The sequence below is a fragment of the Danio rerio genome, chromosome 16 (assembly GCF_049306965.1).
Source record: "Danio rerio strain Tuebingen ecotype United States chromosome 16, GRCz12tu, whole genome shotgun sequence".
Taxonomy (NCBI): domain Eukaryota; kingdom Metazoa; phylum Chordata; class Actinopteri; order Cypriniformes; family Danionidae; genus Danio; species Danio rerio.
The window spans coordinates 164,119-236,207 of record NC_133191.1 but is presented as its reverse complement, the minus strand read 5'-3'; the positions used below and the strand labels follow the sequence as shown (position 1 = coordinate 236,207).

Sequence of the window (72,089 nt, the reverse complement as noted above, 5' to 3'; positions counted from 1 at the left end):
AAATAAACACGATTTGTTGATAAAGCATGTACTGTAAACTAGCGACGTTATCTAATTACATCAAGTTCATTTATTAAAAACATATTTTTCTCACATATAACGTTGGTCATGCATTAGAACAATATATACATTTTAAGATAAGGAACAGTGTAACCAGATTGTTGTTTTCCACAATAGAATTCGTGCAAAATCTATATATAATATGCAATATGCAACTCTAATAATACAAATGTATTCGTAATTGTTTCAATATTAAAGAACATCAAGTGTTTCCAAAGGTTTATTGTAAAAACAATTATTTTCCATGCCTTTAAAGGAAAAAGGCAGACATTTTGCCCGTCTGAGCACATTTTATTCATTGTACAACACAAAACTAAACAAAAAAATAGCTTAATCTACCACACACACACACACACACACACACACATATATATATATATATATATATATATATATATATATATATATATATATATATATATATATATATATATACATATACTAGTGTAAATTATTAGGTGTTCACTGTTCAGATATGAATATTTTTTCTTTGCTCTTTTCAGGTTCTTTAGATTTCTTTAAAAATCCAATTTTGTTTTCTAATAAGCAAAAAGTAAAATCACTTTACCCATGTTTATATGTTAAATTGAACTTGTCTCTCTCTCTATCTCTGTTAACACATTTATATTTGTTTGATTAATTCTTGTGTCTTTCAGCCTGTTTCTGCCTATCACCATGAGTGATTCCTCAATACTCAGATTTATCATCAAGATCTCAATTATAAGCTCAAGTTTTGATGACAACTTGATGATCTGCAGAAAGCACCACCATGTAAGGAAGGCCAAGACCACTCTGGAATCAGTCAAGGGTTAGTGAAGTTTTTCATTCCATGTATATGAAATGTCTACTTTGTTTAGGCATATGTGATTGTATGAGATAAAATGCATTTATTCTTTCACTACTATTGTAATAACAGAAAGAAACGCATTAGTTTTACTATTACTATTGCTTATGACAAACATTAAAAAACTACAGCATAAGCTCACAAAATATTGTGGCCCTAACTGTTTAAAACTAATTGTTCTGGGTGTTGATAGTAGCCAACCATTTTTTTTCTTTTTCAGAAAGTATTTTGTTTTGTCTGATTTTATAACACCTTATAGGCCATCAACTGTCCACATTGGGGTTTAGGAAATTAGAACTGCTTATGCTGCTTGTCTACTAGTCTTAGGATAAGTTAGAAATGTTATAAATGTACATTTTTTTGTTGTTTTTATCTGGTACAGCTCATAGGAACTCCAATCTTCCCAACTGTGAGAGGGCCTTGCTCCAGTGACTGTCAGTGTGTACTTCATTGTTTCCATTAGTCCCTGTATCTGTAGACCTAGGTGACAGTGGGCTAGAGTAAAATTTTGGTTTTATTTAAACTAAGGCATACTGATGGCCTTTTAATCTCAGATTTGGTCATGCAAGTATTAATATATCCTAAAGTATTTTTATATTCTTTCCATTGGTGGAAAAGATGTTGGTATAATAATTTTTAATGGACTGCTAAGATCTCAGCAGACATTTTTCTGAGATATTCTTGAGTGGGAGTCTGTGCAATACAAGGTGGATAGTATTTGCAAGGAAGAGCCCTTCATCTGTTCTGCTTCCACACTAGATATACTGCCAATTTAAGTAGATATGAACCATAAGCATAACCATTTCAAGAATGCACGAGGTACTTTAAACTGTATGTGTTGAAACTAAATTAACAAGAAAACAGCTCTGTGATGTTCACCTAAGAAAATTAGATTAGAAGATATAAACTGTCATGCACTTGTTCTGTACTGTTTCATTCCTTTTTCAAACACTGGCATTTTTGAAGGTTTATTTACAGCTAAGGATTAAGAATTGACAGGAAGATTTGTGGACTACATCAACTAATGACACTACCTCCAAAGAGTTGCAAAAAGCTGTCCAAAGTTTCAGCACCATCTTTAAGCCCATGATTTTAGTGTGTTTCATGCCTAATCACATGAGATTATATCTGACATAGATGAACTATGTGATTGTCTTAAACTGATCTACAAGTAAATGCCAAAACTTATTGGTTTACTTATTTGTTTGTTTGTTTGTTTGTTTGTTTGTTTGTTTGTTTGTTTGTTTGTTTGTATATGTTAACCAGGTGAAATGGAGTGAGGCATACCAGGATATGCCTGGTTTTACTTTTGGGAAGGAGGTTGAACAGTGCAATATTTCTTCTATAGGATTGGAGTGACCAGACATGCTACTGTAACTCTCATGGTCATGTGCTGGAATTAGCAGATATTCAACAATTTGGCCATCTCTCTGACCTATTGATATCAGAAGGTAACAATATCCAGTTGAATTTGTTTTGGTTGTTCAGTAACCTATTTTAATAATATTGTGATTTTTGATTGCTTATCACTGTAGACCGCAACAGCTCTGCAAAGCAAGTTGCAAAACAGAATCCATGAAACTGGCAGTGACTGGAAACCAATTGGAAGACTTTGGTCTGTGATGTAGAGGAGTGGGCAGAGGGTGAGGAAATTCTTATTAATATTACATGTAGTCATGAAAAATTGTGTTACTATTACTGTCATTTTTTTTTTTTCAGTAGCAGAAGCAAAGACAACAAAAAACAGAAGTGATATGGATGTCTTCGTCATATTGCATGGTATGTACACTAGACTTCTGTCAGTGTTGATTCTTTAAAAGTTGACGTATAATCCTTGTTATACAACTTTCTTTTCATAAATATATTTCAGACTTTGCTGACCCAGCAACAAAGAGGAGGGTGTTCAACATCATCCTGCTGGTCAGGATTCTTCAGGAGAAGCAGTGGATTCTTGTGGCAGAGATGGTCAACCACTATAAATACCTTTCAACTCATCCTGGTTCCTTCAAAGAACTTTCCTGCTTGTTTGCTTCTGAAAAGTACTGGTATGTATTTGTATTTTTTGGCACAGACATAAGCATAAGGTTACCCAGTCCAAAGGATATTAATATATTTTTATGTTGTTGTGTTCTTCTTTTAAGATTCGACATGTGGCCTTAACGAAGAGGGGTTAAAAGGTCTATGGATCATCATTCTCAAAAAGCAACAAAATAACTGAGAAATAAACAACAATAAGATGGTGCAATCTAGAAACCTGCAAGGTACCTGCAAGTTTTGGCTGGAGCAGAGAACATAGATTTTTTTTAAATAAAGCTCCAGCTGATGAGTATGACATTGACTGTGGATTTTCTTTTACTGTAATCCAGAAGAGGATGACCTTAACCCTGAATCTAAAGCATGTAATAAAATCTGTAAAAAATTAAATAAAATTGTCATCATCTATAACCAAATTGTCTTTTTTTAAATACATAGATATGTACAGTATGTAAGCATTCCTCTAAAATCAATCAGTGTTGTAAATCAAGAGCATTATTGTATGCCTCACTGCTTACAACATATAACGATTTAAGGAACTCTATATTAAAATGAAATTATTACATTAAGTGACATTAAGAGCTTTTAAAATATTAATTTTATGATACATTTTTATGATAAATTTAATTTTTGCATATACTTGGGCAAAAAATGTACATTATTATGGTCAACTGCTCAGATACCTCCAGTCAATATGTGGCTGAGTCAGGCAACCACACTTCTACCTCTGGAAAAATTAACCTATGATTTACATCAAAGATCTGATGGATCCATTTGGTCCTCATGGATTTTTCTAAAAAAAAAAAAAAAAAAATTAATCTCCTTTTATTTTTGTCCTTACTTTGAAACATTTGTATTAATTTGTTAGAATGTCTAACAAAAAACTGCTGCACTTGTTGTGAGATAACAGTGCGACTGTTGTTATTCTGAAAATAAAAATTAACTTTGTATAATGTTTTATTGAATGCAAGATAAAAAATAAAATATTTTCCAAGAGATGGATTGCGGCTGGAAGAGCATCTGCTGCATAAAAACATGCTGGAAAAGTTGGCGGTTCATAGCACTGTGGCGACCCCTGGTTAATAAAGGGACTAAGCCAAAAAGAAAATGAATGAATGAAAATAAAATATGTATTGAAATATGTATTTTTGGTAGACATAGAACTACACAGTAACTTATAAATACAGCACAGAACTATTTTACTTCTAGTTTAGATAATTTAAATGTTTGCATTTTTATTTTATTGGTTATTGACTATGTATTTTTAATCATTTGGAGGTTTGAACTATACGCAGCATTTGAAAGGATATCTTTTCATCATTGTTACCTCATTTCTCAATATTTTCATGATTCTTACAATGCAGCAAATCTTACAATCATTTGATCATAAAGAAAATAATTAACAAATTAACCCACATGCAGGACAAAGACATTATGTGGAATCATTATTAAACACAAGTTCATCCATTGTCATCAAATCACACTGTTACACAAACAGTTGAAGATTTAGAAAGTAAAAATAATCAGATAAAGAGTGGGTTTTAAACAAATACATGTCTTTAAAAAGGTTTTATTTATAAACATTTACATATTTTAAAAGAGCTTTTATCCATATTTCAAATAAAGTGAAAACAATTAAATATCACATGATGACCATTAATGAAACACACTTTCAGAATTACATCCACACATATTATTCTGAACTCATAACATTTGTGATGAACATAGATCACTATTGCTAATAACTTGTAATTAAAGAGGATACTAATGTTTAGCTTATTTTTACAGCTTTTTTTTTTTTACCACAACTGTACATGTGACAATACAATTTCTTGTCCATGTTGAAGATAATACATCTACATAGGTTAACTGCCCTTTTACTCAAAGGGGATGAGTAGAGCCCCGTAGAAAAGGAAAAAGTATTCACATTTCAAACGAGAAATGAGTGAGAGAATATCAGCAAGACTATTACCTATGCTATGTTCAATAAATAATGTTGGATATAATAGTCTGATATATACTGATCAAGTCAATAAAAGCTGTTTAAAAAATACTCATTGTAAAATAACAAATTTATGCCTGGCTTTCATATATGTCATAAATATATGCACAATGACCTTATTCAGATAGTCTTTAGTTCATTAAAATTTGTATCTGTTCCATTTTATTACAAAAAGGCTTTAAACTACATTACCCACAATCCTTTGTCGCTGTATAGATGGGAGGGGAAAGACATGGCGCTACAAATTGTAGTTCCTTGAAAGGTTTAGTTAGGGTTAAGTTTAGGGTTACGATCTTGGTTAATCGTTAACTATTTAAAACACAGCGATAACTCATTGATAAAGGACACTGTTAGTAAAGTGGCAAAGTTAGCAAAACATAGTTAGCAACACGAAGGATCTTTTAATTTGGCTTTGAAGTTATAGTCCAATCACAACGTCGCAATCTACGTCACACTTTGTCTCTATTTGGTAATCTTCCGGCTGAAGGTTGATTATAACCTTATAATATAACTTAAAAATCAAAATGTGTATTAATATTACATGCTATTTATTGTCTTATTAAAAATACAAATGTATATTTACCGTGAGATTACTTTGTGGGGGTAACCAGATGTGCAAAATGATCATAGTAAAACCAGATCATAGGCAGTATACTTAATTTGAAACGAATAATAAAATAATAAAAAAGCTTCATGTTTGAAAACATTTCAAGCATTTGCTGTAACTAAACCCTGCATCATGTAGGTATACAAATATAAATATATGTCAAACTTAAATGACAAATATAGTGCCCATTAAATAGTATAAATAGTAGTTCATTGTAAATGAGTATGCAAATAAACACAATACATTTTTAATGAAACATTTATAATTTATTTATAATGCCACAAATAAAAATAAATAATAAAAATCACACAAAAATGCAAAAATATATATTTTAACCAAAAATATATATTTTATAAGTTTTTAATGCAATAATATATTACCATACATATATAAATGATTAAAAACAATTATAATTGAAGGAAATGTATATTTTGTATTATTATTATTATATTTATTTTGTGATATTTATTCATGTCATACATCTGGTATGTCAAGCTCAAGTAAAACTGCACTGCAAAAAATCTTTTCAAATGATGGCTTTGGAAATGCCATTATAAAAACAGCTTTCACAACAACAAGAAGTCAAGTTCATGACAAATGCAAATTATGTTTATAATAACAACTTTCTGAACTTAAACATCAAAAGTAGAATAAGTTCAAAACATATTCAAGTATTTACTGAAGAATAGCAAAAACTATTTTTACAAAACACTGAGAACCAAAGTGTGCTTGGTGAGTCCAGATGTTTATGCTGACTAGACTGTCATATTGCAATCCGGTTAGCATGAGGAGACTTGGGCGTAAAGTGTCAGGAATTCCTGGAGGGCTCCCATGTGTTATTCCAGGTTTTGCCACTGTAAAGTATTAGAAGTGCACAACATCATTACTGAACAAAGAATGAGCGTTAGGTTTCATTTAGAAAGTTCAGTGATATTTATTTATATATGTAAAGTGTCATTAAACCTGGCACTCTTGAATTAACTGTATAATAGGTTAAACATTTCCAGCATGTTTCCATGTATTCCAAGCAGATCTGTCAGTTTCACAAACTCAGAGATCAGGATAGTGACTGCACTTCTCATTATGAACACCCTTATCCTTCTCATACATTTTTATCACCACTGATGTCCACTGTTGTAGTTTTCATTGAAGGGAATGCTGACACAAATTCCAGCATGATTTTTTAAATAGCAGAATATGGGTATTATTGGGCCAAAACCTTAAAAAATATAAGATGCAAGATTTGAATCTTGATGAACATATTGTTAATTCACGTCTTGCAATTTAAAACACATCTCATGTTTGACTCATCAATTATGTGAAAACTACAACAGCATACTGTGCTCCACCCTAAAAATATTTCTAAATTATAACAAGCTTATTGTTTTACATGGCTAAACATTTATTTTATGCCTGCATGATTCACTGCTATTACTGTAACCCATTACACTCTTAACCCAAACTAGTTGACTTTATTAGAAAACTGCATATAAACATGCTGCCTTAAATCCTTTATGTTTTTACACAAGGTGAAACTAAACAGCCCACTTTAAATTAACCTAGAACCTTTACAATCTTCTTGAACTTACAGTAATATTTTAATTCAAGTATGGCTGTTAAGTTGTACCTTGTATAAAATGTAATGGGTTTAAGCCACTGGGTTTCTATACAATTTTCTAGTAAAGTCAACTAGATTGGGTTAAAGGAATAGTTCACTATTTACTCTCCTTTAAGTGGTTGTAAACCTTTTTTAAAAACTTCCAAGTTACTTTGTGTTGAACATGAAGGAAGTTTTTTGAAGAAAGCTGGAAAGCTAAAAACATTGACATACATAGTAGGAAAAAACTAATACTATGGAAGTTAATGTTTGCAGGTTTTCATCTTTCTTTAAAATATAAATTTTTGTGTTTAACTGAAGAAAGGAACTCAGACATATTTGGAACAAGTGAAGGATGAGTCAATAATGACAGAATTTTCATTTTTGGGTGAATCTCTTTAAGAGTATACTGAAAGAAATGTCCTACTCAATGTAGCTAACTTCAGCTGCATGTGTAGCCCCATGAGTACTTATCTAGAAATCAAAACAATGATCACGTCAGTCCCATTTTAGGCCCTTTATATCATATTGGCCACAGAATGGACTACTTAGTGTTGCAATAAAATAAAAAAATTAATAAAACTATGACTTACCACACAATACAAGACAAACAGTGAATTTTCAGCTCTGCCTTTGCTGTACACAAAATGAGGTTCCAGCTTCAACACTGATCTTGAGTGGGGCAGTTGTGCAGCTCTGTGAGGTTGTGACTGTTCAGATGCAGCGCTGTGAAGAGTTCTTTATTAAAAGAAAGTACATTCTTTTAAAAGCTGTACATAATAGCAAAGAAAATACAATGATTTTAAATAATGATTAATTCTGAACAAAAACCTTACCCTTAGTCAAGATGAATTCATATGTCAAAAGTTTCTGCATCTGAAATGAATAAAAGCAGATGTGACATTAGTTAAACCCACTAAACTACTAGATACATCAGTACTGCATTAAGCAGTTGTAAAGTAATGTAAGTGTAGTCCAAAATGAGCCTTAATCTGTTTAAGATAATGATTTAAAAAAACGTTGCTTGTGTTAAAAATAATCCAGCCACTTGTAATACATATGATCAATGGTAAATTTCTGAGAAGGTGCAAGGTAATCCTTGAGTTTTACCATTACCATCCTGACTGACATAATATTTGAAAAGAAGACAGCTTGTTGTGCCTCTTTACCACAATTTAGAGATGATAGATTCTTTTTTTTTATTAAATAAATTGGTAAAGGCCAAATTGTACTGGTAATAGTGTATGATATTCATTGTGTGACATACATCAGCTTAAGTTATACTTGAGCTTTTGTTATGCTATATATATATATATATATATATATATATATATATATATATATATATATATATATATATATATATATATGTATATATGTATATATATATATGTATATATATATACATATATATATATATATATATATATATATATATATATATATATATATATATATATACATATATATACATATATATACATATATACACACACATATATATATATATATATATATATATATATATATATATATATATATATACATATATATATATATATATATATATATATATATATATATATATATATATATATATATATACATATATATATATATGTGTGTGTGTGTGTGTGTGTGTGTGTGTGTGTTTGTTTTAAGGCATGGAAAATAATTGTTTTTACAATAAACCTTTGGAAACACTTGACGTTCTTTAATATTGAAACAATTACGAATACATTTGTATTATTAGAGTTGCATATTGTATATTATATATAGATTTTGCACGAATTCTATTGTGGAAAACAACAATCTGGTTACACTGTTCCTTATCTTAAAATGTATATATTGTTCTAATGCATGACCAACGTTATATGTGAGAAAAATATGTTTTTAATAAATGAACTTGATGTAATTAGATAACGTCGCTAGTTTACAGTACATGCTTTATCAACAAATCGTGTTTATTTGTTTACTTTTTACTTACCTTGTGGAAAACCGCAGTGAACCTTGGGATCGCAATGAACCTTGGGATAGCGAGCATAGACTGTAAAAAATAGATCGCCACATACAATGACCCCAACTTTAATAAATAATTTAAAATGAAAAATATCAGCCGAAAACATTTTTAAACTTAGTACTTGAAATTTAATATTTTTTTAAAGTAAAAAAATAATAAATAATATGAATGAATCAAAGTTTTATTAGGCATAGTTACCCTAAACTGGACAACCGAATATATTTTCACTCATTAAATATAAAGTAAATGATAAAATATTTATAAACACCAACTAATCTCCAATAAAAATATATTATGCAGCATTAACGTAATATTTAATGTTGACAGTTGAACTCATCTGAGAACTCACCGCTGATGCAATTTGACCAATAGCAGAGCGGCGTTAAACTCACCGTGAAGGGATGTCACGTGGGCCGAAGTTTATTCATACAGTAGTTTCGACCCCGTTTACAGACGCTTTTCATGAACAAAATAAAAATTACATATTTTTAAAATAAGAAAACTAAGATAATAGGCGTAAATCAGGTTTTAAAAATTGCGTTGACATCTATTGGTAATTATACGAGCCTCCAGCGTCTCCATATGACGCCTCAGGCTCAGGCACAGATTCTATAGGGAATCCCTGCACGTCTAAATATGACGCTAAAGGGGTACCCTGTGCGTCAATAACTGACGCCGAGGGTTCCTGACCAAGCGTCAGTATGTGACGAGTTGGGAGTGAGAATGTGTTGGCCATGTGATTGGTTGATTAGTAATGTGCATTAACAAGCAGTTGTACCTAATAAAGTGGCCGGTGAGTGTAAGTCTACTGTGCATATCTATGTAATCCTCATTTAGATGGTGAAACACTGTGTATGTATCATTTCTTTCCTTAATGTCAGTTTGATCAGATATGAGCACAGATACAGCTGAGTTATCGAAGAGTGTGTCGTATGGTGAGTGTGTGTGTGTGTGTATGATGTGCTTGATTCCATTTACACTTGCAGCATTGAGAAACACGTCCATCTATCATCACACAAAACAATAAAGCCTGCCAAAGCCGAGCTGCCGCCTCATAGATCACATCCCCGCTGTCAGCAGTCTCGTTCCGCTCGGAGCAACACCACTAATATTTGCATTTCTACATAACCGTCCAGCGTCAGAATAAATGTGCTGTAATTGTTTTCTGGAGCGCTACTGCTGGACTGCAATAAGCATGATTTACAGGACACATTTGTGGAGCTGATATTGAGAACTACACCGTCCTCTGTTTATAGAGATTCCAGCAGAAACATCAGTCTACAGACGCTTCTCCACCATGATCAAGAGATGATGGTCAATAGGAAGAAGGTGGACATGGACCTGAATGCTGTGCTGTAGTACTGGGAAATCACATTTGTTGAATGTCATTATTTACTCCTCGTGTTGTTTTAAACCTAAAGAACACAAACAGATGATGAAGTTGCACACAATCACACAACACAGCGCTGAGCCAAGCAAAAAGAGTAATCTTGTCCAGTATTTGCCCTAATCACCCATGATCCACTGTGAAATGTGCTTTATTTACTTCAAGTTTTTGTCTTGTTTCTAATAAAAATACCCAATAAATACCATTTTTAAAGGGCACCTATGATGCAAAATCAACTCATCAGTTGTGTGTAGTGTAGTGTGTCCACAGTCATTCAGTCAGTCATTCATTTTTAGCTTTGTCCCTTTATTAATCAGGGGTTGCCACAGTGGAATGAACCACCAACTTATCCAGCACATGCAACCCTAGTACAAGGAAACACCCATACACACTCATTCACACACATTACAGACACTTTAGCGTACACAATTACCCCATGTGTTCGGACTGTGGGGGAAACCGGAGCACCCGGAGGAAACCCACGCCAACACCGGGAGAACATGCAAACTCCACACAGAAACACCAACTGACCCAGCTGGATCTTGAACCAGTGACCTTCTTACTGTGAGGCCACAGTGTGACACCGCTGAGCCACCGTGCCACCCATAAACACAAGCAATATGACGTAGCAGTGTGTTTCTTCCGCCCACCAAACTGATTGATAGGGATGAGGACTCGCAGTATCTGACAGCCTGAAGTCTCAGGGCTATTGATTTTTTGAGTCGGGCTACCAAAATCTATGCACACAGTGCCCGGAGGGTGATCTAGATAGCCAACCAGCCAAGGTGTAGATAGATTTTGGTAGCCCGACTGCAGACTTTAAGCTGCCAGACTTTGCGAGCCCTGTGACGTACGTCTTCATAGTACCACATATAAACATGTCCACCGAAGAGGATTTGCAAAGAAACTGTGATTAAAGATCTGTGGAGGTCTCTGTGACTGTATATTGTATAACACTGTATGTATATTGAACAGTCTGATGGGTATTTTGAGCTGAAGCTTTACAGATACATCCTGGAGACAGCCAACACTGATCTTACATCTGGTAAAGGGGAAAACAGGAGCTCTCTAAACCAGGGTGTGCAAACTCAGTGATGGAGGGCCGGTGTCCTGCACAGCTCCCTTTAACACACCTGCCTGGACGTTTCTAGAACACCTAGAAAGAGCTGGATTAGCTGGTTTATGTGTGTTTACTTGTGTTTGGAACTATAATATGCAGGACATCAGCCCTGCAGGACCAAGTCTGGACACCCCCGCTCTAAACCAAGAGACTTTTTCTAGACAAGCAAGAAATATAGTGCTGCTTTTAGAAATAATGAGTCAAAATGAAGAGAGTTTTCCTTAAAACAAGCAGAATAATCTGCCGATGGAGTGAGCACAGTAATCTTGTCAAAACCAAACACAAGATTATTTAGCTTGCCCTCATCTCCAGCCGTATCAGTGTGTGTGTGTGTGTGTGTGTGTGTGTGTGTGTGTGGAGCCCATCTGCTGGTCTGTGTGTGTGGCCCTGGAGTCATTAGCGGCGCTCTGCATCTGCAGTGCACCTGCGGTGTGTGTGTGTGTGTGTGTGTGTGTGTGGTGCCGGTGGCGGAGTCTCCAGCGCAGGACTCATTGCTCATTTGGGGTGACCTTCAGCAGAGCCGCTCCAATCCGCGTGTGCTCGCTGCGACTCTGGGCATCATTAAGAGAACAGCCAAGAAAAATAGACGTGGGAACGCTCAATAAATCAAAGCATTAGGATATTTGTGAGTTAATGCATACATTATTTTAATTATCCCTCCTGGGTTTGCCGCTTGCATAATTTAAGCTCCGTCTGCGGCTTGATAAGATCAATGTGTGGTTGGTGGGCAGGAGAGTGAGGTGCGCTTCCTCTGTGCAGATTGATCATAGCCGACGCTGCGTTTGTAATTATGTCCAATAGCGATCCGTCACGCGCAGGACGAGCGATGCAATTTGACCAGCACCATCCACAAAATCATGTTTCCATCACATGTTCATCTGTCTCCATCGCCACTGAGGTCCTCAACTAGAATTCAATTCCTCTCGACTGTTTTAATGTTGTTGAGATGCACCGCAAGACAAAGATAGTCAAAGATCATCTAATGAAAAGCAGCGCTGTGTGTGTGTGTGTGTGTGTGTGTGTGTGTGTGTGTGTCAGATCTGTCACTCAAACAATAAATAAAGCCCATCTTTTCTGTGATCACCTAAAAACAAAAGCATGTCCACCACATGAACACCTCAAAACATTGTAAATTTCTGAAATGTGCCTCAGACAGGTGAGTGGGCCTGACAAACCACCTGTAGAACCACTCATCTCTCTATATAAACACCACCCCATTCACCTAATTCCCCTGCAGCCCAAGACAGGTTACTCAGTGAAGCTGAGCAGGGCTGAGGCTGGTCAGTGTCTGGATTGGACCACATGGGAACACTAGGCTGCTGCTGGCAGTGGTGTTGGTGAGGCCAGCAGGGGGCGCTCAACCTGCAGTCTGTGTGAGTCCTTATGCCCCAGTGTAGTGAAGGGGACTCTATACTGTCAGTTAAGGGGACTCTATACTCCCCGCTCTACCTATAGCTGGTGTGTGGTGAAGCACTGGCGCTGCTGTCCTGTGGCTGCCGGAGCATCATCAGGTGGAGCTGAACACTGGTGTGGTGCTTTGGTTGTAGATGCTATCCCTCAACGCAGCATGAGAGACTTCATGAATGCAGTGCAACTGACGCGGGCTGCTCATGTGATCATGGCAAGTGGCAGATGCAGAAATGTCTCAGTTACCTTATTGCAGTATAGAATATAGGTTTCAGATGTAGGTTATACTCCAGTGAGGCGATTTCAGACATCACTTCTGTTCTGAGCTGCAGAATGAGACTTTCTAATCGTTCCGCTTTCGGGCTGTGTTAAATAACCGACACCTTTGTTTTCAGCTGCGATGAGTTCCCTCAGCGTCCAGCACATCCACATTCATCACCTAAACATCTGCACAGCATCCTTTAATGAAATGCAGCAGTTCAGCAGAGCTCTTGAGAGTCAGCGCAGACAGCAGTGGAACACACAGTGTGGCCGCCGCCGCCGCGTCTTCAAGCTCACGGTTGTTAGCGTCCAAACAGGAGCTCTTGGGAAATCTGATGGATTCGGGAGGGCATTTGCCCTTCAAGTCTCTGCTGTTTGCTGCAGGCTTAGCCCTGGTTAGCGTTTAATCTAATGCCAGCTGTCTGCGGGCCAGGAAAAATGAAAATATTGCTGGTGAAAAATGAGCATTCCCTTATCAGAAAAGTGCTTGGCCACATTTATTGGGCCTCAGAGGATCCTGCGCTCGCCCTCGGAGGACAAGTAAACAGAGCCAATTACGCCACAGTGATTTAACGAAGCCGTGTTTAAATATATCGCTCTCTCTCCGTGATTGGCTCGAGCACATGTTCAGATGTTGTTTCAGGCGTGCGAGTAGACTTCAGATCTGCACACATGTTGTAGAGCACAGAGCAGTGCTCACCAACCTTTTCTAGCCCAGGATCCCTGACACCAGCCTTACTGGAAGACCTGAGATACCCATCAAAACCCTGACAGATACATAAAGCTAAATTATTCATTTGCATTAACAGCTTAAGACCTTCATATATATATATATATATATATATATATATATATATATATATATATATATATATATATATATATACATATATACATATATATATATACACACACATACATTTTTGTTGACTTTGGATCAATTAAAAAAATTTTTTTTACAACCAAGAAAATCTGACATCTGGATGGCATACGGAGTCAAATATGAAAAATAAGCGTTTCATGAATATTTTTCTGACCACATTTTTCAGTAAAAACAAACTGTATTTGCCATTAAAGTGTCTCCTTGAAAGTGTTTTTACTCTGTAAAATATGTAGATATTTTAATTAATATTTAATTGCCTTCTAAATACAAATTCAGCTGGAACCACTGCAGTTGATTTAATTTATTTATTAATTAATGTATTTAATTTTGTACTGATAAATATTCATGATATATATATATATATATATATATATATATATATATATATATATATATATATATTTTTTTTTTTATAAATAAGAGCTTAGATTCTCTGCCTGAGCCCAGACTTGACTTATGGTGCTGGACCGGGCTGTGACCGGGCATTTGTGTTTTTCTTTTTGTTTATTATTATTATTATTTATTTTATTATTATTTTTTGTACTTAAATAGCCTAATTGAATATTAAACATATTTTAGCAAAGTCAGCTTAAGCAACACTTGTGTGGGTCTACAGTTTGCAACACATGTCATGGGGAGCAGCAGTCTAGCTTCTGCAACAGCGTCTCCTCCTCTGACACACTGTCACACTGCACACTACCATGGCAGAAAGGATGACAGTCATCTTGTTACGATCCATTCTGAATAGACACACAGTGCAGGTGTACATGCTTCATCTTTCATCAAGATAAATCTAAACTCATTTCTATCGTTCAAACAACTCAGAACTGTAGTTGAGAATGTCTGCTATAACAGGCCCACATATTAAAAAGAGTCTTGGCAACATCGAGTTATCACCACAAAGATGAAATCATGTAGTGATGTATTTGTCAAGTCCTCATAACAAACCAGATCATCTATAAATGACAACAGAGCGAATGACACTGAATGACTCATTCCCATTCATGACACGCTCTGTAGAGAAAATCTGTAATCTTACGGTTTATTTCTGGCAGCTGGGGTACCGAAAAATAAAATAAATGAATAACGGCTGTTAGATTACAGAATTATACTGTAAAATAGCAGACATTAAATTACAGAAATGTACTTAAATTAAATTTCTGGTAAATTTCAGTTCTTCAATCTGTTACTTTACAGTAAATTTCTGTCATTTTACGGCAGTCATTTTCATTTTTTCTGCAACTCAGCTGCTGGAAATAGACCATAAAATACTGGATTGTTTGACAGTGTGCATCATATCATGATCATAAAGGGTTAATGACAGCCTTATGAACACCTCTTCAAGTAAAGTGTTTCCCAGTAATGTCTAACACTTAACATTCGCAGATCTCATGAGTAATATGATAATCGATCTCATGTGAAGCGCTCTGGAGTGAGGTTTGCTGACCAGGCGATCTCTAAAGGTTACCGTGAGGAGAAATGAAACACGACATTAGCCTAATGCGTCACATTTTATCACCTCGCGTGAGAATTTAGAGGCCAATTCAGAAATGAAAATCTACTCCAGCAGTGCTTTTCATTCACACAGGACAGTTAAATGCGAAGCATTAACAAACGATACGCAGCACCTTTCAGCTCATCCAGGATCAGGTAGAACATGGAGGTGTTAAAAAGCAAATAATTCTCTCTCATTCTTTCTCTCTCTCTCTCTCTCTCTCTGGTTTCACCCACGTGCTTTAAAGCTCGTCTTATCAATCTTGTGATGAATAGTTTCTGGATATCGTCTTCAGGAACACATCGATATTCCCCTCACAAAGACCCTCGTTGCTGTGTCTGGTCTGTAAAGTATGGGACTTGTTGGACTCTAAAGGGAAGCAGATGCTTTGTAAATGATGACTGTTTCTGCACCGCTCCTTTTATTTCCTCTATCTGGGAGAGTTGCCAGAGGAGCGGAGGGACGGTTGTGTGAGCGCAGGCCTGTGTTTCAGAGAGCGGGTATCTTTAGTGTAAAGCAGAAACTCCACATACAGCATAAAGACCACCTGTACCGGGGAACCCACTGCTGCTTATTCACACACACACGTTCAGGTTTAGCCAAGAGAAAGCAAGAAAATCCAGCTGAATGCAGCTTAAAAGAGGGATTTGCATGTGAGGGCAGGCGGACACTGTAAGACCACCACTAGTTACATCATGGGAAGAGTTCCAGTGTTTTCTGAAGAATAAGAGGATTCCAGCACTGCTTGTGATAAAGAGAGACATGTATAGATGATACCCATGTGTTTCAGCTCAAAAGCTTTCCTTTGTGTGTCTGAGCCTCGGACATTATCAGGAAGACTATTCCAGAGTTTAGGAGCCATAAATGAGAAGGCTCGACCTCCTTTAGTAGACTTTGCTATTCTGGCTACAATGAGTTTGAGATCTTAAAGAGCGGGTTGGATTATAGACAGAGACAGAAGCTCGGTCAGATCAACAGGAGCTTGATTATTTAAAGCTTTACAGGTAAGAAGCAATATTTTATAGTCAATACAGAACTTGCCAGTGTATGGGAACCAGCCAGGATATCGAGGATAACACTGGGGTGATGTGATCATATATTCACTCGACCTGGTCAGAACTTTAGCAGCTGCATTTTGCACAGTGAACAGAGCATTGCAGTAATCTAATCTAGTGGTCATTAAAGCATGAACTAGCTTTTCTGCATGAGAGAGGGATAGCATGCTCCATAGCTTTGCGATATTTCTCAGGTGAAAATGATTGTTTAGTTTCATGAGATGTCAGATGATTATCAGAAATTAAGTTGCTGTGGAATAGAACAGCCCGATCTATTCCAGGTATACTAGAAGCCCCGAGTTTTGAGATCTGAGGGTGCACCCACAATATGCTGGACCGTGCCGAGCGAGAGTCCAATATCAGAGTGTATTTACAGTCTACTGCACTAGTCTTTACTGGACGACAGAGTCATTAAGCGGAAGTGAAATCTGCACATTAGAATGTGATTTAACTCTTATCCTCTCTCTCCGTCTTCATCCATGCTCCTCCACACACAGCAGGTGCTGAGCTCCAGCGGGTCCCGATTCCTCCTCCATTTCTCTCTCTCTGCAGGATAAGCCTGGCCAGGGCTAATTGCAGACTCTGTCTAACGCTGACAGGCCGAATCCAGCAGGATCAGCTCTTCTGCTGTGGGTCCGACTCTGCAGCTCCTGCTGTTTCTCTGTCCCATCAGATCAACTGTGTATGTGTGTGTGTGTGTGTGTGTGTGTGTGTGTGTGTGTGTACTGTTTTAGTAGTTTACAAGGAGTTTATTTTATTTATTTCTTTGAAGACATGAGTACAAACTCCTAAATCAAGAAACATTTTCCAGACGAGTAAAAGATGTCGTCTTGTTTTCAGAAATAATATGAAAAATAAGTGATTTTTACTTTAAAACAAGCAAAATAATCAGCCAATGATTGAGGAAAGCTAACTAATATTGTTTTCACTTTGAAAGTTTAGTTTCAAGCTTACACAACTGGCAGAATAGTTTGCTTGTTTTAATAAAAAACTTACTGAATGATTTTAAAGCTTTGACTTTTCATTTCTTAAAACACGATAAGCAATGTTTAACACAGTTTCTCTGTCGGGCCTTAGAATAAGTGGACTCTACTGTGTGAAATACATTACTCCAATCCCCGTAAACCACTAATACCAGCATGGGGCTGTGTGTGTGTGTGTATGTGCCATTTCTGAAATCCAAGACCTGTGAAGAGATGATGACAAGGTCTCCATAATCCTGGACCAGGCCGTATCATGAGCAGATGATGTGGTGGTCATGGAGGAGCGGAGAGCATGACACTGATTCCTGAAAGACCCCAGTGACAGACAAGTCTCCACATTGATCCCATGGGCCAGCCTGAACACCCGCCAGTGACCTACTCACACCTGCAGTTCTCCACGATGGATGTCCAGCGCTCTCCAGCCTCCGGCGCCTAGACTGCAGCTCTGCACAACTTAGGCAAGAGAAGATATGGTGGTGCTTAACTGAGACTGGTTTCTCTCCTTCTTCGGTCAACTGGTGAAGTTTGTCTCTCCACTGTCTCCACTGGCTTGCTTGTTTTGGGTCTTGTGGAGCTGTGCATGGATGGATTTGCTCTTCAGTGTTTGGACTTTCAGCAGTGAAGATTACAGCACACTGAACTGAACTGAAATGAACTGGACTTCAGCTCTGAAATCTGGACTTTACTAGACCGTCTATGTTAAGCGGCTTTGACAGAAACTACGTTGTAAAAGCGCTAGAGAAATGACATGAATTGATTTGCATGTGCATGTTCATGTGTGTGTGTGTGTGTGTGGGCAGCACAGACTGGGCGAGATGCCACCATGAAGGAGTGCGATTAAACCCAAATCTGCCACTCATCTATTGAACAGTAGAGGAGGCAGACAGTGCGGTACCGCTGATGCGCATGTTTATGGAGAAGGTGGAGTCCTCTGGAGCGGCGGTGGAGCGACGCCAGCATCTGAGAGCATCATCAACCTCCATCCACTCGCTCAGATAAACACTCTCCTTCATCCACCACACACACACACACACACACACACACACACACACACTCTCACACACACTCTCTCTCACACACACACACACACACACACACACGGCAAGAGCAGCCGCTGGCCTCTGACGCCATAATGCTTTTGGAGAGGAGCTTGTGATGCTTGAATCTTCCTCCAGCTGCGCTGATAATGAGATGTGCAGCAATGCGATCCGCAACTCAAACTGTGGCTGTCGAGTGCATATCAGACAACACCAGCAGCGTGTGTGGAGTGAGTGTTCTGGAGAGGACGCTACCGCAAATTCAGCTGTGGATTGGAGCAGGGCTATTACTGAAAGGCCATGGAAAGTCCTGCATGTTTAGTGAAGCACCGTCATCTATATTCATCACATCTCTGTGTATTGTGCACCGCGGTAATGCTTTACTCAGAGTTTACAGTTCACATATCTGAACATCCTTAAATCAAGAAGCGTTTCTAGACACGTTAAACATGTAGTGTGTTCAGAAATAATGAGTCAAAATGAACTTATTAAAGCAAGAGGAATACTCTGACACTGGGGAAGCGGAAGAACTGTGTGTTTGCTGTAGAATAACAGTGAAAAAGCAAGAGGAGTGTGCTCTGACAGTCGTTATTAGGTGTGTGTGTGTGTGTGTGTGTGTTTTCCTCCTCTCTGACACAGAAATGAGGAGACGAGAGCCGGCGGCTGATCTGATAAGCGGACAGAGAAATAAGTGAGATTAAGCACATCTCTGAGCTGATTTGCTGTAGCGTTTCACCCCAGGAGGAGTTTGTATTTACATGCATTACTCGTGTCTGGATCAGGAGCCGATTAAGAGAGAAAACCCCTTTATTTAGACTCGAAGTGAACGCAGAGTTATGCAGACGCAAACAGTGTGTGAAATCAGGTTGAAGAGAAACAAACACAGAAGAACATCACTGAACACGGAGAGACGGAGCTATAATGTGTTAAACACCAAACATTTCCCAAATCAACATTACAAAACTCAGCTCGCTCATCAGCAGGGCTCTGCAGAGTTCTGTAAAAACATAACAGGGTAATTGTGCAAGTTACTGTATAACAATGATTTGTTCTGTAGACTAATCTAAATATGTATTGCTTAAAGAGGCTAATAATGTTGACCTTAAAATAGTGTTTAAAAAACTTCAAAGCTGCTTTTATTCTAGCCGAAATAAAACAAATAAGACTTTCTCCAGAAGAAGAAATATTATCAGACACACTGTGAACATTTCCTTGCTCTGATAAACATCATTTGGGAAATATTTAAACAAAATGATAATAATTCAAAGGGGGGTTAATAATTCTGACTTCAACTGTACACCACAGAACAGCAAAATACTGCAATGTTAGTTTTTCTAACTATCGTGCAGACCTAATCTCCAGCGTGACCCTGTTCTCCAGGCGTTTGATCTTCAGCCGGACCACACGGCACGAGCGAGGTCACCGTCTCCTTCCTCAGCCCATAATGTCAAAGCGGCAATCATGTCAGACAAATTGCAGGAGATCAAGAAGAAAAACTCCATCTATTTTTAGCCCGACAAGGACAATGGAGGAAAGAGGAAACAATAAAGAAATCAAACACCTCTGTGATAAACTGCAGCACACACACACACACACACACACACACACACACACACACACTAGACAAAGCAGCAGCTCTCTCTCTTAAAGGAGACCGGTTATACCCCTTCTTTAAAATCCATCTCTGTGTGCTATCTTCAGCATTTCACTTACTGTAAAGAGGCGTGATGGGTGAATAAAAATGTAACAGGCCTGTTAAACATCACTTGGGAAATATTTAAGAAACTAAATGATCAGCCCACATGGGAAATTGTAATGAGTGTTCAGCTGTATATGGTGAACTCTTCATCTATCAATAACATGTACAGTCAGAAATAAAGCTATGCGAGCGGTCACTGTGCTGACACCTTTTTAAGAGGTAATTTGTACTTAAAGGCTCCATATTGCTCTCTCAAAAGTATATATAGTGCCTAATAAAATTAAGAGGAACACTTTTGTACTTTAAGCACTAATATGCACCCTTGAGGTATTAATATGGACCTTTTAGGTACAAATTTGTACTCTTTGAAAAGGCAGTGACAGCTCACACACCTCTATTTCTGAGAGTGTATAATCGGTCTGCACCGTTACTGAATGTAATGTGCTTTGATGATGTGGTCCATCACTCCTCCAGCACAGGATTAACACAGAAGCTGATGAATAGGGTCATCTACACATGGCGTTCAGCATTCCTCCAGCTGGATTACTGTCTCCTGTCTCAGACTCTCTCTCTCGCTGTTGTTCTCAGGTTGTCAGATTAGCTGAACGAGGCCGTGTGCTGTAGTGTTTAAGTGTGCATGTTCCCTTTAAGGGGATCTACAGATTGAATGGGTCTTCATCATCTGAGGCTGTAAGCACCTTACGGGGGAGGCCGGGTCTGATGCTGCTGTTCAGAGAGATTCTGGAGAACCGCTGTTAACAGCTCATCACATAATGACCACTCTTAACACACCGTGAAAAGACCATCGAGAACAGAAGAGCACGCTGATGCAGTCTGTGAATTACCACTGCTGATACGACACCAACAACACACAGATGGGTGTTTTTCTCATAATAGAGTCCAACTAATGGGTTCAGAAAGTCAGAACTTTTGATATTGTTTACAGGAATAATTCATCAAACCATCATTAAAAAATACATCAGAGGAATTGTTGATTTCCCTGACAAGCAGTAGATCACTGTCAGACTCGCAGAACACACACACACACACACACACACACACGCGCACACTGATGTGTCACTCATAATGATGGATCAGCTCAGCACTCCAGCAGTTCAGTGATGAAGTCTTGTTAAACACCGTCTCTGTCATAAAGGACATCAGGCCTCTGTCAGAATGATGTAATTTATATACTGTAGTGCTGAAACACATCCGGTTTGTGGACTTTAGGGTCTCAGCTTGAAGAAATTCAAGCACAAAAGTGGACCTAATATGAGAGTCTCACTTTTTTGCGGGGTTTAAACCCAGTAGTGTGTGTATGTGTGTGTGTGTGTCTCCAGCATTCTCTAATGGTACAGATGTGCATTGTATTTGTTCTAGTCAGACTTGATATAAACAGAACTTTTGATGACACATACAAAGGGAGAATGTCAATCAGAGGGGAAAACCCCGCCCACTAGTGCCCATCTCTGCCTCATTAGCATAAACCATACCTGCCAACAGTCCTGGGAGTGTCCTGTATTTCAGACCCGTCTCCCGCCACCCTCCCGTCTTGTTATTTCTCCTGGAAAACTCCTGTAATTTCCATTTGGGATGCAGCAAAAGTACAGCTACACACATGGGTTGTGAATGTCGTGTAGACGTCTGTGAAGGTGGGCGTCTCTGGAAGAGCCATGCTGGTCCATGCCTCTTGGAGATGCTGAACTTTTGGCATTAGCTTGGACTTGTAATAAAAGGTGGCCTGCCTCCTGCTAAGGGTCCAGAACTGATGAGAGAGGGTTGAGGGACAGCAAAGGCATAGCTGGAGTCGTGATCTACAGGGAAAGGCATCATGCAGCTTTAGCATTTGGTGAGAGTCCAGAAAGACACTCTGCAGAAACCCAGACTCACTCGCTCATGATGATGAAGTACAGTGACCTGTCCGGGCTAAGGAGTCCTCAGCTTCTGGAAGACCTCACATCGGTTCCTGCATTAAGAGAGGGTAATCTGATTTCATCAGGGACGTTCCTGGATTAACATTTAGGCTGATCCTGGAACAACATTCCAATCAGTCCGCTGATCCTTCATCCCTGGAGCAGGCTCCAAGTATTCTGTGAAGGAGAAAGAGAGCCATGAAGAGTGTTCAGATGAACCGAAGGTGAGCTGTAACACCACACTGTTCTTCAGCCGGGTTGCTTCATCCAGAACCTCCAGAACTCCTCCATGGGCAGCTCTGCAGAACACAAGCACACAAGTCAGATTACTAACCCAGTCTAATTACACTGCAAGTGTGTCCCATAGCGCTTCATCCTAGGTGGTACTTACTGAGCACAGTGCAGGTCCAGGAGCTCATCTGTGCCAGCCCCAAGGGGAGCAGGTGGTGTCTTCGGTTCAGGGCCGGCTGAAGAACCAGTGCCCGGCTAATCATGAAATTGCCAGCTACAATAAGAAATGCACCTCATGGAGCAAGTAGAACTGGGAAATGTTGAGTCTGTTATAGAGTAGACATCGTTCAGCAGACTAGACAGTTCAGCTGTCACTTATCAAGTCTAGTAGACCAAAGGTGTACAGCCACAGGAGGAATACGCCACCACACATCCTTCCAGGAGGAAACAGGGGAGTGGGAGGCTTTCTACTCATAAAGACTTTCCAGTTTGCATTGGTGTACATTAATGACAGTGAGTTGATCCAACTCTGCTTCTCCAAAGCCAATAAAAAACACCATTCACGAAAATAAAAGCAGCTCCACCGTCCACCACTAAACTTACGAGTTACAGTAACTATATCAAACATGTCAGTTTAACATTAATTCTAGATCTTACCTCAATAAAATGCAGGAAAATAAATGCTTAAACACAATGTGCATCTCAGCACTCAAATTCAATGAATGAGTTTAGCTTGTGTGGAGTTCTTCAGCCGATGTGTTGTCCACATGTTCATTTAAGCTCAACTACGATACGCTTTGATAGGATTAACTCCATCAGCTCGACGCCGGAAAACCATAAACCTTCATGGGAATGGGATGCTCACTTTGTAATGCAAAGCAAGCAGGCGGCGTTTCAGAAGGCAGTAATGGAATTCAGAGGCTTTTCATGGGCCGCAGATAGAAGCGCTGATTCCATTGTGATCCCGCAGACTTTATACATGTATATCAGGGTGTATATTACAGCTATCTGAGCCTCCGCACCTTTCAAATCCAGCCAATATATTACAGCAGGCCTGCGCTTCTCATCCGTCTGCAGCTTTCTGTCACCTCCGTATTGAACGAGAGCCAGACGGCATTATACAGCAACAGCGGCTGATGGATGGACAGATTGCATTCCCATTCACTTTTATTTATTTCTCCTAGAATGGGAAGGGATTGTTGGCATTCCCTCTATTGAGACTGTGGCATCTTGAAAACCTATTAGGAGTCTCCTATTCATGCGGCTCAGATCTTCAGCTCAATAAGTGTGCTTCTGAAATCAGCTTGGGATGAGTTAGTAAACAGTCTGGCTGATGGTTTATCAGGACTAAAGTGGAAGTTCCAGTCAGTATCTCAGGGAAATAAACCTCTAACTCCACTACAGACGCACTTAAACAAGCGCTGTTTGAAGAGACGCCGCCGGGCTCTTGTGAAGCCGCAAGAATGATTGCTCTGCCAATTTCTGTATTTTCCAGCCAAAGCATTGGCCTGAGCATCAGGTATTTTTCATTTTGCCAAAGCCCTGAGGTGAAGCGTGTTTATTACACCCCGCACTGCTGAATGAATGACCTGATGAGACACAAAAATGCAAAGAGCTGGGGAATATTCAGGCTGATTCACCGCGCTGCTTCATATTTGCTCTAGAATGAGGCTGGTTGGTTGTTTTCTTCAGGGTTTCCTTTAATATGTGAACATACGTCTCCATCAGCACAGCACTGTGTCATACCACAACACTGAGATTTGTGTTCAGTGCACACGAGTCTTTGGACATTTGGAGTCAAGCTATTTTAATGACATTTACAATTTTTAGTCTTAGAATGTGACAGTAACATTACTTGGCAGTGGAATCGGTCAGAGCTGGCTTTACACACCGTCAGCGTTCAATGTTGCATCAAACAGGCTAGCTTCACTGCTGTCTGCAAGAAAAGGGGGGAGTAATCCAACTGTTGCATTTCAAGAATTGTATAGGAGATGTTTTATAAGAAAATGTAATGTGTAATTTGACATTCAAGCAATTAAAACTGCTTCTGTAGTTATCTCTGTTCTTACTGGTCAAATATACATGTGTATTTTGAAGTCCAGCTTTCTACATCCTTGTTTCCTGTAGTTACCGGGTAAATACAGCATATGCGAATTGTGAATTAAAGTGCTGTATTGTTCCTTGTAGTTACAGGGTAAATGTGCCGTGCTTTTCCCTGTAGTTACAGGGTAAATGTGCCGTGTCGTTCCCTGTAGTTACAGGGTAAATGTGCCGTGTCGTTCCCTGTAGTTACAGGGTAAATGTGCCGTGTCGTTCCCTGTAGTTAGGGTAAATGTGCCGTGCTTTTCCCTGTAGTTACAGGGTAAATGTGCCGTGTTTTTCCCTGTAGTTACAGGGTAAATGTGCCGTGTCGTTCCCTGTAGTTACAGGGTAAATGTGCCGTGTCGTTCCCTGTAGTTACAGGGTAAATGTGCCGTGTCGTTCCCTGTAGTTACAGGGTAAATGTGCCGTGTCGTTCCCTGTAGTTACAGGGTAAATGTGCCGTGCTTTTCCCTGTAGTTACAGGGTAAATGTGCCGTGTTTTTCCCTGTAGTTACAGGGTAAATGTGCCGTGTTTTCCCTGTAGTTACAGGGTAAATGTGCCGTGTCGTTCCCTGTAGTTACAGGGTAAATGTGCCGTGTCGTTCCCTGTAGTTACAGGGTAAATGTGCCGTGCTTTTCCCTGTAGTTACAGGGCAAATGTGCCGTGTTTTCCCTGTAGTTACAGGGTAAATGTGCTGTGTCGTTCCCTGTAGTTACAGGGTAAATGTGCCGTGTTTTTCCCTGTAGTTACAGGGTAAATGTGCCGTGTCGTTCCCTGTAGTTACAGGGTAAATGTGCCGTGTCGTTCCCTGTAGTTACAGGGTAAATGTGCCGTGCTTTTCCCTGTAGTTACAGGGTAAATGTGCCGTGTTTTCCCTGTAGTTACAGGGTAAATGTGCCGTGTCGTTCCCTGTAGTTACAGGGTAAATGTGCCGTGTCGTTCCCTGTAGTTACAGGGTAAATGTGCCGTGTCGTTCCCTGTAGTTACAGGGTAAATGTGCCGTGCTTTTCCCTGTAGTTACAGGGTAAATGTGCCGTGTCGTTCCCTGTAGTTACAGGGTAAATGAGCCGTGTCGTTCCCTGTAGTTACAGGGTAAATGTGCCGTGTTTTTCCCTGTAGTTACAGGGTAAATGTGCTGTGTTTTCCCTGTAGTTACAGGGTAAATGTGCCGTGTCGTTCCCTGTAGTTGCAGGGTAAATGTGCCGTGTTTTTCCCTGTAGTTACAGGGTAAATGTGCCGTGTCGTTCCCTGTAGTTACAGGGTAAATGTGCCGTGTCATTTCCTGTAGTTACAGAGTAAATTTGCAGTGTTTTCCCTGTAGTTACAGAGTAAATTTGCAGTGTTTTCCCTGTAGTTACAGGGTAAATGTGCCGTGTCGTTCCCTGTAGTTGCAGGGTAAATGTGCCGTGTTTTTCCTTGTAACTCTTGAAGGTAGTGAAATCAATATACATCAGAAGTGGACTGAGCAGAGATCAACATCCCATAATGCAATTCACCACCGCAAATAAACACAACACACACAAACTATGGAAACTGTTACAGATAAACTTTACAGTCTACAAACTGACTGATTTGTCAGTAATGCTTGCTCTAAGGAAGATTTTCAGTAGTTACTAGCATTAAACACTACCAAGACTGAGATTTTATTAAATGAATTTGACATGTCAGACATTTGGCGAGTTGGAGAGATGCCTTTATTTCCCCACCTCACTGTGCTGCTTTCATTCATCTCAGAGAGAGATTCTATATAGGACCCCACATGTCTACAAGAACACATTACACAACACACTCGTCAATCTAGCTTTTGTTATTTGTGTTTCCTGCTTTCATTTATTTATTTTTTACATGTTTTGCCTTGGGTCCGAGTCCCCGTCCAGCATGTGAGCTCCATATTTCACGCTGACGCCAGACTTGTTTTCTGCTGGAATCAAAGTGGATCTATAACCAGCTCTACAAGCGCACACATCAGAGGAACAGAGTGTTTGTTATTAAGGGGACTGTAAATCATCCTGCCGCTGCGCAAGGTTATCTTACTTCAGGCCACTGATCTGAGCACTGCGGACTGCTGGAAATCAGTGTGTGCAATTGAGCAGAGCCCAGAACCATTTCCAGAAAACCCCTCTGCTTTATCTGGGCGGCACCGCTCACATCCCGAAATGAGATTTCAGCATCCACCGCTCGTAAATCAAACACTCAAACCTCAGCCTTTCTCTCCCAATGAAGACCTGCTCAAATTGATTATATCTGATAAGACCTTTATTCTGCTGTGTGTGTGTGTGTGTGTGTGTGTGTGTTCAGTTATGAGAAGAATGCATCAGATGCTGTGTGCTGTTGGATTGACGTAATTTCAGGTTCTTGTTCTTCAGCTCATGAGGCAGAAACAGGCAAGAGTTTCAGAAGTAGGCTCATGTCTCCATTCACAATCCTCTCAATAACATAAAACGATCAGTTTAATTGATTGTTTGTTTGTTTCACGTTACATAATATACTATGGCCATATCCAGGGTAAAAAAAAAAGTTTACTATAGATGTAGATTATATTAGGGTTTTACACTAAATTAAAATCTAAACTTGGAATAAAGGTGTTAAAAAATTGCTATTGTGAGCAAAATAACGAAGTAGTACAGGGTAAAACAACAACTGATGAGTAGTGGGCAAAACAACAAACAAGAAACAGTGGACAAAACAAATAACAAACAAGCACTGACCAAAATAACAAACAAGGACTGACCAAAATAACAAACAAGGATTGGGGGGCAAAATAACAAACAAGGACTGACCAAAATAACAAACAAGGATTGGGGGGCAAAATAACAAACAAGCATTGACCAAAATAACAAACAAGCACTGACCAAAATAACAAACAAGGATTGGGGGGCAAAATAACAAACAAGGATTGGGGGGCAAAATAACAAACAAGGATTGGGGGGCAAAATAACAAACAAGGACTGACCAAAATAACAAACAAGGATTGGGGGGCAAAATAACAAACAAGGATTGGGGGGCAAAATAACAAACAAGGATTGGGGGGCAAAATAACAAACAAGGACTGACCAAAATAACAAACAAGGATTGGGGGGCAAAATAACAAACAAGGATTGGGGGGCAAAATAACAAACAAGGATTGGGGGGCAAAATAACAAACAAGGATTGGGAGGCAAAATAACAAACAAGGATTGGGAGGCAAAATAACACTCAAGCACTGACCAAAATAACAAACAAGGGTTGGGGGGCAAAATAACAAACAAGGACTGACCAAAATAACAAAAAAGGACTGACCAAAATAACAAACAGGGATTGGGGGGCAAAATAACAAACAAGGATGGGGGGGCAAAATAACAAACAAGGATTGGGGGGCAAAATAACAAACAAGGATTGGGGGGCAAAATAACAAACAAGGATTGGGAGGCAAAATAACAAACAAGGATTGGGAGGCAAAATAACACTCAAGCACTGACCAAAATAACAAACAAGGGTTGGGGGGCAAAATAACAAACAAGCACTGACTAAAATAACAAACAAGGGTTGGGGGGCAAAATAACAAACAAGCACTGACTAAAATAACAAACAAGGATTGGGGGGCAAAATAACAAACAAGCACTGACCAAAATAACAAACAAGGACTGACCAAAATAACAAACAAGGATTGGGGGGCAAAATAACAAACAAGCACTGACCAAAAAAACAGACAAGGATTGGGGGGCAAAATAACAAACAAGGATCGGGGTGTAAAATAACAAACAAGGATTGGGGGGCAAAATAACAAACAAGGATTGGGGGGCAAAATAACAAACAAGGATTGGGGGGCAAAATAACAAACAAGGATTGGGGGGCAAAATAACAAACAAGGATTGGGGGGCAAAATAACAAACAAGGACTGACCAAAATAGCAAACAAGGATTGAGGGGCAAAATAACAAACAAGGATTGAGGGGCAAAATAACAAACAAGGATTGGGGGGCAAAATAACAAACAAGCACTGACCAAAATAACAAACAAGGATTGGGGGGCAAAATAACAAACAAGCACTGACCAAAATAACAAACAAGGACTGACCAAAATAACAAACAGGGATTGGGGGGCAAAATAACAAACAAGGACTGACCAAAATAACAAACAAGGACTGACCAAATAACAAACAAGGATTGGGGGGCAAAATAACAAACAAGCACTGACCAAAAAAACAGACAAGGATTGGGGGGCAAAATAACAAACAAGGATTGGGGGGCAAAATAACAAACAAGGATTGGGGGGCAAAATAACAAACAAGGATTGGGGGGCAAAATAACAAACAAGGATTGGGGGGCAAAATAACAAACAAGGATTGGGGGGCAAAATAACAAACAAGCACTGACCAAAATAACAGACAAGGATTGAGGGGCAAAATAACAAACAAGGATTGGGGGGCAAAATAACAAACAAGGATTGGGGGGCAAAATAACAAACAAGGATTGGGGGGCAAAATAACAAACAAGCACTGACCAAAATAACAGACAAGGATTGGGGGGCAAAATAACAAACAAGCACTGACCAAAATAACAGACAAGGATTGAGGGGCAAAATAACAAACAAGGATTGGGGGGCAAAATAACAAACAAGGATTGGGGGGCAAAATAACAAACAAGGATTGGGGGGCAAAATAACAAACAAGGATTGGGGGGCAAAATAACAAACAAGGATTGGGGGGCAAAATAACAAACAAGGATTGGGGGGCAAAATAACAAACAAGGATTGGGGGGCAAAATAACAAACAAGCACTGACCAAAATAACAGACAAGGATTGGGGGGCAAAATAACAAACAAGGATTGGGGGGCAAAATAACAAACAAGGATTGGGGGGCAAAATAACAAACAAGGATTGGGGGGCAAAATAACAAACAAGGATTGGGGGGCAAAATAACAAACAAGGATTGGGGGGCAAAATAACAAACAAGGATTGGGGGGCAAAATAACAAACAAGGATTGGGGGGCAAAATAACAAACAAGGATTGGGGGGCAAAATAACAAACAAGCACTGACCAAAATAACAGACAAGGATTGGGGGGCAAAATAACAAACAAGGATTGGGGGGCAAAATAACAAACAAGCACTGACCAAAATAACAAACAAGGATTGGGGGGCAAAATAACAAACAAGCACTGACCAAAATAACAAACAAGGATTGGGGGGCAAAATAACAAACAAGCACTGACCAAAATAACAAACAAGGATTGGGGGGCAAAATAACAAACAAGCACTGACCAAAATAACAAACAAGAAGTATTGGGCAAACGAAAACTCACCCTGGTCATGGTGGATGACTGTAATGGACTCCTCACTGGCCTTCCCACAATGACAGTCAGACAGTTGCAGCTCATCCTGACCAGAAGCAGAAAATCAGAGCACATCACAGCGGTCCTCAGGTCTCTACACTGGCTCCAGTTACATTCAGAATAGAGTTTACAGTATTATTACTGCTCTATACATCAATAAATGGTTTAGGAGCTCAATACATTACAGATATGCTGACTAAATACAACCCAACAGATCAGTCAGATCATCAGGATCATATAAACTAGAAACTCCAAGAGTTCAGTCAGAGCAGGGTGAATCGGCCTTCAGCTGTAACTGCTGCTGGAATCAGCTTTCAGAAATGATCAGATGTGCTCCAACATTAGGCATACTCACATCCAGACTGAACACACATCTGTTTATCCAGACTGAACACACACCTGTTTATCCAGACTGAACACACACCTGTTTAGCTGAGCCTTTACTGAATGAGCGCTGTGCTGCAGCATACACATCACCATGTTCTGTCTTTCTGCTCTTCTTCATTTCTTTATATTTTTAATCATTGTTATTTCTTGTTGTTTTATTGTCTTACACGTGTTTCTTTTATTATCCAAAATGGAGTATTGGAAATAAATAAATAAATAAATAAAGAGTAGAGGGCAAAATAAAATACAACCAAAATAAATGAATACTAAGCAAAATAACAAACAAGTAAAAAAAAAAAAAAAAAAAAAAACAGAAAATCAACAGTGGGCAAAACAACCTGAAAATAATGAGTGTTGGGCAAAATAACAAACAACCAAAAAGCAGTCGTGGCCAAAAATGAGTATTGGGCGCAATAACAAACAACTAAGAAAAGAGTAAAGGGCAAAATGACAAACAAATAAATGACCAGTGGCCAAAAAAACAAAGTAACAAGCAACCAAAAAATGATTAGCAGCCAAAAAAGGGAGCACTGGGCAAAATAAACAAACAATATACAAAAAAAAATAGCATTGGGCAAAATAAACAATGAAAAATGGAGCAAAACAACAAACAACCAATAAAGGAGTTGGTGCAGTAGGCAAATTAACAAAAAAAAAGGAGATCTGAGTAAAATAACTAATGCATAATACTTAAGAAGTGCCAAAAAACAACTATATAGGTATATATTTAACCAGCATAGGCAGGTTGGCTGGTTTAAGAGGGGTTTTGGCCATTTCCAGGCTGGTTTCCAGTTATTTCCAACCTGGTCTTAGCTGGTCAGGCAGGGAGATGACCAGCTAAAACCAGCTTGACCAGCCTAACCAGCCAAAACCAGCTATGTTCAGCTGAAACCAGGCTGGTCAAGCTGGTATTATTCTTATTAGTCTTATTAAGACCAGGTTGGAAATAGCTGGAATCCAGCCTGGAAATAGCCTTCTTAAACCAGCCTGGTCAACCAGCTAAAACCAGCCAACCTGCTTAGGCTGCTTTAAGCTGGATTTTTTCAGCAGGGATTTTTTTTAAGTGACAATAACAAAACCAACATAGTAGTGGGGCAAAACAAACAAACAAACAGGAGTAGTAGTGGGGAAAAGGCGTACTGCATGGGCAAAATAACAAATAAACCAAATAGATGTGCATGTCATCATTGAACACCCAAACCCATTTAACAACCAACTGCACAGATCACTTCAGAAGGAAATGCGTTAAATCCACAGTTCTCAACACTGAGACAAACACTCATCAAGTCCACCAAACTAAAGCGCATTCCCACACAGTCAACACTGAGGTGAAGCTGGCTCTACATCAGCACTGAGCCTGTATTATATTGTATTGTGTATTGCTACTGCTCTGAAAGGACATTGACCCCAGTGTAGCTCAAACAGCTACAAATAGCACATACATATGCAAGCATTAAACATCAGTGATATCTGAACAACACACACACAAAAACATCCACTAATCTCACCAAACAGACTGAGCAGCATCTTTGCTTACCTTGCAAGTGCTAGCCAAACTGCTAACAGGTGCTGCGAGGACCCCGGGTGTCCCTCAGGTATGCCTGTTTGTGTGTGATGATCATCTGTAGAGATTAATGTATGAAGTAAATACAGTAAACGTGTGACAGAAGAGCTGCAGCATACAGTAAATTACACACTTAATGTCAATCCATGCTCTCTGCTGACTCCAGAAGACCTGTGCTTCAAGAGTTTGAGCTAAAATGTTGTGTGCAAACATGTCTGCATCGTCCAGATATCTACAGACACTTACATCATGTTAGCAGCAAATGACTATCAAAGTACAGCAGTGTTCACAGTGAATTAGACAGTGTTAATGCAGTTTACAAGTCTTACAGGCATGATAATTCCCCTCCAATATTTAAACTAACATAATAAACAATATAGAGACTGCTAAATGAACCAAAGTGCGAATATCAAACCAGCTTTACCTCTATAAATCCAGAAGCATTGTCTAGACAAGCACAACATAGTGTGTTGTTTTCAGGAATAAATGAAGAGAGTTTTTCCTTAAACAAGCAGAATAATCCAGTTCTAGCTTTGACAACATTACTCTGTCAGATTATTCTGCTTGTTTTAAGGTGAAACTCTCTTCATTTTGATTAATTATTTCTGAAAACAAGACTAGAATGTTTTGCTTGTCTGCTTAATGCTTCTTGATTTAACAGTTTGTAGATATTTAGACTAGAAACAAGGCAGACACTCGTAATGCTTAATGAACAATCACACAAGACTCCAGTCACACATGAAGGTCAGGATAGGATGCCAGAACTCTATTCCAGGTCATGAAGGGACATGCATCTTCAGCAGGAGCGGTGTTATGTCCAGAAACAGTCGTCTGTAAGTGTGAATGATGCTGTTAAGCTGATTTATATTGAGCGTCCTGCACTTCATCAAGCATTTCCAGAGTTTCCCTCACGTTTTCTCCATCACTCACTGCCGTCTTTCTTTCCTTCATGCCTGATATGGCGGCATCTGTCAGAAAAATGGTGTTTCTCCAATCAAACGTCCTTCCAGCAGCCATCCGCAGGGTGTTATGGTGTTTTACTCCAGCGTCCCGGACACGACTGATCACATCCATCACAGTGTTCCTCCAATCACCATTTGTTTTCAGACGGAGAGGCTCACAGTTTAGTTTCAGGACAGCAGATTTTCACTGTAGAGCACACTATACCTGCTGCTCTAAACGGGAAGCAGACATCACAGCAGGACTGTACATCAGGTAATAGAGGTAAAGTTGGTTTATATTCACACATTCATTCATTTTAATGGACTCTGTATTGCTAATTGTCTGAAATAGCAGTTCAGCATGCCTTCAGAACAACACTAGCACCATTTAACTGACTGTGAACAATGTTGTACGAATAGTCATCAGCTGCTAACATGATTTCCCCATTCACTGTTTGCTAATAATAGTAACTATTGATTCTATAGATGTGACTTTACAGGAATAGTTGCATTATTTACCAATGTTTTTACCTGGATTGGGCCTGTGGTTTACTGGATTATACTGTGGATTTGCTCTTTTTTAAAGCTGTTATGCTCAGTCTTGTCTTTTTGTCTGGTTTTCCTATTCCTGTGCTTCTAAACAGAGATTTCAACCTCCTCAGATGGTCTGAATGATGGATTAAGACTTTCTGTAAAATCCCTATGAGAACATGAATGGAAGCAGCACATCTGTCGGCACTAATGTTCTCCATAAACACAATTACGCTGCACAGAAGTAAATATGCATGTAAATATTTCTATGTATTTCATATGTAAGCAATATTTAAAACCAGCTGTTTTTTGTAAATGGTTTTAATCTAAACATTGCATATTTTTAGTCAATTCTCTGTCATTAATGTAATGTTTTAATGCAGTAAATTGTCGTCGAATCTCATCAGGAGCTGGTTTCAAGCACACATAATTGTCCCTTTATTAAAACCTGAACATTTCTAAAGTTTGTAATATCCCCCATTAGAGCAAACGCCAAGAAATAACATTAGCGAAGTAATTAACTTTAGATTAAACACACCTCTCTCATGCTTCCCAGAGCCAAACGGCTGGATTAGAAGAGAAATAGATACCCAATTTGTTAAGAATTGCCACACTGTTAATGGTTCTGAGACGCATTAACATAATTTAATATCCAGATGCCATTAGCGGGCATTATTTTTATCCAGTGCCTTCCAGCTCTTGGGCTTTGGCCAGAGATGAGGTAATAAATCTGCGGCGAAAAATGACAATTTACCGGCCCTCGAACAATGAGCATCCTTCATTATCCTGAATCACATGCAATCGCTGGAAATGTGTCTGTTCAATAGGGGAGAACAGCTTCTCTTCATTTAACAAAGACAAACAAATGCAGAGCGTCGCCTGAGATGTATTAGCAGAGAAGAAATGACTGACTGCTGCGATGAGATCTCTTCAACACTTCAGAGCTCAGGATGGATGACTGATGTGAAGAGTAATTCAACCAAAAAATGACAATTTACTCAACATTTACTCAGCCACAGGTGCTTTCAAACACTCAAAGGTTTCTTTTACTGTTGAACACTAAAGAAGTACTGAGGAATGCTGAAAACCTGTGACCACTGAAGCATTTACAGGTCTGCAGCTTTCTTCAAAATGTCTTCAGTGTTCAGCAGAAAATAGAAATGTTACCAGAACCAGAAAAGAGCAAATCCAATAAGAGGAGCTTCACTGTCGCATGAACCATTGATTTATATACAGACTTCATGCTTTTGTTGGAAGATAAACTGAAAGAAGGCTGTTCTTAGAGTTACTTGTCTTGTTTAGGCCACATGTCAAACTCTTAAATCAAGGAGCATTTTCTACACAGGCAAAAATAAAGTCCTGTTATCAGAAATAATGAGTCAAAATCAAGAGAGTTTTTACTTAAAGAAAGCAGAATAATCTGACCATGAGGGAAGCAGAATAATCACGTCAAAATGAAAAACATTCCCCCATTGACAGATTATTTTACTTGTTTTCAGGAAAAAACTCACTTTATTTTGAGTAAAGAGTAAAGAGTAAAGGAGTAAAGTAAAGAGTAAAGTAAAGGAGTAAAGGAGTAAAGTAAAGAGTAAAGTAAAGGAGTAAAGTAAAGGAGTAAAGTAAAGAAGTAAAGTAAAGGAGTAAAGTAAAGGAGTAAAGAGGCTGAATGGAGGAGGCTGGTTCTTTATCGTCGCGCTGCAGATGCTCTGTTTAACTGTGTTCTCGCTAGTGAAGCGTTCAGTTTTTACTCTTACAGAGTCGACATGTAACTAGCAAATGCACCACGGAGCAACGCGACTGACTCTTAAAGGCAATGAGAGACGAGACTCTGATTGGTTTAATGCAGGTTCTGCTCAAAACAAAGCCAAAACTCATGAAGAGGATCAGCACAGCCCTGTTAGAGCATGCGCCGAGTGCAGAGTGGATTCATCTGTCCTTAAAACAGCACAAGAGGATTCAGACACGACCTTAATGCTTTTGGCCATGAGCTTTAGACTAATCACATACATGAATAATAGAGCCCAATAAAAGTATTTGCATTGGAGGTAAACCAGACAAACCGTCCGTGCTCTCTCCATCACTGAACAGACTTGATTCTCAGTGTTTTCTCCTCTTCTTCTCCTCTCAGACAGCAGGATGGCTGATAGTGTCCTGTATTGAATATGTGTGAGCACAGCTTCTGAAGGAGTCGAAGCTTTCAGCGGAGCGTCTGCAGATCCACAGGAGCTCCAGCAGATTGGCAGGTTATTGTGTGTGAGTCAAGGCTGCGCCACACGCTTCACACAATACCCATTCACGCTGCAGATCCGCCATTGACACGCAGACACACACATTTGGACCGGCTTTTTCTTCCCTGCCGGTTTTGTCCGCCGCTGATTGGATTTATGAAATAGCGCAGCACATCAAAGCATGCACATATTTTAGCTTCCAGTGACAAAAGATCTCCGCTCGGGGACATAAAGGCAGCGAATCAGACGTGCCGCCGCATCTGTTGTTTCCCATACACTCCTACATTTGAGCAGATCATTTTGTGCACTCAAGGTTTGCTTTTTACCACTTGACGCATTCACCGAGAGCTGAACCGCTGACCTTGGAGCCTCTGCCTCGCTCTATTGTTGGAACAAATCCATGCTCAGGTGCTTTCAAAAGCCCGTTCACCTAAGAGATTTGGAAATGTGGCTTTGCATCAAATCCTTCAGACTGCAGCCATTCTCTAATAAATGCACAACACAGACGCACGAATGGATTAAAATGCAGCTGATCAGTCAGTTCAGACAGAAGCATGCTGTATGGATGTGTTTGTAGATGATGTTAGGCTCTATTTAAACACATTCCACTGAAGTTTGAAACACTAATGTTTCTGTACAACAAGCTGACATTAGTTTATCCATGACATGAACTAGCAAACACATTCATACACTGCAATAAATGCTGTTTTTACTTTATCATGTCTGATCCAAATACCTACTGTCTCTGAAATCAAGACGCATTTTCCAGACCGAGCATAGAGACCCTTTTCACACTTGCGGGTTTTCCAGTAGTGGACATTGTCTGAGGGAAAATTTGGAGAGTAGTGAATGGGGGAGTACAACAAATACTTTTTAAAATTTTTTTTAATCTTTTTGCTAAAATAATGACAGAAAATCTCCCCGATGATGTTATAAAGACTGTCAGGAAAAGGAAAGACATTGTGTGAGATTGATGACGGCAGCCAGACGGAAGAATAACGCCAAATTTGCTGTCCTGTCCCACAGACGCTGTAGAAACCCCTCACACAAGCGGTAATTTGTTTTTTGTAACTTCAAGCAAAGAAGATATACTACATATATGTTCATGTTTTATTTTAAATAAAAGTATTAAAAACTTAAAGGATTTAAGATGCTGATGAATATTAAATGCATCCTAACAGGCTTGTGGAAAAAAAAAACCTGAGAGTGACCAGCAGCCAATCAGAATCATCAATTCAGCAGACTTGTATTACTGTATATTATTATTATTATTTATTTGACCTGTATACATTTTTAATCATATATATATATGTGTGTGTGGGTAGCACGATCACCTCACAGCACTCAGGTCTCTGGTTTGAGTCTTGGCTGGGTCAGTTGGTGTTTCTGTGTGGAGTTTGCATGTTCTCCCCGTGTTGGTGTGGGTTTCCTCCGGGTGCTCCGGTTTCAGTCCAAACACATGCGCTATAGGGGAACTGATCAACTACACTGGCCGTAGTGTATGAGTGTGTGTATGAGCGTAAATGCAATAGTGTATGGGTGTTTCTCAGTGTTAGGTTGCAGCTGGAAGGGAAGGATAGTTTAGTGGTTCGTATGCTGTGGTGACCCCTGATGAATAAAGGGACTAAGCAGAAAATAAAATGAATGAATGAATATATTTACAGACTGCAGGACTGTGAGGCCGTACTCACACTAGGTACAGTTGCCTCGAACCGGGCCAAAGCACGCTTGTCCCCCCTCCCGTCTCCCCCGACGGCCCGCGCTCACACCATACCGGGCCACGGCACGCTTACGTCATCGCTGCTGCGCTATTCAGAAGCGCTCTCTATGGCAAGCCTTTTTAGCATTTAAATCTTTGTTCTGACTCCATAAATATATTTAGATATCTCTAATTATATTTTGACTAGTCATAATTATAATTCGACTAGTCAGAATAACAATTAGAGATATCTACAATTGCAAATGTACTAGTACGAAATCAGATTGGAGATACCTGCAAATATATTATGACTAGTCATATTCCTCCATTGACTTCCATTGAAAAATATTTGCAGATATCTAAATGAGTTTTGACTCGTCACAATTGTAATTAGAGATATCTCTAACTGAGTTTTTACTAGTCATACAGATGTCTTTAATTCGTAATATTTAGAGATATTTACAAATATATTTGAAGATATCTCTAATTAATTTACTAATAGTCGAGTTACAGTTGTAGATATCTTGAATTGGATTTTTGACGAGTCAAAACTCAGAGATATCTGCAAATATTTTTCAATGGAAGTCAATGGAGGAATATGACTAGTCATAATATATTTGCAGGTATCTCCAATCTGATTTCGTACTAGTACATTTGCAATTGTAGATATCTCTAATTGTTATTCTGACAAGTCGAATTATAATAATGACTTGTCAAAATATATAATTATATCTCTAAATATATTTATGGATAGTCAGAACAAGGTTTAAATGTTAAAACGGCTTGCCATACGCTCTCATTTAGCAGCACAGTGGAGATTTCTCTAGTTATATCCTTTCAGTCGTTTGTTATGCAGTGACATGCAGTCAAATATTTCGCCAAACAGTCCTTAGGGATGCGGGGACACACAGTCAGATATTTTACCGAACAGATCCGCCACTTTTGGCGCTCATAAACAATCAAAGCTCTCGTGCTGCATGAATGAGGAGGTCTGCTGAAGGCGCGCAGCTGGCGTGCTGTGAGGAGTTTGCGTCTTTAATAAACTACGGCAGTTTGCGATCACTGAACAGTAAGAATGATTAATAAATACATATCAAACAGTCCCTTAAAAGTCACGTCTCGCTTTCGGTTTCGGGCTTTGGCGCGTTTCGCGCTCACACACAAGCGTACCGCGCCAAAGCCCAAGTGTACCGCGCTCAGGCACACCTCTTCCAACCGGGCCAGGGCCGGCCAAGTGAACCGTGCTTGAGCCCGATTCAGCGCACTCACACTTCTCAAACGATCCGGGAAACGGGCCTGGGCACGGTACGGATGGCATAGTGTGAGTAGGCCCTGAGTGTGTGTTTGCGCTGGTGCTCATGTCTGCAGGATGTGTTGTCTCCTGTAGTGGGCGCTGCTGTGCTGTTAAACAGGACACACAGATCCTCAAATCAGCAGCATTTAGTGCTGAGCGCTGAGTCTGATTCACAGTGTTTCTGAAAGTAATGGACTGATGCTGGTCTAACACAGTCTGATATCAGCACACACATTATCCAGAACACACACGCACACACACACACGTGCACTTATCACTGCTGCAATGCTCTATCTGCAGCTGTTTATTCACTCAGAAACTGCATTATCCAGAGAGTCATTTATACACTGAATATACAGAAACTGTTTTCTTTTCCCCATGGAGTCTGAATGCATTAGTTCAGTGCAATCTTGTCTGATTTTTTCCACCTTAAGGAACACACACACACACACACAAACACACACACACCATCCGACAAACTCTTCAATCCAGAAGCATTTTCTAGACAAGCAAATAAATATAGTCTTGTGTCCAGAAATAATGAGTCAAAATGAAGAAAGTTTTATCTTAAATCAAGCAGAATAATCTGACAATGGGGAAGAAATGACCTTCAGTTCAGAATCAGGTTGTTAGGGTGCTGTCTACATTATCTGAAATTAAGAGTGAGACAAAAAAAGTCCTGTATGGATGTCATCTTTCATTGATTGATTCATTTATTTGTTCATTCTCAGCTTGGTCCCTTTATTCATCAGGAGTCACCACAGCGGAATGAACCACCAACTATTCCAGCATGTTTTACGCAGAGGATGCCCTTCCAGCTGCAACCCAGTACTGGGAAACACCCATGCACACTCATTCTCCATCATATTGTGTGTAAAGCAGAGCTCAGCAGAACACAGGGTGATTTCCCGGAGTCCAGATGAGTGTTCTCCTGCAGAGCGGGATGATTAATGTGTTGTGTTGATCTCTGGATCTGGAATAGACAGCCGGCTGAACTTTAATGAAGCGTCTGTGGGAAACTGAAGGATGAATGTTAGATCAGGAGCCACAGGATCAATACACCGAGCAGAATCTCATCTGAACGCTTTCACACACACACACAGAGCAGAGTTTCAGAGGAATCACTCCATCATTCATCTCCATCCGTCTGTCCATTAGCCATTAGAGTGTTTGAGCTGCTGAAGATGATGTCAGCATAGACTCAGAGGATTATAGATGTGGAACAGCGACAGGAGCCACATAGACTGAATAGTCTGAAAGTCTCAATAGACTGACAGAAGCAGATTAGTTCTCCTTTAATTCTTCATTTGGTTTGGTGTGCCCTCAACATGCAGCACAGGGCATTTTCAAGATTTTATTTTTTTTATTTTTAAATGAAGGTGGATGTGGACGAGGCCTGAGAGATGCAGACAGACGGGCAGTGACCGAGACTGACCGCGGCGAGTCTGAACTGTCCTCAAGGCTGCAGAAGTGAAGCTGTTTAAGGCACAGGTTGATGTCGGTGTGAGTGATGTCCTGTGGGAAACACTCCATTAGCAGACACACCAGCTGGCCAATCCCTCAAACACAGCTCCTGCTTGTTACCTGCGCTGATAACAGAGAGCCGTCGGTTTGCTTTGCTCAGATCCCGTGGACCTGAGACGAGCAGCTACTGCGCAGACACACTCCTGTCTGACAGAAGCGCTGACTCTGGTGTCTGCGGAGGGAACGAGTCCTAATATAGCTCTACTGAAGCGTCTGAACGTTGAGCGCTCTGACACACTCGCTGAGAGATCACACTTTAACAAGATCCAGACCCAGACCTTCCTAAGACCCCGCGACCCCTGCTGACCACAGACACTGACCACACTGGAGCTGCAGGAGGAGGAGTGCAGTCAGAGGCCACCAGCTCACTGTGGAGACCCAGAATGACAGTGGGAATACACAGCTTGCGCTACAGGTTTGCAGAACATTAAATATGTCGTTAAGAGTAGCTTACCTAAATCCAGCCAATAGTGTTTTCAGAAGCAAATATGGGAGAGAAAACTGCATTTCCTCCGGGTGCTCTGGTTTCAGTCCAAACACATGCGCTATAGTGGAACTGATCAACTACACTGACCGTAGTGTGTGTGATTGTGTGTGTGTGTGAATGAGTGTTTATGGGTGTTTCCCAGTACTGGGTTGCAGCTGGAAGGGCATCCGCAGTGTACAACATATGCTGGAATAGTTGGCAGTTCATTCCACCGTGACGACCCCTGACGAGTAAAGGGGCTGAGCTGAAAAGAGAATGAATGAATAAAAGTGATTTTCAGAAGCTCTAGAAAAGGTTGACATGCATTTGACCTTTGACCCTTCATCTGGTTCTGCACTCGGGCTAATGGAAGGGAACCTTATAAGTGAACTCTGTGTGAGGCTGTGAGCACCAATAACCGTAGTGTGCACTATAAACCACACGCTGAGGGAAGGGAAGAGACACAGATCTGACCTGCTGTAAATCTGCTCCTTCAGCATGGGGAGGCAGCTCAATGAAGCAGCTGTGTGTGTGTGTGTGTGTGTGTGTGTGTGTGTGTGTGTGTGTGTGTGTGTGTGTGTGGTGTCACAGTGCCGGATGAGTGTGTAACTCTGTGTAAAGGTAATTCAGCACCACAGGCTTGTGTTGTGTTCTGTTCTGCTCCATAATAAGCTGGAGATTAATCCAGCTCTGGTTAACAGCAGAAACAGGCATTACTGGCAAACACAGAGACGCAGATCATTATTAAAACACGTCGCCCAAAGCTGGAATAACGGAGGACAGAACATGACCATCATATTTCATCTCCATTCCTCTTCTCCTCCCTGCTGAAAGTGAATCTGAATCTGACTCTGGAAATCCAGATGTAGTTTCAGCATGAAGATTCACCTCACAGTTCACTTCACGATTTTCACAGTTTTGGTCTGAGTAAAGTCGAGATCAAATATGCGGCCGGCCGGAAGTGCGAGTTGCACATCACTATAGCAGCATTTTTATGGCACTGTTTGACAAAAACATTATATTTTTACAGTGCTGTGACGGTTGGTTTTAGGCTTGGGGTGGGGGTAGATGTTAATAAAATACAGTGTATTGGGCAGTTTAATAGATGGCATAAAGAATACTCGCTACAACTATGGTTTTTACATTACTGTGATTGTTGGGTTTAGGGTTGGGGTGGGGAAAGACATTAATAAAATACAATAAATAGGAAATATAATAAATAATTATCGTTAACTCCTGTCCGCAAAAGTGTCCAATCTAGCAACAATGAATCTCAGTCTGTGAATGTGTATTGTACTTCTCACACACAGCAGCAGGTAAAATCTGAAAACACTTTACAATACCTGAAGTGTTTAAGAGACATTGAAGTCAAGAATGAGGTGAAGTGACGCTGCAAATGTTTCTCAGGTTGTTTGATGTTTCATCAGTCTGTTCCTAGTTAAAAACCTATTTAGGTTTGGAAAAAATATTATTAAAATATTAATCTCCTGAATGAAACAGTGATTGAAAGGAATAAAGGAAGAATGAATCACATTTAATATCATCTTCTGCACAGTTAGTTTATTTTTGAAAGAAATGGATTTTTTTTTACAACTCGGCTGCTCACACTTAAACACTTGAAAACATGTTGCACAAACTTAAATTTATAAGATATTGCTTACCACACACACACACACACACACACACACACACACACACACAGTTTCAGAACAGAACAATTGAGAGCAGATTAATCACATGACACAATCAAATTTACATTTAGCATTATAAAGGGTCATATGTATATCAGCTGGGATACGCAACATAACAGTCAGAAAACTACTGAACCCTTTCACAATACAAACTAAAGGAAAGCTTTGGTACTTTGAACTGGTACTAGTGTTTTTAATAATAAACCAAGGTATAAAGTACAAAAAATAAATTAATTAAAAATGTTAGACTAAAAATACACAGGAATTGGGAATATGAACAGCATACATCAAACAATGACTGAAAGCAAACAACTGAAATGGGGTTTTGTGGAAATAATCAGCTAGCTACACTAAAGGATTTGGCCAAAGTCTAAGAACTAAACAAATTGGCAAAATAAATGGAAAATATAAGCGGATAAATCAGTTTAGTGGCTAATTTGTACGAGTTCAGTCATACAAAATTGTACGATTTTAAAAAGGAGGTGTGGGACCCAAATCCACCCCTAAATCCAACTGTGGGTGATGAGCAAATCATACTAAATTGTACGAATTAGATTGTACGAATTCATACGAGTTAGCAACTAAATCAAAAATTTACAAATTGCTGTAAGATTGTGTTGGAAAAACAGCTCACTAGTCAAAATACCAAGTAAGTTTATTTAATGTATCTGTTTATTCAAATCTTTCTGAAAGTTTGCCGTACACACACACACACACACACACACACACACACACACACATTTAAAATGTTTTTTTTTGTAAAACTCATTCTCAAGGTGCTGCTAAACCACAGAGCTTAACAAATCTTTTAAGCCCAGCTTCTTTTCAAACCCTGTTCTGTAGACATATGTATACGTGTTTCTGCTGAGTGACTGTAAGATATTTTTAGTTAAATGCAAACAAAGCCTAATTTACAAGCTGTCATCTAACAGAGTGACTGAGGAGTCAGGCATAAAAAGAAAGCCTATATATAAGGGGCTGGTGAATTCAGTGTGGTGTGTGTGCAGGTGAATAAGTGTGTCCTTGCAAATGCTGTAATATGACAGACTTCCTTGATACTGGTCCACATAAACCCCAACTCTGCTGGACTGAGCAAACACAGGTAGTTCATAATGGATTACATCATTATTCTGCCACAGTTTAATTCTGCCATTCAGACACATGAGACTAGGGAATGTGTTGTTGAATCCCATTAAATCCTCTGTTCTATCTGAAGTCTTATAGGCCACTCCAATGCTAACTCCACCTGTACACTTCACCTCAAAGTAAGAGCGGTCAGCCAGAGGCTCTCTGCACATGGCCTGTGGATACAGTGTGTATCTGTCTGGATGAACAGGATATTTCTGATGCTCTGTGGTTTCTGATATTGTCCTGTTGTCATTAGACACTATCAGGCGTGGATGAATTGTGTTTGGGTCCACTGTGAGCTGACAGGCATCTGTGAAAAACAGAGCATTAATTGTCACTGACTATATTATATCTTCTGTGTTTTGAAGCACTTCTGAATTAAAGCACAACCAAACAAGAAGGTAAAAGTATAGCTGGAGAGTTGAAGTTATCAACCGACTATTTACTGGTTTGTTTAAAATAAATATTGAATACTAAATGTTATAATTGGCATAACTGCAGTGTGGCTGTTCATACCAATGAGGTCTAGTCCGTTGCTTCTCACTTAATGTATACTAGTTTTAAAAATAAAATTAAAATAGACTGAAGTAGTTCTTGTTTTTTCTTCTTCTTTTTTGCATTGGATACTTACATTTCCGTAGACCTGGTTTCATTCGACACTCTCCTCTTTTCTTAACACTGTGGGAAGAGAAATACTTTTTAAATACAAACAACTGCTAAACGAGAAGAAATTAAAGAGGTCATGATGTGGAAATGTATTTTTAAATACAGAACCTTGTAAAAGCATACTATCCAATCACAGTATGTTCATGTTGTCAATCCAGTAGATCCATTTACTCAAGATTTATATATTTAAGTACTATAAAACAGTTGAGCACATACTGTAGTTTCTCCAGTTTACAGTTGGGATCCTCTTTTTTAGCAGTGAGCAGCTTCACTCCCGAGTCTCCAGGATGGTTGTAGGTCAAATCCAGTTCACTCATGCAATCAGCATTTGAAGTAAGAGCTGAGGCCAGTGAATTGCAGCCCACCTTTGTGATCATACATCCTGACAGTCTGCAAATAATATTTAAAAGAACAGAGTTTTCACTGCAACACATTCAAAAGATTTTAAATACCTAATTTGGCAGACACTTTAATAAAAGCTGCAATAAATTACAGAAACAAACAAAAAAGATCATTGCATCATAGCTAGGTAGCTAAGATGTCTAAGCCTGGCTGATGTTGTCACTGAACTTTGAGGCAGGTTTTGTGTTCATAGTGATTATAAACGAGGGAAATTTCCATCCTCAAGCACACAATCATTAAACCACACCCTGACTGTATAGCTACATAATTACACAACTTAATATCTCATTAGCGAAACAACACATGAACATGCACAAGGCATACCTAAAATGACTGAAAAAAATGTTTGTGAAAAGGTTGTCTGCATTTTACAGTTCCTGCCAAAATCCAGCAATTTCTAGAGCCATTGAGCAGGAGTGTATGTACCAACACCCCGCCCTCCCCTAACCCCCGATCAACTGTTGACATTTTGTGCTAGTATTACGATACAGTGGTAGTGTTATCATCATGCTTACCCCAGTTTCTCTAATCTACACTGTGGATCCATCAGTCCTGTTGAGAGCAGCTCCACTCCAGAATCCTGCAGGTCATTGCCTTTCAGCTCCAGCTCCATCAGGTGTGTGTTAGATTTCAGAACTGATGCTAGATGTGCACAGCTTGCCTTTGTGAGACCACAGCGCTTTAACCTGCAGAAATAGATTGATTACATGATAGACCAAATTATCTAGTGACACATCTAAATGCTCTCACAGCTAATGCAATACTTACACAAGTTTCTGAAGTTTACAGTTTTGACTAGTAAGCCCAGCACAGAATTTATGAACTCCATCAGTTATCTTATTGTAGCTCAGATCAAGTTCTGTCACTTGTGAGTTCACTGATTTGAGAGCCAAGGCCAAATTGGCACAGGTTTCTGATGGGAAAAAACAGCCAGCCAACCTGAAGTGCAGAAGCAGAAGATTAGACACGGCAAATAATCAGTGAGCAAACTCTTGTGTTCATATTTAACTGATGGACTCTCTAACTGTTGAAAGAATAGCACCAAAACAATAAGGAATCATTATATTTATCATATATTATATATTTATATATGTCTTGACAGATACATTTCAGGTCACAGCTGTAGGTCAAAGAAATCACAATAATTATCCAGTGCAATTTTAAGACATTCTGAGGGTAAATAGGTTTGTTGACCTTTTCGCTAATGTGTAATAAGAGACATGAGAACAACAAATTGTTTGCTGATTATCGTGGCTTCCACAGAAAGAGTATAAACTTGTTTGTTATAATTGATAATTATATTGCACTATTGACCAGAACAAGATTCTAAAATAAATAGGTTTCAAAGATGTAACATACATACTAGCTACACAGAAAACTTGCCTCAGTTTCTTCACTTTAGAGTGTGGACTCTTCAGTCCATCCAAGAGTGTGTTCATTCCAAAGATGTTTAGTTTACAGTTGCTCAGATCCAGCTCTGTCAAAGGAGAGTTGACTGACTTTAAAGCTGAGGCCACTAATCCACAGGATGCAAACGAGAGATTACAGCAATTCAATCTGTAAACAATAAGACATATCTTATAAATGTTTTATATTATTTAAGAGTAAATGGGAAATGTTTCTGTAAGACTAGGGCAATTCTAACAGATATTTTATCCCTAACCCTAACCCTTGTTTTACATGGTGTTTTAATAATGCATGCAAACATAGTGTTTTGAATACTCGAAGACACAAGAGTATAAGGTTAGGGTTAAGGTTTTCGAATTTGCATGGGTGCCATGGTGGCTCAGTGGTTAGCACTGTCACCTCACAGCAAAAAGGTTGCTGGTTTGAGTCCCGGCTGGGTCAGTTGGTGTTTCTGTGTGGAGTTTGCATGTTCTCCCCGTGTTGGTGTGGGTTTCCTCTGGGTGGTCCTGTTTCCCTCACAGTCCAAACACATGAGCAATAAGAAAATTGAATACACTAAATTTGTTGTAGTGTGTGAATGCAAGTGTATGGGTGTTTCCCAGTACTAGGTTTTGGCTGAAAGGGTATCTACTGTGTAAAAAATATGCTGGAATAGTTGGTGGTTCATTTTCCTGTGGTAACCCCTGATAAATAAGAGACTAGCTAAAGGAAAATGAACAAATGAATGGATGAATGAATGAATGAATGAATGGATGTCCTATTTGCATTTATTTGTATGTGGATTTTGCACATGTGAAATTTAGTTTTAATTCTGTAATTTTTTTTAATATATGCACTGCTTCACAAATACTGTATGATTTATCAATGTAAACTGACCTGGCCTTTTTGCAGATCCTCAGCACCGGCAGCAGTCGTAGCTGGTTTGACTTAATCATGTCAAACTCCTCTATTTCCTCCCCGGACGTCAGGTAGACATAAGCCAGGGCTGACCACTGCTCAGGATCCAGCTCGCTGCCCAGCAGTGTTCCTGATTTCATGGCAGCCTTTATTTCTTCAACTAGACTGTTGTCGTTCAGCTGGTTTAAGCAGTGGAAGAGATTGATGATTCTCTCTGGTGACTGCTCCAGCTTGACCTTCTCTTTGATGAAACTCACAGTGCTGCTGGTGTCCACACGGGGTTTACAGGAGGTGTCTTTGAGAAGATCTTGCAGGAGATTGAAGTTGGAGTCTACAGAAAGACCCAAGAGGAAGCGAAGGAAAAGGTCGAGGTGTCCATTCTCACTCTGTAAAGCTTTCTCCACGGCAGTCTGATGCACATCACACAGATCAACACTGCTTCTAGATTCATCTTTGAGAAAAACATTTCTCCCGTCATTAACGCAGGTGAAGTGAGCGTATATCGCTGCCAGAAACTCCTGATAGCTCACATGCAAAAACCCGTAGAGCTTCTCCCTGTACAGTCCCAGCTCTTCTCTGAAAAACTCTGTGCACACGGAGTACTCCGAGACTTTACTCACATCAATGCCACCTTCTCTCAGATCCTCTTCTCTGAAGATCAAATCTCCCTTCTCCATTTGCTGGAAAGCCAGCTCTCCCAGTTTCAGAATGAAGGTTTGGTCAAACTCAGAGAGCTTCTTTGGGTTATCTCCATCAGCTCCATTGAACTTCTTGTGCTTGAGACTGACCTGAAGGAGCAGAAAGTGGGTGAACATCCCGGTCAGAGTTCTGGGTAGTTCTTCTGATTGTCCCTCCCTCATGATGTTTTCCAGCACCGTGGCAGATATCCAGCAGAAGATGGGCATGTGGCACATGATGTAGAGGCTCTGGCATGATTTGATGTGTCTGATGATTTCATCTGCTAGTGTCTGATCGCTGATTTTCTTCCTGAAGTAAGAGTCTTTTTGATCATCACTGAACCCGCGGATCTCTGTGACCCGATGGACACACTCAGGAGGGATCCGGCCGGCTGTGGATGGTCGTGTGGTAATCCAGAGGAGAGCTGAGGGAAGCAGATTCCCCTTGATGAGATTCGTAAGCAGTGCATCTACAGGAACCTTCTCGTTTATATCAGCACAGTAAACATTCTTATGGAAATGAAGAGGATACTGACAGAGCTCTAACCCATCTAAAATAAACAGCACTTTCAGATGTTGAAGATCTGCTTCTCTCAGCTCAGGAGAGTACTGATGGACCAGCTGAAGAAGACTGCAGCTCTCCTCTCTACAGCTGAGGTCTCGGAAGGGGAGATGGATGATGATCTCTATATCTTGGTTTGCTTTTCCCTCTGCCCAGTCTAGAATGAACTTCTGCACTGAGACATGCTTGCCGATGCCAGCTATGCCCATCGTCAGGACTGTCCTGACTTGTGTTCTTTGTCCTGGAAGTGTCTTGAAGATCTCATCACATGCATATAAAACCTCTTGAGTTGTTCTGCTCTGAGAAATCATTTCATTCCTCAGCACCTCGTGCTCATTATTGATCTCTCCGCTTCCACCCTCAGTAAAGTACAGATCTGTGTAGACCTCCATCAGTAAACTCTGTTTACCATAGGATGAGTTTCCTTCATTGATATTTTGACATTTGTTTTTAAGCTTTGTTTTATTTGCATCTGTGATTTTTTTAAGTGGATTGGCTAGGAGAAAGAAGGAGGATGTTCAGATGCACTGAAATTGCATAGATAAAAACCTTAGCTTGAATGTAATCTCAACAAACATTTAAATGCAACACTTTTCTTTATACTCTCATTCTTCATCAGCTGATCTCAAATATTTATAACCTTTCCCTGTGTGCACAAAAGGCCTATTTCACTTAAATATTATTCACACATTTGACTAAATCTTTGATCTTGAGCAATTCTCCTTTGCTGAAATATTCCATCCACCTCCCAGATGTAGCATATCAAGATGCTGACTAGACACATGCGTATTGCACAGATGTGCCTTAGGCTGGCCTTAATAAAAGCTCATGCTCAAACTGCACAATGCCGCAGTTGAAGTAATGAGAGAGCATGCAGTTGGTCTGCTGATTGCAGGAATGTCCACCAGAGCTGTTACCTTTGAATTGAATTTTAAGTTCTCTACCAAAGAGTGTCCAAAACTGTGGCATTGCAGAAAATTTGTCAGCAAATCAAACCAGTAATAATAAATCCATGGCCAGCATACTCACTGGAAAAGACACCAGTTGAGCATATTTGGGATGATCTGGATTGGTGTATACAACACCATGTTCTGGTTCAGGCTAATATCCGGCAAGGTCACACAGCTGAGAGGAGTGGACCAACATCCACAGGCCACAATCAACACCCTGATCCACTCTATGAATAAGATGTTGCACTGCCTGAGGCAAATGGTGGTCAAACCAGACACTGATTGGTTTTCTGCCCCCTCCTCTCCTCTTACTGCACATTTTAGAGAGGCCTTTCATTGTGGCCAGCCTAAGGCAGAGCTGTGCAGTGATCATGCTGTCTAATCAGCATCTCGATATGCAACACCCATAAAGTGGACAGGTAAACCCTCTTTGAGAGAAATATGCCTTTTGTGTACATACTGTAGAATAACGTTTTCAATCTTTGAGTTTATACTTTAGGTGTTAATACTTTTGTTGAATGTAGATGTGCACTACCTTTAGTCTGGAAATGCAGTATGAGTCTCAGTGCTGCCTCTCCTCCAAAACTCCTCATGATGTTCTCAGCAGCCTCAGACACACTGAGCTCCTCTGACTGAGCCCCTAAGCATCCTGCGTAATCCTCAGAAAGCTCTCTTTTAAAGGTGTTGAAGTCCTCACTCCTCATCTTCTCCATAATGTGTAAAAGCATTGACTGACTGTCTGGAACATTGAGTTTCTGCAGTGAAATGAAGCAGTGTGCAAAAAACCCACAATATTAATCAAACATGAATTACATCATTTCATGCTGAACCACAGAATGGATTCAATGATGAACCTACCGCAGTGTAGGTTTTCCTGTGGCCTTGGTGCTCCTCCTCAACACAGATGCAGCAGATGTGGATGTTATCGGTCTGGCAGAACACATCCAGAGCTCTGTGATGCCGCTGACAGACTCTATCAGCAGATGTGGACACTGCATGGTCATCCACAGATTTCCTGCAAGATAACTTTTCCTTAATTTAATACTGTACAAATGTTGTATTATCTAAATATTATTCCAACAATCACAGCATGTGTTCTGCAATTTCATGGTTATTTAAAAAGGTTTCATTGGACCAAACCTTTCTGTCTGTTTCTGTTCTCCCGAGATGAAGTCCAGTGGTGGAGTGATTGATCTGTCACTCTTCATGGACAGATGTGATGCTGTGGAGGATTCAGCTCTCTCTTGTTTAGCTCTATTAATAAAAACACACAGATATCTTTTAATAATAATTCATCAGATTTATATAGCACTTTTCTGAGCACTCTGTGTGCTTTACAGATATGGGCAGGATTTCCTCAACCACCATCAGTGTACAGCATCCACCTGGATGACACAGTGGCAGCCCTTCTGCTCCAGACCACACACCAGTATAATGGTGGAGAGGAGACAGATCGATGAAACCAGTTAGAAGATACTGGAATGGTCTGAAAGTTGTGACTGAATAAGACCAGTTGGCAAGTTTGACTAGGATGCGAGGGACACACCCTTATTCCTCTCAGGACATCCTGAGATTTTTAATGTCTACAGAGACTCAGGATCTTGGTTTAACATCTCATCCAAAGGACAGTCACTATACTGGGGCACTAGCACCCACACAGACCACAGGGTGAGCAACCCTTGCTGGCCTCACTAGCAGATCTTCCAGGAGCAATCTAGTTTTCCCATGTGATCTCTCATACAGGTACTAACCAGTCTCAGCCTGCTTGACCTCAGTCGGTGACCATGGGGGAGCTGAGGAGAGCCAGCTCACTTCTCATTTGTCACAGGTAAACAATTATGTTTATCTTTACAATGGGAAGAGAGTTTTAGTTTTCCTCCAAGTGTATTTAGAGCTAACCTTTCTGTGTTCCCCTGTTCATCCTTTCTGAAGTCCAGTGGTGGAGTGATGGATCTGCCACTCTTCATGGACACGTGTGATACTGTGGAGGAGTCTGATTTCTTCTGTTCATGTCTAAAGTGGGGGAGAAAAATTGTGACTGAAATATTCCACAAATAATCAGTTTATCTGTGTGTTTCAGATTTAAAGATGAATATTAAGACTTCACGATAACAGTATATGCATAATGATGTACTAATATATAAACTAAAAATGACTTTTATAAACTAATGATGAGTTAAGGCATGTGCTAATCAAGAAATAACATTAACAACAACTCGAGATGCAGCTAATTATTGTTAGTCACATGTGTTCTTGTCTAAATAATGGCGACCTTAATTACTTGTACATGACTGTTGATTTATTAATTAACATTTTAGTTTAAGCTAAATGTAACTCGTGTAAGACAGCAAATTATCCTGTGCATTTGTTTATATGGCAAAACACGTCTGACTCTACTCTGGGGCCTACTCTCTTTTCTTTGTCTCTCTCTCTCAGGTAACTTTATTTTACATTTGTGCGGTGTGGAAGTATATGATTTCGTCATCTTACTGTTCAGCTTGCAGGTCTTCTGGACTGCTCCCTGTGGCAGGAGCATCATCACTCTTTTCAGCACTCATCATGAACTAATGCAGCCTGCCAACACAAGATTCCACAGTTATACACAATATCCTATACATATATGCACACACAATTATATAAATTGTACAATTGTGGCCTCAGTTTCCTGTTCTTAGCTGACAGGAGCGGCACCCGGTGTGCTCTTCTGCTGCTGTAGCCCATCCGCCTCAAGGTTGGCCGTGTTGTGTGTTCAGAGATGCTCTTCTGCAGAGCTCGGTTGTAGCGAGTGCTTATTTGAGTTACTGTTGCTGCAACCAGTCTGGCCATTCTCCTCTGACCTCTGGCCTCATCAACAAGGCATTTGCGCCCACAGAACTGCCGCTCACTGGATATTTCCTCTTTGTCGGAGCATTCTCTGTAAACCCTAGAGATGGTTGTGCGTGAAAATCCCAGTAGATCAGCAGTTTCTGAAATACTCAGAGCAGCTCGTCTGGCAGCAACAACCATGCCACGATCAAAGTCTCTTAAATCCCCTTTCTTCCCCATTCTGATGCTCGCTTTGACCTGCAGCAGATCCTCTTGACCATGTCTACATGCCTAAATGCAGTGAGCTGCTGCCCTGGCTGATTAGAAATTTGCATTACCAAGCAGTTGGACAGGTGTACCTAATAAAGTGGCCGGTGAGTGTGTATGTGTGTATCTGTTGTCCAGTGACTCCCATTGCAACATTCAATGCACAACCATAAATAGAAAACATTTCAATAGTAAACACTTGTGTTGTATTTTCAAAAGTGAGTTTCACATTTGACGGAATTCCCCTGACGCCTAAGGCACCTTCACAATAGTCCATTCACAATACAAGTGATGGCCCTTACAAAAAGTGTAACCATAGAGATTCTCATTTTTAGTCAGTGTAGCCAAAAAGAAAATGCACACCTTGATATGTGTCTTCTTCTAAATGAATTGATTTCTATATGAATATAAAGAGCAGTTTGATCTCAGCTCCATAAATAAAAGAGCAGTGTACTGTATGCACTGCTGTCGGTGTTTTTTAGACGGTCTCTAAACATGTTGTTACGCAGCTTGTTCTCAGGTATTATTGTCCTGCATAAACAGACAGATTTTGTGCACATAAACTTTTGCATTTTTTACTAAATGATGTATTTGACCTGCATGCATGAAAAAAAACAGGGAAAAAAAGCAGAATGTGCAAAAATGAAAGTGAAATTAATTGTAACCCACTTCGACAGTTAAACTGTCAAAAACACCCACATGTAACATGTGTAACGGGGGAAAAAATGAAACTGTGAATTAAGTATGAATGGTGTCAAAATGCTTGTTTTTGTTAAAAATATCTGTTCTAATTAAATCAAAATCCTATGTTCACTGTTAAACTGTGTAATACATCATGGGGAAAAACAGACACCTACAGGTGAGAAAGGGGGTATAATGGGTGGAGTCAGCCGGCCATTTTGTGAGTTCACTTGTTGTTCAAGAGCTGTTGAGAGTGATTTTTTTCTGATGACCAGCCCTTGTACACTTATTGTCTGTGTGGAGCCCTGTTTTTTCTTTTGGAGAACACTATAAAGTGAACTTGTTCAGGTAAACTGCTTCCGCGTGATCATTAAAAAAAAAACATATACGAACTAAGAGGGGTTACAATGGTGCCGTGAAGCCCGTTCGTGATCGACGCGACGCTGAGTGCAGTGTGTTGTTACTGTGGCGTGGGGCTCGGGTTACCAGTGTGCTGGTTGAGCTGTTTATAAGCTACACAACGCAGATCATCGAGGGATTGACGAGAAGCGAGTGTGACGGAGCCGTCGCGGGCTTCCAGCTTCACGTGAAGATCGTCGAGCGATTAACGAGGAGCGAGTGTTACGGGACCGTCGCGGGTTTCCAGCTTCACGTAAAGATCGACGAGCGAGTAACGAGGTGCGAGTGTGACGGGACCGTCGCGGGCTTCCAGCTTCACGTGAAAATCATCGAGGGAGAGGCGAAGAGCGAGAGTGACGGGGCCGTCGCGGCTTTCCAGCTTCACGTGAAAATCATCGAGGGAGAGGCGAAGAGCGAGAGTGACGGGGCCGTCGCGGCTTTCCAGCTTCACGTGAAAATCATCGAGGGAGAGGCGAGGAGCGAGAGTGACGGGGCCGTCGCGGCTTTTCAGCTTCACGTGAAAATCAACGAGGGATTAACAAGGAGAGTGTGACGTCGCAGGCTTTCGGGTTCGCGTGAAAACCATCGAGAGACTGGCGGAGTGCATCTGAAACACCGCGGGGTTCTGATGGACGATTTGCCTGCTGTTTAAGGACGTTGCGATTGAAAAAAAAAAAAAAAAAGAAAAGAAAACTTTCTTTTCTGACCAGCCTTTGAGCAACGGGGATATCGACGGACTGCAGCTAAGTGACTGTTATTGACTGAATCTTTCCTGATTAGTTTATTTACTTTTTGAGTTTCATGATAAAAGTATTTTCAAATGGCTGAGGGTGGTGCAGATAGCTGGTTGTTCGGGGCTGGGCGGGGAAAATACCTGATGCAATATTCTAATGCTAAATTGGGGCAGAGTGGAATGAAAGTTAAGTCCGATGACCATTCAGTGAAAGAGAATTTCATGGCGCATGATGTCAACCAAACTTTCCCTGTCACGTCTACTCCTAAGCCAGGTAAATTGGGGACATCTAGTGATCGTGATGTGGGCGATCTTAATGTTTTAGTTGAGGAATTGGGTCGAAAAATTGGTGAATCAGTTACTGCTAAACTTCTATCAGAGGGTGGATTCGCTGGGAGCTGTAACAAGAATAGCACTTCGAGTTCCCAATGTGCTAATCTTGATTTATCACAGCTGAATGTCATCTTGAAATCAGATGAAAAAGAACCGCCTGTGTTTAGGGGCGACAATCTGGGTAGATGTGATGTCCAAGAATGGGTTGACATGATGCAGCTCTACCTACAAAAAAGAAATGTTGACATTCCTAATCAAGCAGACGAAATAATCAGCCATCTTATGGGTAGGGCAAGAGATGTTGTAAAAGTAACTTTGCGCAGTAACCCTACGTTAGACTACAAATCACAGCCAAATTTAATATACAGCATACTTAAGCAACATTTCAGTAACGTGTCATATTCTAGTATGCCACTTGCTGATTTTTACGGCACGTTACCTAGATACGGCGAGAACCCTGTTGACTACTGGCTGCGACTGAATAAAGCAGCAGACATTGCTGACGAGTGTCTCAGGGCTCAGGGTAGGTGTATGGACAATTTGAGTTCTGAAGTTGCAATGATGTTTGTGCGAAATTGTCCAGACACTGATTTAGCGCGTACTTTTAAAGTGCGGCCATTAGAAAAATGGACCGCAAAGGATGTTCAGGAGCTATTAGACAGTTTCCAGCGTGACAGCAAGTCGAGAGCAATTACAAACGAATATGCGATCGGTCAGAACGCGCAGATTTCTTTGCACAGCTGCGAACATGTTAATGCTGGTCCTGAGCCTGTGCTAGCATGTTTTAAGCAGGGACCCAGCGTACCTAATGACTCAAAACCCGATACAAAAGATGAGTCTAGTTTGAATCGGATGGCTGATATGCTGACACAGCTGATTGACATTTTGAAAAAGAAGGAAGAGAGCGTTTCAGAGTATGTGCCTGCAGGTAAAATGCGAGAAATGACTGCAGTTGGGCGAAAAAACTGTAGAATTTGTGGTGACACAGCGCACACTACAATTGACCATTGTAAAACTCATCGTTTGTGCTTTAGGTGCCATACTGCTGGTCATTCCAAACGAGACTGTACAAAGAAATTCGCTACTACACGGTTTTCTTCAGATTCACCTGGCGATCAGGAAAACTGAAACACCCGCATTCGGAGAGGGGGAGTGTGGGTGTTGCAGAAAATTCCCTCGAGGTGGATACTGATTTCGAAGCTTTGTTTCTCTCGTTTAAGAATCTTTGTCCCGACTCTCAGAAAGTCGTCTTTCAGAATACACAACGTATAGCTTGCTCAGATACACTCTTCTACACACCTGTTCTTATTAATGACTCACTCACTGTTAGCGCCATGTTGGACACCGGCTCTATGGCTTGTACTCTGAGTGATTCGGTAGTCACTAAGCTAAGGGAACATGGTGTCCTGGATACTGTTACGGAAAAAGAAACTGATGTCATCATAATAGGATGTGGTGGCAAACGAGTGTTCCCAAAGAGTGTAGTTGAACTTAAACTGGATGTTTATGGCTGTGATGTTATTGTCCCATGTCTTGTCGTTCCAGGCCAAGATGATGACCTCATTTTGGGGACGAATGTCATTAAGTATCTCGTCCACAGACTGAAGGGTTCTGACAGATATTGGGAATTGATTTCAACCCCCAGTGGACCTAGTTCAGAGGGTGACGAGTTTTTGTCGATGCTGGCTGGTATACGTCGCTGGAGGGGTGAAACAGTTCCGGATGTTGTCGGTACAGTAAAACTTCATAGTGCAGTCACGCTTTCGCCTGGTCAGGAACATCTTGTCTGGGGGAAACTACCCGCTAAGTCATGTGGCCAGGTAGGCAGTACTGTGATGGTGGAACCATCTAGAGTCCATTCTGCTTCTAAAAAAGTTTTAGTTGGTCGTGTAGTTTCTCCTCTTTGGGGCGACGGTTGGATACCACTAAAGTTGATTAATCCTAGCGACAAGCCAGTAACGCTGAGGCGAAACACTAAAGTAGCCGACGTTTATCCTTGTATCGCTTTAGAGGATGTGTGCGAAGCGTCTGAGTCTACTGTGCGGCTTTGTGTTCAGCAGTCAGCAGTTGAGCCAGATAGATCCGATGCACCTAGCAGCAGACTTCAAAAGTGCGGTTTGGAGTCTGTTGACTTGGATGCATGTGAAGTTTCAGATTTTTGGAAGGCGAAGCTGTGTGATTTAGTGCTTGAATACGAATCCATTTTTTCTAGACATTCTCTTGACTGTGGCGAAGTTAGGGACTTTGTGCACAGAATTCGCCTAGTTGACGAAAGACCATTTCGTTTACCTTTTAGGCGAGTCCCCCCTTCGCAGTATCAGAAGTTGCGCGTCGCTCTTAATGAAATGGAGGAGAGGGGCATAATTCGAAAGTCCGTTAGCGAATTTGCATCGCCTTTGGTTTTGTGCTGGAAAAAGAATGGCGATTTGCGCATTTGCACGGACTTTCGTTGGCTTAACGCGCGTACTGTGAAAGATGCGCACCCTTTGCCCCATCAGGAGGATTGTCTTGCGGCACTCGGTGGCAATTCATTTTTTAGTACGATGGACTTAACTTCTGGATTCTATAATGTTCCACTGCATGAAGATGACAAAAAGTACACAGCATTCACGACGCCGGTAGGGTTGCACGAATATAACAGGCTACCGCAAGGCCTCTGTAACTCACCTGCGAGTTTCATGAGAATGATGACTAAGATTTTTGGGGATCAAAATTTTTTGTCTCTGTTGTGCTACTTGGATGATTTAATGGTATTTGCACCCAGTGAAGAGGTTGCCCTACAGAGGCTCGAAATGGTTTTCGGAATGTTGAAAAAGCACAATTTGAAATTGTCTCCAAAAAAATGTAATTTTTTAAGGCGCTCTGTAAAATTTCTTGGTCATTTAATCACAGAAGAGGGTGTGTCAACGGACCCTAGTAAAGTTGAAGCAATTGCTAATATTACTTCTGTAGATTTAATGTGCCCTGATGGTGCAACCCCGTCGGTTAAGAGAATTCAGTCCTTTCTTGGTCTCGTCATGTGGTACCAAAGGTTCATTGAGAATTGTTCGTCCCTTGCACGGCCACTTTTTGCTTTGACTAGTGGAGTTAGGAAGGCCAGAGGAGTGGGACGCAGAGGGGTTTCTATAACTAGAAAGCTTACTCCCAATGATTGGTCTCCAGCATGTGAGGCAGCTTTGTCTGCATTGAAAGAAGCCCTCCTGTCTAATGTAGTCCTTGCACACCCTGACTTTTCTAGACCTTTTATTCTTGCCACTGATGCATCAACTGAAGGGTTGGGTGCTGTGCTTTCGCAACTGAGTCCTGGAGAAAACAGGGCTCGGCCCATTGCGTTTGCGAGTAGATCACTGTCCAGAGCACAAGCCAGATATCCAGCACATCGTCTTGAGTTCCTCGCGCTTAAGTGGGCTGTATGTGACAAGTTTAGCCACTGGCTAAAAGGGCATCGGTTCACAGCTTGGACAGATAATAACCCATTGACACACATTTTGACCAAACCTAGGCTCGACGCCTGTGAACAAAGGTGGGTGGCTAAACTCGCTGCCTTTGAGTTTGACATCAAATATGTTCCAGGGTCGAAGAACACAATAGCTGACACTTTGAGTAGGCAACCTTTTGTTGACAGTCGGGTTAGCCATCGCATAGTCAGGGAACCTTATGAAAAGCTTATTGCAGAGTCAAGAAATCATACTTGCGCTACTGTCCAGGATCTTTTCAGATTGTCCAATGCCTGTCAGCGAGTGGTTGGCAGTGCGGAGGTCTCGGCGGATGCTTGTGATCGGATGGGGGTTGCTCCGGACGTGGATGGGCCGGGTAGTTTTTCGAATGCTGAGGTGGCTGCTGTTTTCTCCAATCATCTTTCTTGGGATGATGCGGCGAGAATGCGAACTATTCCTTTGGTTGGATTTGTCCAACAAATCACAGACGTTGGATTTGATGCTCTTCCCTCATACTCTCACCAAGAACTAAGAGACAGTCAACTCCAGGATGAACATTTGCAGAGGGTGATGTTCTATGTTGACCAGAAACGTAGGCCTTCCAGGCGTGTGCGTATGGGAGAGCCTAGTGTTGTACGGAAGCTTTTAAAGCAGTGGGACAAACTATCCTTGGCTGACGGTGTCCTGTATCGTGTTTCAAAAGATCCTTTGACACACCATAAACGTTTCCAATTTGTAGTGCCTCCGTCACTCAAAGATGAAGTGTTGAGGGGTTGTCACAATGAGGCTGGACACCAAGGGCAGTATCGTTCTCTTCACCTTTGCCGTCAGCGTTTTTATTGGACAGGTATTGAGCAGGATGTACGTGAGTATGTGAAAGTGTGTAGTCGTTGTGTGCTTGCGAAGACACCGGAGCCAGAGGGACGGGCTTTCCTGGAAAGTGTTAAGACCTCTGCTCCGCTTGAATTGGTCTGCATTGACTTTTGGACGGCAGAGGATTCACGAAATAAATCAGTTGACGTATTAGTGGTCACCGACCATTTTACTAAGCTTGCCCATGCCTTCTGTTGTTCAAACCAATCTGCTAGGTCGGTGGCAAAGAAGCTCTGGGATAACTATTTCTGCTACTATGGTTTCCCAGAGCGTGTTCATTCTGATCAGGGTGCCAATTTCTGTAGCGAGCTAATCAGACACTTGCTTGAGTTCTCAGGGGTTAAGAAGTCTCAAACTACCCCATATCACCCAATGGGGAATGGCACCGCTGAGCGATTCAACCGAACATTGGGAAATATGATCAGAACTCTTGAGCCTCGACCAAAGCATGACTGGCCTCAGATGCTTCACACATTGACTTTTCTTTACAATTGTACCTCACATGAGACTACCGGATTTCCTCCCTTCTATCTAATGTTCGGCCGTGTCCCAAGACTACCGATTGATGTCATCTTTAAGAGTGTGTTGAGGGATGATCTGAATGTTGCTCTTCCCAAGTACGTTGAGTCTCTGAGTAGGGACTTGAAGGATGCTCTCGCTGTTGCAAAGACTAATGCTTCTAAAGAACAGTCTCACCAAGCCCGCGTATACAATCGCAGAAATAAGGGTGTGAATATTGAAGTTGGTGATAGGGTTCTTTTAGCCAACAAGAGCGAGCGTGGCAAACGTAAACTCTCAGACAAGTGGGACAGTGTAGTGTATACTGTGGTTGATTGCGATCCTAAAACTCACATTTACAAAATAAAACACCCTGTGTCTGATCAAGTCAAAGTTGTGCACAGAAACCTGCTTTTGTGTGTCAATTTTCTCCCTGTATGTGACGCTGTGGGAACAAATGATGATGGGAGTGTGATTTCTGTAGATGATGGCGTTTCTGATGGATGCTCAGTAAGTTCTGATGATTCAATGGACAATGGTGATGGTCTTGTCGTAGCTGACAATGTTTCTCACATGAATGAGTTGTGTGACATTTCCAACTCAGCTGAAATTGTTGATGTGCCGTCACATAATGCGGGTTCTGAGAATACTTCAATGGATTCTATGATTCTTCAGGACGGACCTGAAACATCTAATGCTTGCGATCCTGATTTTGTTCCTAATGGTAATGTGGATAGCACTGAGTTACCGGGTCGCAGATCAAGGTTTGGCAGATTGTTGAAGCCAGTAAATCGCCTTATTTCTTCCATGAGTCAACAGACCTTGTTTAGTTCAAGAAAACAAAGTCTGGGAAAATGGTCCTTTTCAATTGTTAGTTTGAAACATTGATATGTCAGAATTTTTTTTTGTATCTGTCTCTGTAGAAAACAAGTGAAATGAATTGCAAGTGTGATGTGTTAAAGGCACGTCATTTGGGTCATGATCAGGATAAGTGATATGCGCAGCACTTTTTCCTATCAGTTCTTAATTTGAACAGATAAAACGGATCAAAAGCTTTGTGCTAAGAATGGCAATTCTTGGTTAATTTCTGCATTTTTGTGTTTTCTAAGGTTGTCGCATTTTGTCACATTCAGTGGGGGAGAATGTAACGGGGGAAAAAATGAAACTGTGAATTAAGTATGAATGGTGTCAAAATGCTTGTTTTTGTTAAAAATATCTGTTCTAATTAAATCAAAATCCTATGTTCACTGTTAAACTGTGTAATACATCATGGGGAAAAACAGACACCTACAGGTGAGAAAGGGGGTATAATGGGTGGAGTCAGCCGGCCATTTTGTGAGTTCACTTGTTGTTCAAGAGCTGTTGAGAGTGATTTTTTTCTGATGACCAGCCCTTGTACACTTATTGTCTGTGTGGAGCCCTGTTTTTTCTTTTGGAGAACACTATAAAGTGAACTTGTTCAGGTAAACTGCTTCCGCGTGATCATTAAAAAAAAAACATATACGAACTAAGAGGGGTTACACATGCAGGAAGCGACATATCCTTACATGTTTTGTACAAATGCTATTGTCCGACCTAATTAAACACAGTGTTCACATCCAACTGTATCAGCATATAACATTTATTTGCATTTTTTCTTAACCCGTTTGCCGATGACTTTCTGTTTACTGATTTTTACTACATTACCAAGCCAACGCAATAGATCAGAAGCACACGTCTTTCGAAAGAGCTAAACGCATCTTCAACACAGCAGCACAAGACATTACTGACCGATTACCTGCTGTAATACCGCGACATCTCCTGAACTCGTCTGTCTGTCCTCTTAGCTGATTCACAGAATCTCTCTCTCTTTCTATATATTCTTTCTATAAATTCAAAATTACTGTGGAGAAGGCAGCTGAAGTGTTCACAATAGTTTCACTTTGGGTTTTATGATGTGTCGCAGTTAAATATTCTCCAGGTGGGGGAAGAGCTTCCGTATCCACAACAAAGGCTCATGTTAAACTCTAATGTTTTCTACATGGAAACTATGCTGTTTTTCCATTATAATCCACTTTTATAATCACAACGGAAATTGAATTTGATTTTTCTTCTTCTAAAGAAACTGCATATAACAGGTTTTATTTATTTAATGAATTAATTATAATGGAAGGAATAATAGCAAGTTAATATGCATCTTTAAATCTTTTTAAATTGAATACATGTGTGTTGTTCTATGTAACACTATATTAATAATTTACTCCAGTGTTTATCTGCTTAAATGTCTAAATATTTTTGTATTATGGTTTCGTACATTAAATAGTTATGAGATTATGGGCGGGACTTCAGCAGCAAACAGCCAATCGCAGCGCTCAAAACATACATATCATGACTGATTTTTGCAATGATGAAGATTAAAATATGTGAAAATATGAAGACTTTATGAACATTTTTACACAGAGATGAAAAGAGCTGTCTATAAAAGAGCAGAGCTGAAAAAAACAGCTTTATTGGCCAAGAGAAGTTAGTTTATGTTTCATATATGATATTGTTGGTATTGTTGGTAACATGGTATTGACCTTGTTCTTCAGCAATGAGCAGACGCTCTCACTGAATTCGTATTGGCTTCATGAATGAGCAGACGCAGCCATTGGAATCTTATTGTCTTATTGACTCTCATCCACTTCCACTGACTTCTACAAAAACAGCTCAACTCACATTCTGTTATTATATTCCTCTTCTTTTCTGCATTGCAGAATGTGGACAACACAGAGACTCAAAAAAACAGACTGTTTATGTTTGTTTTGTTTTTTGTTTTTTATCTAATGATTGAAAAATATAAGTAATGTATTTTGAATCTGTGTTTTCACCTGTATATATTTATCATTTAATATCAATGAAACTTTGGTTGGACGGGTTTGACCATGTCTGGTATACATTGTTATTGTATTTTTTCATTCGTTCAATCAATCAATCATGCACACATTAATGCATTCATTCATCCACTTATACATTCATTCATTCATTCTCCAGATTTGACCCCAGAAGAGCCTCATTAGCTCTGCGAGTCCTCTATAGTCTGCGTGTGATGTTTGTAGAGATGAATGGATGACTGTCTCTTTCTCTCCTCTGATAGTCTTGTGTGTCCCGCATGAAGAGTGTTTGTTTGTGACTCTCCTGCCCTTTCCTCTCCTCCATTTAGACAGCCACATCAGCACAAAGACAGCAGGAGAACAGAGCCATTCCTCCAGGGATGATCATGTCAGAAAGCAGAGGGTGAAGGGAGAGAGATGACAGATAAACCGCAGCGTTCCTGATGGAGAATCAGCTTCTGTTCAACTGTTCACCGTGATGAGTCTGTCAGAGCACAAACACTCCACACCTTCACCATACTGCAGAAACCTCACTGCATAACATCAGCCAGAGCAGTCCACATTTCACTCATAACTGATATAGGGTTTTCATCAGTGGCTCAGTGGTCAGCACTGTGGCCTCTCAGCATAAAGGTCTCTGGTTTGAGTCTCAGCTGAGTCAGTTGGTGTTTCTCTGTGGAGTTTGCATGTTCTCCCCGTGTTGGTGTGGGTTTCCTCCGGGTGCTCCGGTTTCCCCACAGTCCAAACACATGCACTATAGGGGAACTGATCAACTACACTGACCGTAGTGTATGAGTGTGTGTGTGTGTGTGTGTGTGTGAATGAGTGTTTATGGATGTTGCCCAGTACTGGGTTGCAGCTGGAAAGGCATCTGCTGTGTTAAACCTATGCTGAAATAGTTGGCGGTTCATTCCACTGTGGCGACCCCTGATGAATAACAGACTAAGCCTAAGTCTAATGAATGAATGAATGAATGAATGAATGACACACTTATTCACCCTGCTTTGATATTGTAATTATTTTTTAAATATCTCCCCAAGTGATGTTTATCAGAACAAGGACATTTTCCTTCCTTCCGTATTTTTGGAGAAAGTCTAACTTTTAGTTTTTAAGTTTTATGTTTGTTTGTTTTTTTATTATTAATAATTTTATGGTCAATGTTATTAGCCCCCTTACAATTAGGGTTGGGGTAAAGTTCTCTATTGTATGCAGAACACACCACTGTTGACACCTGTAATGCAGTACTAAAGTGTAAAACAGAGGCACTACCATTCATTTCAGTAACTGAAGTAAATCACAGTTAAATCAGGCATCTCTGAGTCAAAGCATAAAGTGAAAGATTATATACAGTCATCTGGTTATTACTGTAATAAAACAAACCTCAGCAGTGTCCTGCATGTGATGCAGAGCACATTAAGCACAAAGACCGAGAGCTGATCGTCCTTGTGCTTCTGCTATAGTCCCTGACAGACACATCTCCACCGCCTGAACCACATATTAATGCTGCAGGGAATTAAATCAAATCTGTGTAGCATTAAATCACACTCAGCTTCATTACGCGCTCAGACTCGCTCGCTGCTTTATGAGCTCCAGCAAGAAGATATGAGATGTTAAAGGGTAAGAAAACGAGGAACTGAGCTGTAGAGCAAGGACAAAAACAAGCTGCAGAGGAGATTCAACACAGAAGACATTCTCAGGGCTAGAGTTTTGGCAAATCATACAGTCCTCAGCAAATGTTCGCCTGCAATTTCTGGGTAAAACGAAAGCTACATCTGTGATCCACAATCGACCTGCACATGCTTATCTCTGTTTAATGGCTTTTCTGGTGGTCAGTTTGCTCAGTAGCTCACCTTGTACAGTGTTAGACTTGAGATGTGGAGTCGACTGAGGCGAAGGCTGGCTTCAGAAACCAGATAAACAAAATAAAAACAATGTCAAAATGATGGTAAAGCCACAATGTGCTTTCTCTTCTTGTTTACTTTTGAAAACACTGTCGTATTGGTTTAGGGAAGGGTTTAGGTCAGTCTATCACAAAATAAACCCCAGCGTCTTGCACATGTGTATGAGAAGGACATGTAAATGTCACGTATTATAAAACGTATGCCAGTACCATATCTGAGATTCGCAGAGATGTAGACAGCGCCCTCTAGTGTTAAGTTAAGTTTATAGTTGACAGAAGTTCCGCGGGCTACATTTTTCGTAAACTGCAAATCCATGAGCCTGCAAGTTCTGGGTAAACGGACACTACATGTGTGATCTGTAATCAAACACACTCGTCTCACTCACTTATCTCTGTATAGATGTTTTGTTTTCTAGTGGTCAGTTTGCTCAGTAGCTCACCTCGTTTAGTGTCGTACTTGTGATCTGGAGTAGATCAGGTGTGAATCTGGCAAAGGACTGTACCAGACGCCAGATAAACAAGAAACAATTTGAATATGTGGTAAAACTACATGGTGACGAGCTTCTCTTCTTGTTTGCTTTTGAAAACACTATTGGTTTGGGTTAATGCAGAGATGCCCAAACTAAAGCCCATGGGAACCTTTTATTTGATCACCATCCCAGAAGAGAGGGGGATGATGGGGATAGAATGTAACCCTTTTTTATTTGCTTTATTGGTAAATGTTTCAATTAAATGGTGTAAATGAATCAGATTTTGTCTAAATGTACATACTGTCACATGAAAATGCAGAGAATTCAGCATCGAATACACATAAAACTCCACTGTGTTATACATGTGATTGCTTGTTTTAATTGCATTTAAAAGTTACAGTACATTAGATAATATAATTTGAAGTAAATCATATATATATATATATATATATATATATATATATATATATATATATATATATATATATATATATTAAATATGATTAAATAAGTAAGGAAATTAACCAAGGCAACTGTAATGTAACATTCATTCATTCATTTTTCAGTTTAGTCCCTTTATTAATCCGGGGTCGCCAAAGTGGAATGAACCGCCAACTTATCCAGCATATGCTATACACAGCGGATGCCCTTCCAGCTGCAACCCACCATACACTCTTGCATTCACACACACACACACACACACACACACACACACACTCATACACTATGGCCAGTGTAGTTGATCAGTTCCCCTATAGCGCATGTGTTTGGACTGTGAGGGAAACCGGAGCACCCGGAGGAAACCCACACCAACACGGGGAGAACATGCAAACTCCACACAGAAACACCAACTGACCCAGCCGAGACTCAAACCAGAGACCTTCTTGCTGTGAGGTGATTGGGATACCCACGGCACCACCGTGATGCCCTAATGTAAGATAGTTTAGTATAAACATTTTTGACCCACGGCTGTCAGTGATTTGTAGATTTGAGCTCTTCATATGGAAAGGTTTGGGCACCCCTGTTTAAGTGAAGATAATGAAGCCCAGTAACACATTAGAGATTCACTGAACTGTGGACAGCACCCGCTACTGGATTTGTCAACAAAACCTGCAAGCCGGAGCAGAGTATTTCAGTTGACTAAAATGTACCTCTGAGCACACATTCCTGATGAGCCTGTGGGTTGGGAGATTCAGACTGAGACAGAGCGATCCTGGTTTCAGATGAGCGGAGGGAAGCACCTGCAGACTGAGCCTGCATCTTCACTCTGATGTAATCTACAGTTGAGTTATGGGTTTGTTTTGTGTAAATGATTGAGCTGAGATGAGGGATGTGTGCTGTAGACCGCTGCAGTCACTGCTGTATTAATGCCGTCTGGATAAACTTCACCCTCCATTCATTAATTCATCACCTAAAAGCAAAGTATTGATTCCTCTAATGGTTTTACAAATCTGTAAAACATCCAGCAGGGTCATTAAAGCAGCTGCTGCTCTAATAAATCACGTGTAGAGGGACCGAAGTGTGCGTCCTCTGATTTGCAGAAAGTTTGTGAAGGAACAGTGATTGCACTGAGTTTTGCTGATTACACAGACCAATAGCAGATACTGGGAATCATTTACTAATATCTGCATGAAGTTTTCACATTTATATGCACATTAATAAACGTTACACAAAAGCTTTCCGCCAAATTCACAACTGAAGAACACAGTGAGTGAGACCCAATGTCTTGACTTCCACTGCTGTGATGCCACACAAAGAGCAAACGCATTGCTGTAACACCTCACAGCTAAAGCACCAGGGGAAGAGCATTAAAGAAATAACCCTTCTCCCATGCTATTTACAACCCAGCACTCTCCATTCACACATATGATAAGGAGCAGGCTGTTGAATAGGTGATGAAGTCCTGTACATCACACTCTGGCAGGGAAACTAAAGCGAGGCTCAATGATCCGCCGCCGCCGCCGCAGCACATGTAAATCACAGGACGGCTGTAATTACTGCACTATAGACTGTGTGCTGCACACATTTACATCAGCGCCGTGACAAACGCACCTTTTAGCACATGTCATCAGATCCCTGTGTCAGGACGAGCTGTATAAATCCAGCAGGTCCGTCTCCTCGACTCCATAATTACATCAGATGGAGGAATTAGTGATTTCCTGCACGGCTGCAGACCCAGCGCTCCTCAGTCTCTCAGCGGGACCACGGCGGAAACACTGAGACTGATGGTGGAGCCGCGTGCCCGTCATAAATCTATTGCGTGAGATCATCTTTTACCTTTAAGCAGTTCAGTACAGATGCAGGAGCTCGTGAAGATCCTCCAGTCTGCTCTGATACTGTAGTGCACTACAAAGTGTGGACACTTACTTAATCCTCTGAGCTGAAAAACCCATGTGTTATGTAAGCCACCTTAGGGTAACAGACTGTCATCGCTTTCTGTAATGTACAGTATATCTGCTGGATGAAGATCTCTCTAGTCTCAGCTGTAAACATGATGACCTGCATCAGTCTGATGGTTTACTCTTCATGATATCCATTCCCAACCAAACTACAGACCCGATTCAGACTCATCTTCACCAGCAGAACCTCAGAATCTGTGAGTGCAGCTGTGTTGTAGATGTGCAGGCATTGTAGAAATGCTCATTCAGTTCTGCAAAGGAGATGATTTCCAGTGTGATTTCTGTCCACTATTTCAGCTTTCATCCAGACTCAGAGCATCTCCATTTTACGGCGTCCTCAAGCTGCTCTCTGACAATGTCTTATTTACCCGGGACACTTGCCTGTCAAACAGATGACTGCGAGACGGCTGATGGGCTCCGGCGAGGACAAGCAGATATTGATTTTCTCTGACACCTCAACAAAGCAAACGGCACTTTGCTGCAGTCTCCTCCAGCGCGGTGAAATACCGTCATCAATGATCATTCACCGTCTGCAGGTGTGGAAGACAAGCGCTCCTGTCCGCCAGTCTCCACGTCTACTCTGAGAGGAGCAGCCTTTCTTCCAGCATAACAGCAGGCAATTACCTGAACACTGGAGAGGTGTGATGATTGCTGAAGAGCCGTACAGTCAGACAGACACATGACCTCTAGTTTTCTCAATTATAGCTGAAAATAGCTGGAATTCACAGTCAGAGCCTGCATTATTCACTGTGCCTAAGCCAATACCTCATGCAGCAGATAATCCAGCGGTATTGCAGCTTCTTTACATCATTCTGCAGTGTCTGTGTAAACCAGAGAGAGCATTTGAGAATCACTGGTCAAATTAACAGATCAGGAATATTCAACACTTCATACACAGCTTGACGCTGCAGTAAAGCACAGATGATGTGTGGCTGGTGTACAGTATACAGTATATATATATATATATAGTAATTAGGTAGGATATTATTTTTAATTGCTTAATAAATAACCCAGTATAGATTTGATGATGTATATATGAGATTAGCAGAAGTGTTAGCTTTTGCAAGTGGTTTTATGTTTTAGAATATAATATGGAATATTCTCAATAATATTTGTAGAGGAAACACAGGCCCTATATGTGCTGTTTACATACATTACAATTCACGAAATTAACAATGAGTGATGTTTATGCCAAAACTAATATTGGATTTTGCATGTGTGTAAAACTATATAATTTGCACCCAAAAAAAAATGATGGGGTCTTATTCTAAAAAAGTAGTTCCTCCACCCTGCAGAGCGTCATTATGGAGGTTTTACATTATAACTAACCCGGCTCAAATGATGAATCTGTGACAGAGCATCTACAGTTTTGGGAAACACTCGTCACTACATTGTCATTCATTCATTCATTTTCATTTCGGCTTCACAGTGGAATGAACCGCCAACTTATCCAGCAGGTTTTTACGCAGCGGATGCCATTCCAGCCGCAACCCATCACTGGGAAATCACTACAATGTTCTTTTCCCAAATGATCCACCATACTTTGATAGTTCAGTCATGAGTTATGCCATTGTTTGGGCGATGCAGCCCTGATGATGATGACCATGTACAGATCCATCACTACAGTTAATCTCCAATAGTTGACTTGACTGAACTTAACTAATGCTGTCCAGCTGATATAGCGCACACAGGTCACTATAGGTCACTCTGGTGGTTCTGTCTGCGTATACTCACTGGTTATCTCTGTATTCTGTCAACACTGATTCTCCCGAAATGTTGGACAATTCTCCTCAAAAAGTTGCCAAATGACCAAAACGTCTGTAAATCCAATAAGTGACGAGCGATTTGTGTAATGACTGCCAGAGTGAATTAAGACAAGCGTTTCCTGTGATGCACGAGCTTCTTGCAGTTCTAATTAACCTTCCTACTGCTCTAATTAATTCAATTCCAGCAAGGTCGAGGGCTATCCATGGAACAATTAAGCACTTACCCGCTACCAGACATTTACTCTGTTAACTTGGTTAGCCTGATCCTCAAGTGCTGCAGGAGTGTGTGTGTGTGTGTGTGTGTGTTTGCAGGGGGTTTGATGTCTTTCCAGCACATCTGCTGATGGTGTGTGTGTGGGTGTGTGTGTGTGTGTGTTACTCTCTGTCCATCTGCCCACCAGTCATCATCTGAAAGTCGATGGAGGGCAAGAAACTGTGCAGAGTCCTGGCAGCAGCACTTTCTCCAGTTTTATGGTTCTTTCTGCAACTGGAGGCTGAGATACAGCAGGTAATGAAGCATTCGGACACAACAGCTTGCTGAAGCTCCAGAATAACCAGGAATCATTTACACCGCCGTCCCCGTGGACCCAACCCATTCCTGTCTAGCAGTGTGTGTGAGTGTGATGCCAACTGCTGCTGTCCGCGGGCATCATCTCCGCCTGGCGCTGGTGCAGTGTTCAGTGTGTGTGACAGAAGGCCCGGCGCCTCCTTTGTGGGTTTGTTAGTGATATGATTGTGCTCCTCATCATCCTGAACTCACAGAACAATGCATAATGGATAAGTTCTCTCCTCTAAGGTAAAGTTTGAGACCTTCTGCAGCACCGTGGAAATGAAAACCCTCCACAATTAAATACCAGGGGGAATTAAATACCCTTTAATGCACATTTAATTCCAATTAAGTGCAATTTAATTCCAAGTGCAATTTCCTTATACTCTGCCTCTAAGCCCAACACGTTGCTAAATAAGTGCAGTTAAATTAAAAACGAAACACCAAACTCTACATGACGATCAGTGAAAGGGAAGCTGCCTCCTCACACCACGCTCAGACACTACAGCGTGTGTTATCCAGGACTGTTCAGATGAGACCGCTTTTCCCTGTGGAGACTGGAAATTCACCGTTCACAGGTATTTTATTCCCATGTGCACTGAGCAGCGTGTGTGTTTTCACCTGCACACACTGGGAAAACCACAGGGGAACGCATCTGCTTTAGTCAGCAGTCCAAGAAATAAACCCGCATGGAAAGCATCTGTATTGTTCATCACACTTCTCACTTGCTTTTGGATACAGAACTCTCCGCCACCCAGTGAAAAACATCAGCAAGAACATATCGATATGAATCCCAGAAATAACATTTTGGTCTGACTGTATAATGATTGAAATATGATGATTATGTTTATTATTAGAGGACACTGGGCAATCAGCATAGAGAGCATTACAGTAATCCAGCATAGAGGTCATAAAAGAATGAACTAGCTTTTCTGCATCTGAGATAAATAGCATGCTTAGTAACTTCGCTTAGGTCAGATGTGTCTTGGGCAGTCTTTATTTACTCAAGGAACTGATCTGGCAACCCTGGTTAACACTGATGGTGCTTGGTTAGAGATTGAGATTCTGGAAGAGATGAAGTAAGCAGTGAGCGTATGATTTTCATTGGAGTTTTGTCTCTAAAGGTCATGTGTTTAAGGTTTTGAGGTTGACATTTATTGTATTTTCATAAAGCTGTGTTTTGGACAATCTTTTTGCCTCAAGGAACTGATCTGGCAACCCTAGTTAACTCTGATGGTGTTTGTCTAGTGACGCCCCTCCTGGAACCAGTGATGGTGGGGTTTAATGTTTTGTCATAAACTCTGTGTAGGCAGGATGTGTTTTGGACTGGTTTTGCTGCTAGATGAACTGATCTGGCAACCCTGGTTGACTCCACTTCGGTTTCTCTAACTAACGACAGAGGAGAGCAGCGATTCTGACATAACACCAGAACATACTTGGTGCATTTCCATCAATTCTTTGCCAAAGGTGACGTCCACATAACTATCAGTCCTGATGGAAACACAAAGGTTAATGGCTGTGAACGCACCATCAGTTCACCTCAGGGTGTAAATGTTGCCGCGCTCAGTTTCACACTGAGATTTATTAAAAGCAAACCAGTTCCAGGACAAAACAGGCCACAGAGCACACAGAACACATCTTTTACCAGGCCGGCGTAAATCCACCAGGCTGAAGTGGAGATCTAAAACCAGCCCTGAACATCCACACGGCAAACATGCCTTTCTTCATCAGAGTTTGGTCGTGTTTCCTGAATCAAATTAAACCTGAGGAATGTAAAAGTATGCTGCACATACCTTCAGAACAACCAAATTAAGTCCAGACTTTATTATGTGAAGACAGATAATGGCAAAAACTCCAAAAGATGAAGGGAACTAAAGGTTGATTAGGGTCACATGTACCCCGATATGAGTCCATGTTGAAAACTCTGCTTATCTCTATATTTCTCTGGGCTGATGTGATTGTGTAGGCGTTCTAAAGCTCGCTTAATAAGGCGAGCTCACGGAGACAAACAAAGCCCTGCAGACGCACGGGTTAATGAGGCTATTACATATTCATTTCAGATCATCTGTGGCAGCAGAGAGAGCTTCAACACCCCCATATACACTGCTGATTAAAGAGGAGTCTGTGTGCAGACGCATCTACATCTCCAGATCTAGCGGAGCACGAGAGGAACATCCTGCAAGATCCTCATCTGCAGACCACAGCTATCACAGACGCTCTGCTTCCAGTTCAGCAGTGAACACTTGCAGTGCTGTGAAGAGATGAAGGTCTGCAGGTCTGTCCTCTTTAAAGCAACTCTTATGAGAGCGTGAGGAAAATACATCTGAACACTAATCATCCAGAGATGATGAGCCAAGACAGGCATTAGAAAAACTGTCCATATGGAGGAAAGCGCTCAGCGAAACAGATGCGGTCATATCATCTCATAGTGCTCGATTTAGTGACATAAGTAAACAACTCACGTCAAGAGGGAACACAAGGAGGCCGGCTGTACTTTCACTATGGATTATTAGATTATTTGACATATTTGCAGGAGCGAACCCTACATGTTGAGTACTGTGATAATGGCACTGAATGCTGTCTGTGTTTGTGCTGAATGAGACACTGCCCCCTGCTGAAGCGCAAACACACACACACACATCCTGCCATGCAGATGCAGAACACAGCTCTTTCCTCAGTGGCTTATGTCTGTTTGGTGTGTTCACACACAGATATCTGGTCCAGACAGAAACAGAGTGAGTCAAAAACACAGCGGGGTTCATCAGTGCTGGCTGTTTCCTTACACACAAAATACAGACCGACGTATGTCAGGGCACTTGTTTGCAGTTTCCCAAAAATGCAGGCCTGAGCACATATTCCCAGTGAGCCTGTGTTGATAATTCATTCATTCCCCTTCAGTTTATTCCCTTTATTCATCAGGGGTCACCACAGCAGAATGAACCACCAACCATTCCAGCATATGTTTTACACAGCAGATGCCCTACTATCTGCAACCCAGTACTGGGAAACACCCATACACACCAATTCACACACACACACACACACTCATACACTATGGCCAGTTTAGTTGATCAGTTCCCCTATAG

General features: G+C 40.6%; 1 protein-coding gene and 3 long non-coding RNA genes across 12 annotated transcripts in view; 2 read left to right on the top strand and 2 right to left on the bottom strand.

Moving 5' to 3' along the window:
- The window catches only part of LOC101885905 (uncharacterized), a 3,887-nt gene extending 533 nt beyond the window's left edge, over nucleotides 1-3,354 (top strand). Inside the window, exons 2-8 of one of the 6 annotated variants that reach the window (XR_012391870.1) lie at nucleotides 717-868; nucleotides 1,287-1,338; nucleotides 2,253-2,355; nucleotides 2,440-2,547; nucleotides 2,627-2,683; nucleotides 2,775-2,949; nucleotides 3,046-3,354. This is a non-coding gene — a long non-coding RNA (uncharacterized lncRNA). Of the gene's footprint in view, nucleotides 1-716; nucleotides 869-1,286; nucleotides 1,339-2,170; nucleotides 2,356-2,439; nucleotides 2,548-2,623; nucleotides 2,684-2,774; nucleotides 2,950-3,045 lie in introns of all 6 variants that reach the window. The other 5 variants (XR_012391866.1, XR_012391868.1, XR_012391865.1 and 2 more) reach the window with 5 other exon arrangements.
- Nucleotides 3,355-19,581: 16,227 nt separating this feature from the next.
- LOC141378127 (uncharacterized) lies at nucleotides 19,582-36,200 on the bottom strand. 2 transcript variants are annotated; one of them, XR_012391871.1, is made up of 6 exons: nucleotides 35,513-36,200; nucleotides 31,954-32,038; nucleotides 30,000-30,075; nucleotides 22,382-22,581; nucleotides 21,985-22,305; nucleotides 19,582-20,294 (listed from the first exon to the last, which is right to left on the bottom strand). It is a non-coding gene; the product is annotated as an uncharacterized lncRNA (long non-coding RNA). The 2 variants fall into 2 exon arrangements; XR_012391872.1 differs by lacking the exons at nucleotides 30,000-30,075; nucleotides 31,954-32,038; nucleotides 35,513-36,200 and adding an exon at nucleotides 22,796-24,224 and having other exon boundaries at nucleotides 20,011-20,294; nucleotides 22,382-22,703.
- Nucleotides 32,730-36,845, top strand: LOC141378128 (uncharacterized). 2 transcript variants are annotated; one of them, XR_012391873.1, is made up of 3 exons: nucleotides 32,730-32,813; nucleotides 32,956-33,204; nucleotides 35,581-36,845. It is a non-coding gene; the product is annotated as an uncharacterized lncRNA (long non-coding RNA). The 2 variants fall into 2 exon arrangements; XR_012391874.1 differs by lacking the exon at nucleotides 35,581-36,845 and adding an exon at nucleotides 33,566-34,798.
- Nucleotides 36,846-42,222: 5,377 nt separating this feature from the next.
- Nucleotides 42,223-61,077, bottom strand: si:ch211-201o1.1. 2 transcript variants are annotated; one of them, XM_073925674.1, is made up of 14 exons: nucleotides 60,617-60,825; nucleotides 52,479-52,646; nucleotides 51,534-51,617; nucleotides 50,943-51,056; nucleotides 50,184-50,297; nucleotides 49,902-50,058; nucleotides 49,579-49,798; nucleotides 46,834-48,589; nucleotides 45,934-46,107; nucleotides 45,319-45,489; nucleotides 45,066-45,236; nucleotides 44,365-44,538; nucleotides 44,114-44,160; nucleotides 42,223-43,792 (listed from the first exon to the last, which is right to left on the bottom strand). In XM_073925674.1, exons 3-14 carry the CDS (start codon nucleotides 51,602-51,604, stop codon nucleotides 43,266-43,268), a joined length of 3,696 nt encoding a protein of 1,231 aa, XP_073781775.1. In that variant the 5' UTR covers nucleotides 51,605-51,617; nucleotides 52,479-52,646; nucleotides 60,617-60,825; the 3' UTR covers nucleotides 42,223-43,265. The 2 variants fall into 2 exon arrangements, with proteins under 2 accessions (XP_073781775.1, XP_003200157.2); XM_003200109.7 differs by lacking the exons at nucleotides 52,479-52,646; nucleotides 60,617-60,825 and adding an exon at nucleotides 60,847-61,077.
- Nucleotides 61,078-72,089: the final 11,012 nt, after the last annotated feature.

Excerpts from the sequence above, each read along its gene's own strand:
- si:ch211-201o1.1 (XM_003200109.7), bottom strand. The coding sequence starts at position 51,604 with ATGATGAGTGCTGAAAAGAGTGATGATGCTCCTGCCACAGGGAGCAGT. Across the intron at positions 44,539-45,065 it reads TGTAGATTAGAGAAACTGGG|ACTGTCAGGATGTATGATCA; the intron begins GTAAGCATGATG and ends TATTATTTGCAG. Across the intron at positions 43,793-44,113 it reads GAAACCAGGTCTACGGAAAT|ATGCCTGTCAGCTCACAGTG; the intron begins GTAAGTATCCAA and ends TGTTTTTCACAG.